The 72,089-nt window shown below is 32.8% G+C and overlaps 2 protein-coding genes across 2 annotated transcripts; both read right to left on the reverse strand.

Moving 5' to 3' along the window:
* Positions 1-2,851: 2,851 nt before the first annotated feature.
* LOC124929522 (protein CELLULOSE SYNTHASE INTERACTIVE 3) lies at positions 2,852-14,580 on the reverse strand. The gene is made up of 8 exons (XM_047469907.1): positions 14,438-14,580; positions 14,007-14,131; positions 13,702-13,808; positions 10,572-13,632; positions 6,955-9,499; positions 5,219-5,673; positions 4,150-4,266; positions 2,852-3,397 (listed from the first exon to the last, which is right to left on the reverse strand). The coding sequence occupies exons 3-8, from the start codon at positions 13,767-13,769 to the stop codon at positions 3,236-3,238; spliced, it is 6,408 nt and encodes a 2,135-aa protein (XP_047325863.1). The 5' UTR covers positions 13,770-13,808; positions 14,007-14,131; positions 14,438-14,580; the 3' UTR covers positions 2,852-3,235.
* A 19,035-nt stretch (positions 14,581-33,615) lies between these two features.
* LOC124930941 (aspartic proteinase Asp1-like) lies at positions 33,616-36,296 on the reverse strand. Its single transcript, XM_047471317.1, has 8 exons — positions 35,935-36,296; positions 35,732-35,852; positions 35,416-35,642; positions 34,621-34,848; positions 34,410-34,545; positions 34,129-34,320; positions 33,973-34,045; positions 33,616-33,896 (listed from the first exon to the last, which is right to left on the reverse strand). Exons 1-8 carry the CDS (start codon positions 36,108-36,110, stop codon positions 33,802-33,804), a joined length of 1,248 nt encoding a protein of 415 aa, XP_047327273.1. The 5' UTR covers positions 36,111-36,296; the 3' UTR covers positions 33,616-33,801.
* Positions 36,297-72,089: the final 35,793 nt, after the last annotated feature.

Raw genomic sequence — 72,089 nt, forward strand, 5'->3', positions numbered from 1 at the left:
AGTTTTATCTATAAATATCCCCTCTTGACACCTTGAATAAAACCTTCTTTTTCACTCTCAAGTGCCCTAGACCTTCTTTTTCACTCTCTAGTGCTCCTAGGCTGCCCTTTCTATCTCTTGAAAAATAATCTGCCCACTTTTCAAAACCTATGCAAGAGAACCAACTAGGTTTATTGTGTTCCAAGTCTCTTGCTTAGAGTTTTATTCCTCTTGCAAAGATCTAAGGAGCAGCCCCTTTTGTAAACTACCTTCAATCCTTTTGTTTTCTTTTTATTCCTTTTTTATTTGTCTATAACATGAAGTTAAATAGTTACATGATTTTATAATAAAATTATGTTTTGGTTTGATTTATTTTTATTCCTAATTGTACATAATGTAAATAATGTAAAACAAAAAAACAAAAACCGGCCCCTTGAATTGGCCACTTTTAAAAAAACTCATAAAGCTATAAAAAAAGAAGAAGAATCTGTTTTGAGTTGATTTATTGTTTATATGATGTTAGATTTAGGATTTACTTTTTTTTTATTATTAATACGTTAATAATCTAGTTAGTTTTTTTTTAATTTGGGATCCATTTGGATCACCAATTTGCTATAAACTAAAAGCAGGTCTAACACAAGGAAACTAGTATAGTTTTTACCGATTTGAACACTTAGGACTAGAAAAACTAGCCCTAGGATGCATTGGAAGAGCATCCGAACGATAAAACTATACCCTGGAGCGTACTTGGATGCCACCCGACCGAGGAGCTTCTCTACACGCAAAGTTCGACGCCTTCCCGACGCTTCCAACGCTTCTGGATGCTTTTGTGCACACAAGACCGAGAAAACTAGCCTGGCTCTACGCCCGTGCTGGTTTTCTTGACGCTCAGGACCCTTAAACTTGACCCAAACCTCTTTTCTGACCGAGAAAAGTTAGTCCCGAGTTAAAATTTTCTCGCACCCGGTTCCTTTGGGCTGTAATTTGCACCCAAGAAGGACCTACTGGACTTTTAAGACCGAAAGGAGGAGCTACTGCTGGCCAAGGACCGATGCTGACTGCACATGGCGATCGAGGACCGACGCTTGTTGCACTTAGCGACCGAGGACCGTTTTTGTTTACTATTGCTGACCAAAAACCGATGCTTACTGCACTTGGCGATCGAGGATTGCTGTTATTGGTAGAAGACCGACGTTTGCTGCACCCGACGACCGAGGACTGCTGTTGTTTGTTGCCGCTGATTGAAGACTGACACTTGCTGCACCTAGCAACCGACGTTGGCCGAACCCAAGGACCGAGGACCGTTATTGCTGATCATGGACCGACTTTAGCCGCACCCAAGGACCGAGGATGCTTTTACTGATCATGGACCAACGCTGGTCGCACCCGAGGATCGAGGACCGACAGAGGGTGCAAATTCTGACCGACCTGGGTTTGCATCTTGGCTAAAATCAGGTATAGGATCGTGGAGGCTAACCACAGTCTTTTGCTTTATTTGTCATAATATTTTTTTTGATTTTGTTTTGTTTTGTTTGGTTGGCTTTATTATTTTATGTAAGTTTGTGGTTTATGTGATCCTAGGTTAGCATTTTTTTTTTAAATCTAAAAATGTAAAACGTAAGGATTTTTAAAAGAAAGGCTAAAATTAATTAGTAGAGACCTTAAGGGCGTTGTGGGACATAGCGTCTAAAAAACTTTTTCTCACACGTAACCAAACGCCGAACTCACTCTCTTAATTTCCTAATTTTTGAAATTAGGTGGCGACTCTCTAGTCGTGAGGTTAATTAATATTGAAAAGTTAAAGTAGACCTATGACATACCTCCCACTAAAAAACTTTCAATCTCTCCCAGATTCGACGGAAAAGTAAGATATAAAGTTGTCTACAAAACCTCATTTTATAAACTTAAAATTTTCAAACCTTAAAATTAATTTTCCTCACGTTTTCAAAATAAATTTTTAAAAGTGTGTCCCAGATATTTTAAACTCGTCGATCAAAAAAAATGTTTTTTAAAAAAATCGATCACACATTTAAATAATTCTTAATGGATTAATCATTAGCCATTTAAAAACTGGATGCAACCACTTTTTAAAAATAATCTATGTTCTACTGTCAGGAAGACTGCTTTATATACCTTGTTATTAAACATACAAGGTTTTATTTTTTTAAAAATCATCTAACTAGTAGGTGCAACATTTGTTTGAAGAGTGAAAAATCTATTTATCATATTCATTTTCATTATGATCTTGCGAAGAGCATCTAAACATTTATGTAGAACTTTTTTCATTTATAATTTGATACACCAACAAATATCGCTGACTTTTGGGTCAAATTGATTAACTGAGAGCTTTAGTAACAATATTATGAAAGACTTAAAAACCAATTTCCCTCGTCATATAGTGGTGGAAAGAAAGAAATATAAGAACTTCCGAAAGGAGAATTTATAGGTATGATCCTCAGAAAAGAGGGCCCGTATACCGATGATAAATTTTCAATATTATTGACATAATTTTAAATGTTAATTTTTTTTTCATTTTAAAGTTTGAACGCACTATAAATCAAGATGTCTTTCATTAATTAAATTCTAAATGGAGTTGTATCTACTTTAGTTGGTTAGCATGGAATAAATATTGTTTTATTAATATTAATATATATTAAATCACTACCAAAAATTTAAAAGAAAGTTGATTTATAATCCTTCATGTGTAATAATAATAATGTCTTTTATGGATGTTCAATCCAGCTTATATGTCAAGATAAAAAAAAAGATAATGAGGAATATATGTACACCTTTACCAAGAAGTTACATTATCTGTTTCTATTGAATTTGAAATATTATAGTTCTTTTAGGGTAATACAATATATATGATGCATAAAGTGCTCAACATGCCTTTGATTAAAATAGGCAGAGCACTTTACTAAATTAATTTTAAAAAAAAAGAAGAAAAATATCCATCTCATTATCCTTTGATTATATAGTGCTACTACTGCTGCTTCTTCTTTTATAACTAGCAGCTAATAAAAAGACTCATCTGTACATCCCATTTACTACTTTTGCTTCTTCTCACTTGCTAAATTATTTGAAAACCTTACACAATTTATAGACTCGAAAGGCATTGTATATATAAAACATCTTCATCGCTTGTAACCGCCCAGGTTGAGATAGAATAAGTTCTTCGGTTAATAGAGATTCATTGAATGAGTGATAACCGATAGACCCCATCGATTAAACTTGTTGGAAGCATCTTATAAAAAAATCACACACTTTCATCATCTGACAACATGTTTGACCAAGTGATCTCAATCTCGAGTGTTCGGGAACTATCTTTGTTGCTTTCGTGGCTAAGGCTGAAAAGTCCACTGTATACTCCTTCACTCACAACTTTGTCGATTTGAATCGTCACTCTACCAAGTGTAGTCTGAAAAAATATTCATCCGACATTAACAAACCATCAATTTAAAATACTCTAGAAAAAATAAACATGAAGAATGAAATGCAGTTCGTAAGTGTAAGATCACTTCTCATGGAGTGGTGGGACAAAATTATAAATGAGGATGAGCTTAATATCTGTGACTTGTGTGAGGAATTTATAAAAAAAATGACTCAAAGAAACAAAAGAAGATTGATAAATCTAAGCTTGAAAATAAGACATATCGGATTCATAATCAGGTTAACTATGATGTGCGGAAGGGAGCTAGGCTTGGTCTCGTGGCTACAAGGAGAGCTTTAATTGACCTTAATTTTGGCTTCTCAGATAAAGAGCAATGAGCCATCGCGACGGCGTAGATGAGAAATGCTATGTTTTCTTTTTTCTTGGTCTTTTTAATTGACTTGTGACAATGGATGTCATAAGTTTGTATCAACTCTCTTGTATTTTTCACAATTTGGCAAACTAATGAAAAGTTATACTTTCTAGAAAATAAAACATGATCTAGAAAAAAAAAAAAAAAGGGGAAGTTAAGGAACCCCTACTTTTGTACACCTCCACTAATCCCTAAAGTAAGCTAGCACAACACACTTAAATCTGGTGTTTTAATGAGAACTTAGAGTAAAGGCTCTTTCCAAGATGTAATTGATGCATTGCAAATGAAGAAGGATTTCAACTACTCTTCCCCAACTTAACTAAGTAAAAAGGAAATGTAACCATTTATAGTAACTTAATTGGCTTACCCTTCCAAAAGTACTTCTGCTTTTGCATTCTATATGAAGTTTTTGTCCTTTGGGTGGTACATCAAATGCCCATGTAAACCCTTCCTTCCACTCGGGAGAGGTGGTGCTGCTCACTACCTAGTAGAAAGTGGAATTCAACTTTAGATGAAAGCTAATGTATAATAATAATATAAGAGTGAACTATTTTATACACATCAAAATTATCCAAATATTTGTTATGTTTGAAAAAAAATCATAAATCTATAAAATAATCTGGTTCATAATCCAAAAAATATAATTATAGCAAATAAAGCAAAAAATATAATATAATTTGAATCATGATCTAAAATAAAAGAACATAGAAATACACAAATTAAAAAGTATCGACGGTTTCTCTTCCGCAGAATCAGGCACAAAACAGAAAGTGTTTCCAAATAGGCTGGAGACATTTAAAGTTTTTATTGAACAACAAATAATGATGAGACATTTAATGTTATAATTGAACAACAAATAAAATTATGATGCGACATTTAAAGCTTTTTTAATATATATATATATTAAAAATTAGTTAAAATGTAAAAAAAAAAAAAAAAAACTCAATACTTTTAACCAAGCAGTTCATTAACGATTAACTACTACAGTTCTACATTTAAGCATTAAAATTTAAGAACACAACAAGAATCGAGCTTGTTTGATGTGAGTTATTTTATTTGGGATTATATTCAAATAACCGACTATCTATTCATCAATCACATAAATCAAATTATCAACAAAAACACCCTTTTATTTAAATATAAATATAAATATATATATATATATACCCCTAATGTCTTCTTACTCAAACTACCCTAAATAACCTGATACTTTACGACCTACCTCAACTGAGTTATTTGAAAATAACAACCAGGTTATTCAAATAACCCCGGATCAAACAAGGCCGAAGTGTAATAAGAAATTAATGTACTAGCCTAAACTCTCTTCTTTAAGTCTGCATGGATATTTCTTTATGCAAATGAATTAGAACCAAGGAATGTAAGCCACAAATTAGTCTCAACCAAAAAACTGTCTGCTCAAAATATTACTCCATTACCTTGGTTTGTCTTGGAGGACCAGTGCCAATAGTAAGTCGACAGAAAGCATTTGTACCGCCCATGACATGTTTGAGGTTTTTCGCACGTTTTATAGTGACAGTCAAACAACCTGGTAAACAGTGCAACAGGCTGTCTGCTCTCTCATGGAAACTTGGAGGACATGTTTTCATCAGCATTTGCAGGATCGGAATGGCTTCAGCTGCGATCATGCTTTGCGACTTTGAAACATCAATGGACATGGTAGACCAAGACTGTTGTAACAAACATAATGTGTTCAATACAGAATCCTGAGCTGGTTCACTTCCAGATTTAAGAGCTGCTACCAGATGAGGAATGCACAGAGTAGCTGCCTCTGATGCATGTAGCCTTGGAAAGTTGTTGAATATAACATGTATGGTTCTCAATACTTCTTCATTGACTGTCGCTGTAGACCACATTTCTTTCTCTAAGGCCCCTGAAGAAAGATGCAAAAGAGAAAGAACTTTATTTTCTGAGCAACAGTGGTAGGAGAAGTGTGATAGAGTCAAATTGCAAATTTCTGGATTGTGATCCAAAACTTTTATGGATCAGTTTTCAGTTAGAGACTTATATACCAAATGTAGGTTGATTGTATTTTGATTGAGTTGACAAAATTCTATACCAAAATAGGCTATTATCACACATATATAGAACACACAGGTTGAAAGATGTGGAAATTATCAAACTAGGCCTATTCCAAACAACTCCCTTGCATTTCCAAGAAACATTTAAGTTGTATGTCTTCCCAACAAAATTGCATTTAAGTTTATCTAGGTAGTTGTTTTTATCATTAATTATTGTCTTCTAGCCTATAATGAAAGAAAGTAAAATGGTGAAGATGATGCAAACTCACAAGGGCAAGGACAAATGCTTTGATACCAGTGTTACATGCAAAGCATGAATTAAAATGATACAAGATGAGAATTAGGAGCATTGAAACATAAAATAAGTTCTCCACTTTTAAAGCTAGGGATGTTCTTACAAGGATGAATGAGGATGTACCAAGACTCATTAGCTCAATGGTAGAGCACAAGAACTCATGTACACAAGGTTATGAGTTCAAGTCTTCATACCCAGATCATTTAAAAAAAGGAAGAATGCGGATGTGAGGTGGTGGAAACTTGTTTGGTCAATGAAAGTGTTTCTAGACTCGAGACAAAATTCATTGGCAAGTTAAGTGTGATTAGAGGGTGTTGTATTATTAAAAGTAGAAGTTGGGGAAGATTTATCAACCATTATCAAAATTGTCTCTTATGCAAAGAGTGGGGGTTGGAAGAGGCAACTATTCTTTCCAAAAGATGACTTGGTGTCTTGGTCAGAACCATTTTCCTAGTGTCGTAGTGAAGGATTGTGTCTTAGATAAGAATAGAGAGGAAACTAAGAAGATATTGCTCTTCATTCAACATATTTTCTCCATTACAAGAGATCTAACTATTTATATCTATTGTATAATAGCTAATATTTACAATTATGCCATCTAATATATTTTTAATAACACCCTAACCCTATTATACTATTTACAACCCTAACAGGTACCTGTAAATCTAAAAAATTGCAAGACTTTTCAATGTTAAGAGAGAAATAAGTAGTAACCATCAAATTGTGACTTTAGGTCAAGAATATTCAAGAACTTTTTTGTTTAAGTGAAAGTCCACCCCCAATCCATTATGGAAATGCTATTTTTCGTTATATAAGACAAGCTCGGAAATGACCTTACCTGTCAAAGATCTGATGAGTTCATTGGATATATATTCCTGGAGGGTGTGAGTAGTGAACAAAAATTTTACCAGCAAAGCAACTTGCCCAGCAATCTCAGAATTAGGAGAAAGCAGCAGTTCCTGCAATACTAATATCCCTCCGGCCTCAGCCACAGACCGCCTGTTTGCTCTACTATTCATCACAAAGTTCTGCAAAGCACAAATAGCCACCATTTTCATTTCTTCAGTCGGTTGATCTTCAAGCAAGCTTATAAGTGCCCGGCATGCAGAAACAGAATCACTGGCTCTGGCAAGCCCTTCATGTTGGGAGAGGTCGCCAAGAGCAAGAGCTGCAAGGAGCTTTCCCGGTGGTGATATTGTTTGTGGATCTAACAGATACTGTGCTAGAGGTGCTATTGCATACTTGGAGATTTTCAACTCTCTTACTCTCACATTGTTAAATAAGGATTCAAGTAGTTTTCCAGCAGCTTCTTCACACTGATGAGATCTTAAAAGGTCCAATAAGGCATCAACTGCACCCGCTTCAGCCAATAGTTCAGCAGCTGCTGAGTCAGTTGATTCCTGTACAATCAACGCATTTAGAGCCACCATTATAGTACTCTTCTTCGTTGAATGGAGCATCTTCACTAGAACAACAAGAGGAACTTTAAAATAATAGTCGGAATTGAAACATAGAACATTGGAAAGCACAACTGCAGTTGATTCCCATAATGCAAGGGGAGGTTGAGGATCATCCTGAATAATAACTTTAGCAAGTTCAAATATACCACCGGCATCAGCAACCGCTTTCGGCCAACTTAAGGAAATGCTTTCCAGAGCTTTTATCGCTGTTTGCTGCAAGTTCAATATTCCGATTCCAGCTAGCTGAACGAGTGGTACAACAGCATGTTTCGTTGTTATATCTTCCTTGAAATGTTCTTGTGCAAGAAGATGAGATAATAATTCTGTGCCAAGCTGTTGGATAGCTTGAGAAGGGGACTCCAGAAATACAATAAGAGGCTCGATGACTTCGCTAGGGGTGAGCTTTAGTGCAGCTAAGCTTTGGGGTTTCTCAAAAATATTTACAAGAGCTTGCAAAGCACTATGCTGTGCCCACAGACTAATATCTGGTCGATGCAATACCAGAAAGAGAGGTTCGACAATCTTGACAGCAGTTGAGCTCTTTGCAATGGCACTACTATTTGTCAATATACGGAAGAGTTCAGTAATCGAGCAGCATAATGCACTAGGTGCGGAAGGAAGTAATACCAGACAGTGATCTATAACTCCGGCTTTAAACATTTCCATCTTTCGAGGGGTCCGATCTTTCCCCAACTTAATGAGAGTACAAATACTAGCCTCGATGAGCTGAATATTTGACCCAGAAACTAGACTAACTAGAAGACCTACAACATCATAAGCTGCTGCAATCTCCACTTGTTTTTCATCGTCCAACAGTTTCTCTAAAGCACGGGTACTTGATTCTACTGCAGATTCAACATCTGATTGCATTAGTGCTATAAGGGGATGTATGCATTTTGACGCGGTTGGCATTGACCTGAATTTTGATTCACTAAACAGTACAAAACAGAGCTGCGCAGCATGTGTTTTCAGTTCCATGGAAGATTCGGAAGACAGTATGTTATTTAGAGACTCGAGGGGATTACCGTTCACGTCAGTGAATAGAGCTGTTTTTGCAGGTTCCCCTGAATTTAGCTTAACCAAAGCAATTAGAGCAATATGTTGCTCACTTTCTGATGCTGCCTCTAGCATGTCCACTAAAGGCTGAACAGACTGCTTGGCTATGTCAGAATCTCTTATATAGTCGGCCTCGAAAAGTTCATGCAGAGCCCTAGCAGCACTTAATCTTGCATTTCTAGAACCCAAACGAAGAACAGCTATGAGCTGATTCAAGGAACTCATTGATGCTTCATACCAAAGTAAATCATGATTGCTAAACAGTATTCTTAATAATTCAGAAATGGCAGTCTCAATCAAATCTTGAGGGCTCAGAGATAAGTATTTGTTTAGAGCATCAAGAGCTCCAGCTTCAGCCATCATGAGTTTGTTCGTATCACTACCCTCTGCAATCTGAGACAAAAATCGAACAGCAATTAGAGGGGCTCCTGGTCTATCTGGTATGGGTCTAAGAAGATCAACAAACAAAGGGACACTCTTGCGGGCAGCGGAGCCAACTCTAACATCTTCAATTTCGAAGAGGCAGTCCAAGACTACCTGATCTGGGTTCCTTAACAGAGAAAATTCATCTGATAAAGCTATAAGGTTCGGCATATCTGATTCTGTCTGACCAACTTGGCTTATTAAGCCAGCAACTGCACCTGAATTTGCAATTGCAAGATTTATTCCCTTGTTCCCTGTGCATGCAAGACTAGCCATCGCCTGAGCAGCAAAAAATCTATCGATCACTTCATCTGATTTCAGCAAGAGTGCAAGTGAAGGTATGATGTGCATTGTTGTAGGTGAAGAAACAACACTAGCATTTTGAAACAATACAGCTAAGAGAAGGGCACTTATCCATATACCCTCATTATCCTCAAATTCAGCCTGCAACCACAGACGTACTTTTAGTTAGCTACTGGAAAAGAAAGAAACTTTTGTTAGCATGAGGAAATAGATGGCTACTTCATATGAATATGAAGTACATGGTTTCTAACATAACACACAACATGAAATATTTAGATAAATAAGGAAAGATAACAGCAAAAGTAAAGGTCTATCAGCAGTATTTGTAGCACACAAGAAGATCAACCAGGTAAGGGAATATGAAAGGAGCAGATTGAGGATGCTGCACTAGCCCCTTCCAGGGAAAAAATCCGGTCCAAAAAACAACAAGATTGAGTCACTTCCTTCAATACAACTAGTTATGAATACAAAATAATGGCATGCATGTCAAAGATGATCCCCAATCACAGAAATTTGGTTTCCCCAGAATCCTCATTGTTACAGGTTGTAGGGAATCCCATGCTGTAGCTGGAAAATGTTGCAAACTATTGGCAGGCCACATAACCACCTGTAGCTTAAGACACAATCAGTGTACTTGACTTAAAACATAAGTCACTGTTGGAATACCCCAAAACTTATTTCAGGCACCATTGGCCCTGGAAGTTACTTGGATCGGGACCTCTACTCATTGCTGCAATTTGAAGATCTAAGATATGCATGGAATAGAAATGACTCAAATAAATATCTGAAGTTACCTAAAGACCTAGCCCAGCAAATAGAAAGAGAGGGAGAGAGAGAGAGATCCAATGCCCTATTTTTTCCAAAGACAACATAGTTTTTAACAGTAAAATGAAATTGAAGGTTTTCACCACAAAGGTACCTCCAGCCAGGTAACACTGACTGGTGGATAAGAGATTAGTATAACCATGATCCAGGCAGGAACAAAGATGAGGCCTGCTAAATAATGCAAACAAAAACTCTTGATAGTTGGTGTCACACATGTTCAAACAATTTTTGAAGCACAAGATAGTTCCAGATCCATAAATCTAACTGCAATGGGGATCTGTAGCTTTTACGTTCACCACGCTTACTAAAGGAATAAATAAATAACATGAAACACAACCAGAAAAATTCAAATAAGGAACCATTAACCATTTTAGTAAATCACTCCAACCTGTGGATCGGAAGTATAATTCAAAAGTTTGTCAGAAAGGGCCTCTAGTCCTCCAGCTTCCATGACGGTTTGCTTATATTTTGAATGAAAAGAAGAAATAATTGATAACAACCACAAAGCAACAGTGACTCCCAAGACAGTTCCCGGATCAGGAATGTCAAACGGGTCTCCTTCCTGGAAAGCTGTCCTCTCAGAATATCCCCTAGGAGTACTAACTTCAATTTCTAGAGAGCCGCAGCTGGAATCTCGCTTCATCATTCCCACTAACGTGTACAACAAGGGTTTCAGGTAGCCCGAAACATTGAGGGCATCCATTGACTGTATCTTGTGTTCTTTAGTAGCACAAATGAGCAAAGCAGCCCCTCCGACTTTCACTTCTAAGCTAACCGAGTTGATTATTCTGTTAGCTAGTCCAACAACAGATCTTGGATTTGCAATCAACAGGTCACCCAATATAACTGGTTGATCCCCACAAAGCCTAGACAGAATTTCTATTGACATATCTTGTACTAGAGGAGTCCCCTGAGATAGACAGCGGACAATAGGTTCTAAGCTTGAAGGGACTTCTGCAAGGGCAGACCATGGTGGATAAGTGAATTCTGAACTTTGCTTTGTCCTTGCAAGTAGTGCAACAACTTCTAAAGCATCAGCAGCATCAGCAGCATGAATCCCCTCTATGTCCATCTCATTTAATGAATCGACTACAGAGAGAACCACAAATCGACATTGTGAGCTACTTTTGAGTACGTCACTTAAAGGGAAATGTCTGAGTAGCTGATGGATTGCACGTGAAGCATTTCTTTTACCCTGTGAAGTCCCGTCTCCTAGTACTCTTGTCAAAGCAGAAACTATATCTTCTTCTAGAGCTTCAGCAGCAATTTCAGGATCTGAAAGAAGGTTGGCCAGTGCTGCAACAGCAGTCTCTGCAGCATCCATGAAAGATGTCTTTGCCAGTTTAATCAGAGGCTTCACATCACCTGCTGCTATATATTTAGATGACTTAGCATGGGATAAAGCCCCTAATACTCTAGCTGATTGTGTTGCAATAACTTGAGTTTTGCTGGTCAAAAGCTTAATGCAGGGATTCACAACTTCGTCTGTTGCAAGATTATCACAGATGTCTTGTCGATTTTCAAATAAATCAGCAAGCATAGATGCTGCATATTCCTGGGTCTCTTCATTAGATGAGTGGAGGACCTGGAAAAGTGACCTTAACCCTTTATTAGCTATAGCTCCCTGCTGCACAAGATCACTTTGAGATGCTTTTGTAAGGACATGGCCCAACACTGTAATTATATGGGCTTTTGAGCTTGGAGAGTCTCCTAAGAGCAGAGCAATAAGCTGATTGATCGTAGGAGGATCAGCAGTTTGGATAAGTTTAGTCAATGCCTTGGCCGAAGCTTCCTGTCCTTTTAGTCCACCATTTTTAAGAACCCACAGAAACGATGGCACAGCTTCAGCGCTCTCAACGCAGGCCCGAATATCCTCACTGTAAGCGCACAAATTCCAAAGCACATGGGATGCATCCTCCCTTGCCTTCTGGGAACCCATCTCCAATAACTGTACAAGTGGTGGGATTCCCCCTGCAGCTGTGATAGCCCATTTACTATCATCAACTTCATCAGTCAAGATTGCCAATAGTTCAACTGTATGCTCTTGATGCTGTTCACTAGATAAGCCAAGCAATGATATGAGTAACTGGATTCCTTCTCTCTTTCCAATTGCCTCCCAGATACCCTTTCTACCGGAACATACATTTATTAAGGAAAAAATGAGTTGCTCTTGGACGTCAGAGGCAGCCATAGTTATTAGTCCAATAAGAACCTTTTTGGAATCAGCCTGCTTAATTTTTCCCGAGAGATATTGATTTCCATAAAGACTAGCCATTGCTTCAAGTACACGATCCTGAACCAGCTTATTATCACGAGGCTTTAGTAGCATTACAAGGATATTTTCTACTTGTGTTGCATTAAATGGTTCTTCTTCGCTAGAAGGCTTCTCCTCAAAGACCATAAGAGAGTAAGCAAGTGCTCCTATTATATCAGCCACAGGAGCAGTCAAGCGTGAGGATTGGGAAAGTTCTCCAAGATGTAGTATTAAAGCAGGCATACCGCCGTATATGTTAGCTAAAGCTTGTGTTGCATGCACCTGAAGATCACGACCACCCTTTCCTTGCATACACTCTTTAGAAGGAGCTACTAAGGCACCAATGAGAATAGTTACACCATCTGCATTGATAATGGATTGCTTAGCCTCGGTAGACTTAGAACACAGGGCCTCTAAAGCATCAGCAGCACTGGCACGAACAGAAATATCATTCCCTCGACCAACCAGCTGAAGCAAGACTTTGACAGCTCCAGAATCTATTACTTTGGGAATGCTGTCACTGAATGCTAACATAAGTCGAGCCAAAAGAGAAGCTGCATTTGATTGGGCAGCAGGATTTCCATTAGAAAGTAAGCCCGTAATAATATCTACTCCTCCTGTTTCAAGGGTTGTTCTCCAGTATCCATCTTTGTCTCGACACAAGTTTCTCAGAGCACCAGTAATAAAACCTTGTACTACTTTGTCCTGCTTGTGTCGGGGATTAAGCTGCTCCCATAGAGTCGGAACTACACCTTCTGTAAGAAATATTTTCATTCCAACGTGATCATCAGATAGTCCACCAGATGAGACATCAAATATTGCTTCTGCCGCCGCCTTTCTCACTTCAGTGGACTCTGACTTTAAAACTGAAAGCAATGGCGGGATGCATCCACCTAATAGGACCCTCAGCCTTAAATCTTCATGTTTGCACAGAAGACTCAATGTTGAAGCAACATTCACTTTTGCTCCAGAAGTTCCATTTCTGAGAATAGCTATAAACAGCGGCATTGCTTGGGCATGTGAACCAATAAGAGCACGCGCCTCTTTCCTTGCTTTCAGAATACCTAGAAGTCGTACGGTGATAAGTTCTTTCTCCTGTGGTGAAGAAGTGTTGGTTTGTAGTTGCTCAATAAATCGAGCAACTGAGCCAATTGTACTTTCTGGATCAACCGTTCCTATTGTCTCATTTGGTTCCCTGTAGATTAGAAAAAGGACCATTAGTCAGGACTAAGTAGTGCATTTTTATTCAATGATAAAAGTATACATTTTTTCTAGAGAAGTTGATAAGCTCCTTAGCACTTCTCTTGATGCAGGAGACAGAGAATTCGACATTTCAACCAAGACCCCTTTTCGGTGTTGAACCTCGAATTCCTGCATAATATTTTTCTGAATCAGAAATTGAGTTGTAAATATAAAAATTGAACATTGAGTTTCTCCCCCTTGCGAGATTCTATAAAATCCACACCATTTCCCAAATCAGAAAAGAAAATTACTACTAGTAAGTAATTAATTCATGCCGAAGCCCAACTCCAGATTAGAAGTAGTGAGTGATTCAGACTAGAAAATTACCTAATGGCATAGATGCATGAAACTCTCCTTTTCCAATCTTCTGAGCTAAGCAAGTGGGTTCAATTAAGCCCCTATAGCTCCTCGAGTGTTGGTAGCTCAAAATTCAAATTAATAATCAGAACCCACTGGAAAACAATGAAGATAAAAGCAGATCCTTGAGAATAATTTCATGAAAATGATGATGAATGCATATATGAGAGAGAATTGAAATGGAAGCCAATAGGCATAATAATAATAAAAAACGAGAGATTTAATGTGCGATGGGTAACGGACAATAAGAAATTAAGAGCAGTGACAAGATCGGATCGGACGAAGCAGTAGAAGAAGAAGAAGAATCTAATAACGCTAGTGTCATTTTCCTAGTACAAATCATTATACCCCAAGAAAATCTCAAAAGAAGAAATGGGAATGAATCAATGGAGATTTTATACCTCGTTGTCTTGATGGAGAAATCCATTAATGGAGAGAAAGAGAGAGGGAGAGAGAGAGAGACAGACAGTGTGTGTATGAATCTGTGTGTTTCTTTTCCTTTCTTTCTCGTTTTCCATTTCTAGTTACTGTGGTACAGTGTCATTGATAATTCTGTTATTTTTTCTAAATTCATTCATCTCAAATCAATTAGGTTAAAATATTCATGAAACCCGACAAATCATCTATTAAATACAATACGCGACAATTTCTTTTCAATTATTTTCAAATTCAGATGCCTGCCTTGTTTGTTTCCTTTTTTTTAAATCAATATTATTTGTTAGAATGATTAATATAAATTTTATTTTTTTTAATCAGATAGTTTAATTCAATGTTATTAGTAAGAATCGAATATAATTTATTATTAATATGCTTATAAAGTGGGTTTTATAGCATTATTAACAATCTAGAGATAAATTAAACAAATAAATATTATTAAATTTATTAATATATATATAAAAAAATTTAAAATATTTTTTTAAACTAATACTTTAATAAAATATTTAAAAATAATAATTTATTTTACTCAAATTCAACTTCTAAAAGAGTACAAATACTTAAAAAAAACAAGATAAAAAACTATATATTATTTGATGATTATTTATAATATATAATATAATGCCTCATTTATGTTCATTATTCATAAATAAAATTTATAATTTACTTAAAATAGTAGAAGTTATTTTAAAATATATTAGCTATAAATTATTATTATTATATATAATTAAATATAAAATTATTTGAAAAAATAAAAATAAACAAATGGCACTAAAAAAAATTATAACTAAATAATCAATTATATGAGTTTATTTATTTAATAAATACTAATTTTTGTTTGAATTTATATATATAAATTAACTTTATTTCTAAAGTTTATAAAATTGTAGATTCATACATAATTTTTTAGTCTTGAGTCTTTATATCCGGATAATTTATAAAATAAAAAATTGTATGAACTCCTAAAATCTTAAAAGTTTAATTAATCTTAATTTTTTTTAATCTCATCATCTTAAAATTTAAATATCAAATGTATGAGTGAAAAAATAAAAAAGCAAAATATAATTGTGAGAAGTCTAATCTTTTGGGTGAAAACAAAAGATATACATAAATGTATTTTTTAAATTTTAAATTAAGCAAAGTGGTTATTTAAATATTTCACTTATTTTTCGTCTTAATTCATTAATTAAAAATATTAAAATATATATTTTTGTGTGTCAGAGTAAAGAGTAAAGAGTAAAGAGTAAAGAGAAAAGAGAAAAGAGAAAAGAGAAGAGTAAAGACTAAAGATAAAAAAGAAAAAAAAAAGATAAAATTATTAATTTTTCAGCAATCAGATGATGAGTAATTTCTTCTCTCAAATCCTCTTCCTTAATATTTCTCTTTTAATAATTTATTTATATATTAATATTCTGTAAATTTTTCAAACCAAAACTAAAAAATAAATATTTGAACTTTCTCAAAATTATACTAATCATCCATTATTTATATCTAAATTATTAGAAAAAAAAAACAGCAAACCCATCATGGGAATTGATAATTAATAATATACATGTCAGTGTTATGGACTAACAAATACTGAAACAACATAATTGTACTACAATGAATACGTTAGGCTAATTGCTTTTCCTAACTATTATTTTTTTAAATTTTACCAATAATTTCTTAAGGAAAAATATGTCATAATAAGCATTCATAAGTGATGATTTGATGTTTGATAAATGAATTATAATTAGAGAATGTTATATAAAATTGGCATGCATTTATTTACTTAATTGTGTAATCATAAATAGCAATCAATTTATTAACAAGCAAGATTGTCTAAATGTCACACATCTTTATAAAAGAAAATAAGCATAAAACAATTTCACAAAACAAAACCAATAAAAAGTGAATAGAGCTAACTTAATTAATTTAATAATAATAAAAGATTAAAAGTGAAACAATTTAATTAATCACGTAAGAAAATAAGAAAAAATCCGTACAAACAAAACCTAGCCAAATTGAATTGAATAACCTTTTATCTAATATAAAATCAAATAATTAGAACTTTACTTATAAGATTTTATGTAATTAGAACTTTACTTATTAGATATTAGATTTTATGTGGACTAGTGATAAATCGATAAACTATATACGGCCCACACATCATCATAGTCAACAAGGGATCTTTCTAGCAAATAATAATAATAATAATGAATATTGAAATGCAATGAATTTTCTCTCTTGGGTTGGTAATACATCTTTTCAATTGTAAGGAATATTGATTTCTTTTAAATAAAATTATATTTATTAGTAATTAATTAAAAATGTCTTCTCCAACTACACAATTTTAAATGACGGCTGGCTTGGATGATGAAATCGAAATAGGAAGGAGTTTATAGTAACTAGTGCTGCAAAATTTTTTATACTCATATAAATAGATTAGCCTGCACATTTCTTCTTTAAATTAGTAAAATTATCAAAAACGCAATATTTATTAGTTATATTCAATATTTTATGTATACAAGAGACAAATGTAATCTTCAACTATTATTAGATTTATAAATCGCATGAGTGTGCAGTAGAAAAAAAAATCTTCTCATACAGAGGAATTGCATTACAATTTTCTTCTATATATTTTTTTAGAAATAACATAACGTACTATTTTTCAATAGTTATATTCAATACTTAAATATATGATGTGCTGCGCTCTTTTTAATAAAAAAAATTGACATTTGATTATAATTCAACGAATAATATTGATTGAGAACTTATAAAAAAAATCAACTCAATCCTACCTTGTGGTGTTCCATAATAACCAAAAAGATCATGCTAATGAAGACTTTACATCTTTTCTCTCTAACTCTAGACATTAAAGATAAACTATAAATTAAAAAAAAAATGCAAGTACAAACTCAAAAACATCATACCACACCATTTGAAATTAGTTATATTCAACACTTTATATATACAAGAGACAAATGTAAATTTCAACGATTATATATCCATAAGTGACATGAGTGTATAATAGAAACACATATATATTTCCATATAAGGAGTTGTGCTATTGATTCTTTTTGTATGTTTGTAGAAACAACATAACACACCCATTTGCCAATAGTTATATTCAACACTTACAAATATGACCTTTGTTACTTCTTTTTGATAAAAAGTTGACACTAAATTATAATTTGGCAGATAGTGTTTATTGAGAATAACCAATTAAATATGACTGAATTTAACTTTTTTTTAAAACCAACTCAATCTTACCTTATGGTGTTCTATAATAACAAAAAATATTATGCTCATGAAGACCCCACCACATCTTCTCTATATAACTCTAGACATTAAAGATAAAGCATCAATCTAAAAAAACGCAAGTATAAACTTACAAACACGGTAATTATTTTATTCTTCAAAGTTTTATTATTAACATCACTCTCACAATTCAAACCACAATTTCATCAATCCCTACATCACTCTTGATTCAAACCACAATTTCCCTCAAATTCGTACCCAATTTCATCAATCATCGTTGTTCATCCCTCTAATTCAAACTCTCACATATATAATCATCTCTTATCCTTAAATGATTCATCACCCTCAAATTCGCATCCACACATTAATTCCCTTCATTCACACTCAAATATATCACCATTATTGTCATTTTAATTTTTATAATACTCACTCTAAAATTCGCATAAGTTGGGACTTGAACATTGGGCTTGAGTTTGGGCTTGAGTTTGAAATTTGAATATTTTAACTATTGGACCTCTTGTGATTGTTGAATTTAATTTATAAATTTATAAATTTATATATATTTAACCATTGCTAATGAATAACAAATCAAGATATAATGAATATTTTTTTAATTAATTATATAAATAATAAATATAGAGAGAATGTATAAAAAATTATTATTTTTTAATAAATTATTTAGACATTTTAGTTAGAGAGGGATGTGAAATATTTTTTAAAATTTAATATAATTATATATTATAAAATAATTAATACAAATAAATTTTTATTTATATATAATTATTTATTAAAAATATTATTAAAAAAAACAAATAATATTTTAAAAAAAATTAAATTATAAAAATTAAAATAATGATGTATCTAATCAATGTGTAAAAAATAAATAGTAACATAAATAAAAAATAATTAAAGATTAATTAAAAATATGCAAAGAGAAAAATATATTAATATAAAAGGGTGACAAATAATTAAATGAGATTAATATATATTTATTTAAATATATGACAAAATAATTTTTAAATAAGTTATTGTATATTTATAATATATAATTATATAAATTGTAAAATAATCCTCAATCTTACAAATGAAATCTATTTTAAGAAATGTCATGCCAAATTAAAAATGAAATGACATAGTTTTGAAGAAAATATTAAGAACTAGAGGAGAGGCATATTAGATGATGAAGTTCATAATCGGTAATGAAAGAGTAATATTATTCTGGCACGATCCATAGCTAAAGAATAATCTCATAATTCTTCGGGAGGAATTTCAATCTATCAAAGTCAGAATTAGAAGAAATTGTCTCTTGTACTCAATTATAGATATTTAAAAAGAAAAATGCAGTTCTATTTTTAATAGTATTTCATAAAGAGTCAGAATTCTGAATCTAATCAATAATATAAAATTCAACGGAAACACTAATACAAAGAGGTGAGATATTGTTATGAACGAAAAGTTCATGGTAGGAAAAGCATGTGAGATCATTAGAACAAAGGAAATGGTGGTCGATTGACATAAAGTAGTCTGGTCTTCAAAAGTTATACCTCGAAATAAATTCATTCTTTAGTTGACATTCAGAAAAATATTGGCAACAGAGACAAATTTAAGAAGTATATGAATATTCTAGACGTCAATTGCCCAATCTGCGCGGTAAAAGAGGATAACATTGACCACTTGTTTGGGTAGTGCACATTTGTATCCAAGTTGTGGATCAATTTTGCTCAAAAATGAATATCACTAAATTTTCAGGTACATGGAACGAAATCATAGAGCTTATATAGAAAAAGGCTAAGGGCGATAACTTTTACACGAATGTTTTCAAATGCTTCTTTGAAGCCCTGGTCTACAATACCTGGAGAGAAAAAAATACAAATATTTTTAGCATGAATATGAGAACAGAAAAAAAAGTTTGGAATGATACTGTTTCTGTTGACAATGCTCTCATACATACATGAATGAGAATTCCGATTAATAAAGAAAGTTGGAAGCTCAGTCAAAGATGAAATATTCCATATAAAATCATGACAAGAAAATAAAGATTCAAATAGTTCTTGTTTGATGACTTGTTTGTAATTCAATTATTTGTTGTTCTATTTGCTCTGCAATTTAGTTGTTTGAAACTCATTTGGTATTTTTAACAAATCTAAGATCTGTCTAGCTTTGCTTCTTGAAACACATTTTTTCTCTTTGGGGTTTTTTAATAAAATGGCACTAAGCCGTTCCCCCCTCCCAAAAAAAAAAATCTAGTTTTAACATCTCAACTATTAACTCTTCGATCAATTTTTAAATTTTGTATAAGCCAAATATCAATGTGCAATATGTCTTAATATAATGTTTTAAATTTAGTCTATTTCTACCCAAATTGTTCTTGATCTCGATAGCATCTAAGGTTCTCTTGCCTTTGCAATACCATGAATGAGGATATTACATGCTATAATATTCTACTCACTTACTATTGATTCATCTATACCTTAACCATAACCATTTCTTTAGCCCTCTCTAAGCCTTGCAATTCACATAAGCTTTTGATTATTACAGTTAGCATAAAGGGATCGGGCTGTAAATCTATAATTGAAACCTCGTCGAATAGATTCAAAGAAATTCAAATTGCTTAGTTCTTATTAAAGAATTCAGAACAACACTGACTATGCTGACATAAGGTTTAATATTGAAATTTCTTGTAAGCGATCCAACACTCTTTTGTAATTATAAAAGAGAAGATCTGAAAAACAAAAAATAATTAAGAATTATTTTATTTTACTTTTCACTGGCGAAAAAGGGGTCAAAACCGAGAGTAAAAACTCTCGGTTTTGACCCTATAACTTTCGGTAAAGACACCTTACCGAAGGTTTTAGTTACTCTCGTCATCCTTCGGTATTGACTCTCTCGGTTTTTCCACAAAGAGAAAAATTGAGAGTTATATGAAAACTTTCGATTTTTCTCTTTGTGAAAAAACCGAGGGTTTTACAAATAACTTTCGGTTTTTCTCTTTGTGGAAAAACCGAGGGTTTTAGAAATAACTTTCGGTTTTTCTCTTTGTGGAAAAACCGAGAGTTTTACAAATAACTTTCGGTTTTTCTCTTTGTGGAAAAACCGAGGGTTTTAGAAATAACTCTCAGTTTTTCTCTTTGTGGAAAAACCGAGAGTTTTCTAATAACTCTCGGTTTTCTTCAAAAGGAGAAAACCGAGAGTTTTGTAATAACTCTCGATTTTTAGTCAAATTGAGAAAACTGAGAGTTATATGAAAACTCTCGGTTTTTACCCGAAGAGGAAAACCGAAAGTTTTCATATAACTCTCGGTTTTCCTCTTTTGGGTAAAAACTAAAGGTTTGTCATTTAACTCTCGGTTTTCTCTTTGGGTAAAAACCGAGAGTTTTCTAATATCTCTCGGTTTTTCCATTTGAAGAAAAATCGAGAGATTTCAATATTACTTTCGGTTTTTTTCCGTAAATTTTTAAAAACGTGCAGATTATTTTGCTCGCAACCAAAACCTGTTCAGCCAAACCAATATATCAATGATAAAAGAAATGCAACATACATACATTAAACGATCACATTAATTGATCATTAACATTACAAAATTCGAAACCAAACTAATATTCCGAACAATCTGTTATAAATTCAGCTACTAATGAAAATATGTTCATAATCGAAACAACCTTAGCTTGTGGGGGGAGGAGGTGGTTGTTGCCTCATAAACAATTCGATTCTCTCCATTCTTGCGTTCATCTCTAATTTCTCCCTCTCCATTCTCTCATTCATCTCTAACTTCTCCCTCTCCATTCTTGTCACCATTTCTTCCTTTTCCGCTTCCATTTCTTCCATTTTGCGCCTTCTTTCTTCATCCTTCTTCTCCAGTTCCTCCAGCTTGAGCTTCATTATTTGATTCTCTTCTAACAATCGCTCATTGTTTCGCTGTGAACTGTTTCCACTTCGACGATCCTCACGAAAGTGTGTGGGTCGGACGCCTGATCCCATTCCGAATACTACCCCGTGTTTTTGTTGTCCGAACACCCTCTCCGTCAATTCAAAATCTGATATTCCCGGTTCGTTACTAACAACCTCCTCCATCTCAACCTGCACAATTCAAATAAAATATAATTTCTCTAATAAAAAACTAGGCATATTCAATTCACTTACAATTTTCTCTTGCATGTATCACTATCAACTCTTCCTTCTTTATGCCATCTCATCATTGGAGCCGTTTTTGAGGACATGTATAGTCTTTGCAGTCTTGGTATTAAAGAGAAATATCTCAACACCTTTTTTGGAATGAATTTCCCGTTTTGCTTCTCCCGAACTGTCCCACTTGTTTGGTCGACTTTCCATCTTGAAAGACCGCAAACTCTGCAAAAATCTTCATTTATGTAGTACTTCCAAAATAGCATACAGTTGTTCTTACATGCGTCTATCTTGTCATATTTAAGGCCGATATCAGTAATGAATTTTTTACTTTCGTAGTATGAGTTTGGCAATTGAGCGTCAATCGGTAATATGTAGTCTTTAAGCAGACACAGCAACATATCGAACGAAGAATTCGTCCATTGACATACATTTTTTATGTGAAGTAGTTTCAGTAGTGCCGATGATTTCGTTATTCTAGCACCTTCATACAATGGCCGTTTGCAATCATCAAGCAATTTATAAAATCTATGCGCATCTTCGACTAGTTCATCGCTGCTCGGGACGTCATTAACATTGGGGAACATATCGTTTAGAAATTCGTGCATATAACGTTCTTCATTGACCTCTTCATTAACTGTATCGTTGAATTCCGGCACGGCATCCTCCGACTGATCATCGTCGTCATCATCATCGAAGTCATCGGCATCTTCATCGACATCTTCATTAACCACTTGAGTAGTACGTCTCTTTTCTCCATGAAAATACCAATACTCATAATGAACATTTATTCCATAAATGATCAGGTGAGTCTTCACTTCGTCTATTTCCATAAACGGCGTGTTCAAGCATTTCACGCAGGGACATTTCACGGTTTGTCGGGATGTATTCCTAAGAGCATACTCGAGGAATTTGTCAACGCCTTCCTCGTAATCTGGATGATCTCGACGTAAGGTCATCCAGCTTTTATCGGGTACTTCCATATTTCTAGTAAAATGGAAAACAACCCGCATTATTATTTACTTAAATTTGTCTAAATTAATTAGGCTTACGTAATTGTAACATAATCGCTACCTAATCTATCATTATTCAAACGAAATTCAACATAAATCTAACATTTTCTAACTAAATCTAACATTTTCTAACTAAAATTCAACCTAAACAAACTATAATAAAACCTAACATAAATCAAACTTAAATCTAACATACATATAATCTAACATTATTTCATTCATACACATTTCAAATCAATCAATTTTAATCCAACATAATTTTATTCATACACATTTCAAACCTAATCTAACCTAAAATCAAATATAATTCAAAACAAATCTAATTCAACATTATTTCATTCATACACATTTCAAACCTAATCTAACATAATCTAACATAAATCAAACCTAAGCTAACATAAATCAAATCAAACATAAATCAAACTTAAATCTAACATGAAAATCTAACATAAATATAACATTAAACTAACCTAACCATATAATAAACCAACAATAACTAACCTTGCACAAAAAGAGCGACGAAGAAGAGCGGCTGTGGGTAGATCGAACAATAATAAACCCTATTAATCAAACAATAAAGTATTAATCAAAAACCAAATCCAACAAAATCAATAAATATAAACACATATACCTTTTAATCAAACAATAATAAACCAAATCTAACATGAATCCAACAAAATCAAACATAAACATATACCAAATCAATCCAATAACATGAATCCAACAAAATCAAACATAAACATATACCAAATCAATCCAATAACATTAATCCAACAAAATCAATCCAAAACCTAAACTAACCAAAATCAAACATATTTTCAACATAATCTAACATTATCTAACTAAATCATACAACCAAACTCAATATAACCTAAACCAAATCCAACAACCAATTCCAAAAAACAAATCCAATAACATAATCCAATACATAATCTAAACTAATCAATCTAACAATAATATAAACATAATGTAACAATTCAACATAATTAATCCAAAAACTAAATCCCAATCATACATATATCAAATTAAAAAACCTAAACTAACCCAAACCAACCATATTTTCAACCTAATTAAACAAATAACCTAATATCAAACAAAAAACCTAAAATCAAACAACAAAATCATGAATCAAACTAAAATCAAACTAATATCACCTAAACTAACCAAAATCAACCATATTTTCAACCCAATCAAACAAATATAACCTAAAATCAAACAAATAACTTAAAATCAAACAAATAACCTAATATCAAACAAAAAACCTAAAATCAAACTACAAATTCATCAATCAAACTAAAATTAAACTAATATAACATAAACTAACCAAAATCAACCATATTTTCAACATAATACAACAAATATAACCTAAAATCAAACTACAAAATCATCAATCAAACTAAACTTAAACTAACATAACCTAAACTAACCAAAATCAAACTAATATAACCTAAAATGAAACAAATATAACCTAAAATTAAACTAATATAACTTAAACCTAAAAAATAAACTAACCTTTGTAGGGCGGCAGCAGGAGGCGGCTGTAGGGCGACAGCAGGAGGCGCCTGAACTTGAAAACCGAGACGGCAACCTTCAATCTGGAGCGGAGGGACTTCAATCGGACCAAATCCAAGCATCAGCGGCCGGCGGAACTTCAATCGGCGGCGGTGTGGCTTTCGTCTGGGCAGCGGCGTCGTTTGCGGAGGCAGAGAGAAGTCGATCGAGAGGCGGAAGGAGAAACGGGGAAAGAAAGAGGAAAGGGAGAAAAGAAAGCGTTTTTTAATTTTAATAAAGGGTCAATACCGAAAGTTATATGATTAACTTTCGGTTTTGATCATTTAATCAATTCCGAGAGTTAATCATATAACTCTCGGTTTTTATTATTCATATTTCCGAGAGATTTTGACATGTCTCTCGGTTTTGATAAATTAAATTCCGAGAGATGTGTCTAAATCTCTCGGTTTTGAAATATTTACAATTTTATTTAATTAGCTAAACCGAAAGTTTTATATATAACTTTCGGTTTTGATAACTATTTCCGAAGGTTATAACAATAACCTTCGGAATTACCATTTCATAAATTGTTAAACTAATTAGTTTTTAATCATCTAATGACCTTCAATAACATTAATTTAACAAATTTGACATCCTTCAAATATTACACAAAAGTTATATGATCAAACATTACACACATTGATAGGATAATCAAACATTATAAACATTCATATAATCTTTCTATATAATTAAACACAATCATAAACATTTTAACATTAAACACCATCTAAATTTTTTAAAATACAACACACTTGATCATATTAGTTATGAGTCTAGATTGTAAAGTAAAAAGCCCATGAATATTACAAATTATGAAATGGCAATTCCGAAGGTTAATGGTATAACTTTCGGTTTTGATAGCTATTTCCGAAAGTTATAGCATTAACCTTCGGAATTACAATTTCACAAAATTGTTGAATTAATGTGTTTTTAATCTTCTAATGACATTGAACAACATTAATTTAACACATTTGGTAATTTTAAAACATTACACAATTCATATTATCAAACTTTATACACATTCATGTGATCATCAAACACAAACATCTATACGCACTTCTTTATATAATCAAACACAATCATAAACATTTTAACATTAAACATAATCTTAATTTTTTAAAAACAACACACACTTGATAATATTAGTTAAGAGTCTAGATTGGAAGGTAGAAAACCAATTAATTTTCCAAATTATGATGTGGAAACACCGAAAGTTAATAGTATAACTTTCGGTTTTGAAGAGTATCACCGAATGTTTTGAATAAACCTCTCTGTCCTGACCTTGATCAGAATGTTTTTGGGAATTGTTAAAACCGAAGGTTTTCAAATAAACCTTCGGTTTTTACCCTTCCCCATACTTAGAAATTATTTAGATTTTTTTAAAAGGGGTCAAAACCGAAGGTTTTCAAATAAACCTTCGATTTTTACCCTTCCCCATACTTAGAAATTATTTAGATTTTTTTTAAAAGGGGTCAAAACCGAAGGTTTTCAAATAAACCTTCGGTTTTCACCCTTCCCCATACTTAGAAACTATTTAGATTTTTTTAAAAAGGGGTCAAAACCGAAGGTTTTCAAATAAACCTTCGGTTTTTACCCTTCCCCATACTTAGAAATTATTTAGATTTTTTTAAATAGGGGTCAAAACCGAAGGTTTTCAAATAAACCTTCGGTTTTCACCCTTCCCCATACTTAGAAATTTTTTAGATTTTTTTAAACAGGGGTCAAAACCGAAGGTTTTCAAATAAACCTTCGGTTTTTACCCTTCCCCATTTTTTTAAACAGGGGTCAAAACCGAAGGTTTTCAAATAAACCTTCGGTTTTTACCTTTCCCCATACTTAGAAATTTTTTAGATTTTTTTTAACAGGGGTAAAAACCGAAGGTTTTCAAATAAACCTTCGGTTTTTACCCTTCCCCATGCTTAGAAATTTTTTAGATTTTTTTTAACAGGGGTCAAAACCGAAGGTTTTGAAATAAACCTTCGGTTTTTACCCTTCCCCATACTTAGAAATTTTTTAGATTTTTTTAAACAGGGATAAAAACCGAATGTTTATTTGAAAACCTTTGGTTTTGACCCCTGTTTAAAAAAATCTTTAAATTTTCTAAGTACGGGGAAGGGTAAAACCGAAGGTTTATTTGAAAACCTTCGGTTTTTACCCTACACCATACTGAGAAATTTTTTAGATTTTTTTAAACAGGGGCCAAAACCGAAGGTTTTCAAATAAACCTTCGGTTTTTACCCTTAGAAATTTTTAGATTTTTTTAAACGAGGGTCAAAACCGAAGGTTATCAAATGAACCTTCGGTTTTGGCCATGCTGTTTTTTATAAAAAAATACAATGAAAAGTAAACAATAGTAAAATAATTCATTAACAACCTATTAAAACCAAACCAAACATAATAATAATTCATGAATATTAAACAAAACACATAAATATATTGTCATAGTTCGTACGGAAAAACTAATAAACACATAATAAATCTAGAAATTATTAGATGGGGTGGGAGGAGGGGGTGGTTGATTCAGTCGACTACTCAACACTACAAGTTCCTGTTCAAGATTCTCTAATCTCTGGGCCATTTCGGCCCTGTCCAATTTAATTTAACTGAGCATACGGCCTCTTTCCGCATCCCTTAATCGGATTTGTTCTATTTCCAGCGTCATCTGTCTTACCTCCTCCTCACGTACCGCAATTTCTGATTGTGTTATCAGATTCTGGTAACACGGATGTAGTTTCTCCGGTGTACGCCGAAGTCTCTTCTATGATAAATCACCCATATCCTAAATGCATTTCAGATATATGTATATATATATTAATCAAACAAAATAACGTAAACTGGCATAAATCTAGATAATATATATATATATATATATATATAAACTTAAGAAATCTAAATCTCATAATAAACAAAAAAAAACCAAATGAAACAAATTACCTGAACGAGAGAGGAGAAGAACCGGGGTGGAGGAGCTCGAGGCAGGCGGCTGCGGCGCGGAAGAGAGAGAAAGGAGAGATGAGTGGAATGAAAAAGAGAAGGGTTAGGGTTTGTATTTATAGAGGTAGATGCCGAAGGTTTATTAAAAAACCTTCGGAAATAACCATTACCAAATTTAGAATTTTTTTTAATTGAGCAAAACCGAAGGTTCTTTGTAAAACCTTCGGAAAAGAGAAATTCAAAAAAGGTAAAACCGAAGGTTCTATGAATAACCTTCGCAATTAAAAATCCTCGGGATTTCAAAACCGAAGGTTTTTGAAAAAACCTTCGCAATTAACCCACATCCAACACTTAGATTTTTTTTTTATTTTTTTGGGAAGGTTAAAACCGAAAGTTCTACAAAGAACTTTCGGTAATAATTATTAAACCCAAATGTTATACACCCCCTCGGAATCTATTTTTAATACCGAATGATTTGTTCCTCTCGGGAGTATTTAGGAGAGTTTTATAAAACCTTCGGGAAAAACCGTCGGTAAAGGTCCTTTTTTTACTAGTGTTTGTTATGAGATAATAGAATTATGAGACAGAGCATTTTCGAGAAGACCATGAAAAAATTATTTTACAACAAGCAGGCCCGGCCGGGAGGGGTAGGCAGCCTAGGCCACGGCCTAGGGCCTAGGACCAAAAAGGGGCCCATTTTTTTTTTATATATGCTAGGTATTAGTAGGGATTTTTAGTTTCTTATTCTTTAATTTTTTTTATTATGTTAGATTTTTTGGCCCATGGCTCTATAGCCCAAATAGAAAAATAAACTAACACTATCAGAACAAAAAATTGAAAACCCTACTGTCTGTCTCACTGTCTGTTTCTCTCAGTCTCTGTATCCTACATCGACAAAGAAACCGATAACGAAACTCACAACGAAACCGACAACGAAACCGACAACAAAATAATTTCGACGGTGGCTCTGTTTCACTGGGTTGAGCCTTGAGGTGCTATGAACAATGAAATACATTATCATTATCTTAGTCATAAAATTCAGAATGAATTGATCATTATGTTGGCTAATAGTGTACAAAATTCTATTATAAAGAATGTTAAAGAGACCAAATATTTTTCTGTTATTCTTGATTGCACTCCTGATACTAGTCATCAGGAACAAATAACTCTACTAGTGAGGTGTGTGAACATATCTAACACTCGATGGGAGGCTCGTGTTAAAGCACTCAGATTTCAAGCTCCTCAGGTAAGGAAAGCTTTGCTTGTATAATATTTGTGTTGATGCTAAATCAAAGAGTGAATCTGAAAGTTTGGCATCAATGATTGAAAGTTTTGAATTTATACTTGGTATGGTTATTTGGTATGAAATCTTGTTTGCGATAAATATGGTTAGTAAGAACATGCAGTCCTCATCTATGTGTATTGATTCTGCCATTAATCAATTGGAAAGCTTAAATGCATTTTTTGAGAAGTTTCGAATAGATGGGTTTGTCTCTAGTTTAATTATTGCAAATGATATTGCATGTGAAATGGACATAGATCCTGTTTTTTCGACTAAACATGCTAAGAAGATCCCTAGAAAATATTTTGATGATAATACTTCTAATGTTGAACAACAATCGCCAAAAGAATCTTTTAGGATCAACTATTTTTTAGTATTGGTTGATATGTCTATTGCATCCTAAAACATAGGTTTCAACAATTGAATGAGTTTAATGACTTATTTGGGTTCCTTATGAATTCTGGAAAGTTGAAGGCATTGAATGAAAGCAAATTAAAAGAAAAGTGTAGCACATTTTGTAATGTATTTTCTCATGAAGGTACGTGTGATGTTAATTTGAGTGATTTATTTTCTGAACTAAAAATACTACAAGTTGTTTTACCTAGTTTGGATATGCTCGCTGCTGAAATTCTTAATTTTGTAATGTCAATAGATTGCTATCCTAATGTCTCTATTGTATATCAAATTTTACTAACATTGCCTATTACGGTAGCTTCTGCTGAAAGAAGTTTTTTTAAGTTAAAATTATTGAAAAATTATATAAGATCTTCGATGTCTCAAGATAGATTGAATGGACTTGCTATTTTATGTATTGAAAAATATTTTTTGGAATATATTGATTACGATACAATTATCAATGATTTCGCATCTAAAAATGCAAGAAGAAGTAACTTTCGTTGACAATTTATGTTGCATCTTTGTAGATATTGGAAGGTTATTGAAGATCAACGGTGAAACACAAGTGAAGTTTATGCATAGGGCCCAATTTTGTGCTTTCGCCTAAGGTCTAAAAAATCTCAAGAACGACACTGACTACAAGAGAATAAAATAATGAGAGAGAGCATGTTTTATTTGATTAGGTGATAGTAAATGTATATTTGACTAGGAGAAAGAGTGAATGTCTATATGAAGTGTGTGCATGAAACAAACATCATTTTTAATTAACCATTTGAGGAGAGAGAATTTTCATTTTTCAATTTCACTCAAATTCTGACACATTATTCTTGATAACATTCATGAAACTAAATTTTTGCTATATATCATTACTCTATTATATATATAGATTAGTCCTTAAAATAATAATTAATTTTTATATACAATAATTACTTTTTTAAAATCAAACTACATTTCTTTGTCTCTAAATTAACATAATTATAACTTGTAACATTAATACCTCTTTTTTAAGTTAATTTCGGTCTTAAAGAGTTTAGGACCAACTAATAATCAATAAAAATTTTAAAATACTATTAAGATACTAAAATTGTTTTAGCCATCATCGTGATGTCAAACATCATGACAATTTCAACAGTACCTAATCGACATCAAATCTTGTGATCTCAAGATCTTTTATTACCAACCTCTTATTCCTCAATAAAGCACATTCTAATCACATGTCTCTTATCCCTATGAAAACAAACCAACAATCTCAATCAACATTTAACCTCGTGACCTCACACTTTGATCAATCAAATATTTAATTCATATTTTATAACCACTCTTATTTGTTACCGGCATATTATCTCTTGACAAAGCACATCACAATCACACTTGGTTAAAGAATTTTACTTGTTATGTTAAGTTGCAAATTTAAAACATACATATAGCATTTTTTATTTTATTTTTAACCGTTTCAAGTTTATGGGCGGGTCAACCCACGATTCAACCCAAGTATACATTTACTTTTTTATATATATATATATATATTAAGTACAGCTCTCGACCCGACAAACCAAGTAAATTCAAATTAAACATTATATATATATATACATATATATTTGAATAAGTTTAGATGAATTTATCTATAATTATCCATATTAATAAATTTACACCTAATTTATTTTCTCAAATCTTTTATCTTCATTGATTTTATTTCAAATGTAGCAACAATAATCAACCATGGTACCATATCATATATACAACAATTAATATGTTCACCATTAATGTTATAATTTGAATAATTTGAATTATTTTATGTATTCTACAAAAAAAAATAGGAATACATGGGCTTATCTTTTACATTAAAATAAAGATAAAGTGAGTGGTTAAGAATAATAAAGAATATAAGATATAACGAGGTTTGGTCAACAATACCTACATCCTCGGAGAGTCGTCCATTCTATTAATTTTTCATGAAATAATGGTCCAAGTAACCTTATATTACAATGTCTCTATTTATAAGAGTACATCAAAAACCAAAAGACTAAACTACTACTAATAAGCTCAATAAAGTCTTAAAGCCCATTATAATATATAAACTCTAATAAAATATGAGCCCAAAATCCAACAATTTCCATCTTGGACGAATACCACGTTTATTGAGATACCACTTATTGAGAAAAGATTTAATCTAAACACATGATAAAACGATAAAGAATAATAAAGAACACAAGATATAACGAGGTTCGGCCAACAATGCCTACATTCTCGGGGAGTCGTTCATTCTATTGATTTTTCATGAAATAATGGTCTAAGTTACCCTATGTTACAATGTCTCTATTTATAGGAGTACCTCCAAAGCTCAAAGACTAAACTATTACTCCTAAGAACAATAAAGGTTTAAAGCTCGTTACAATATATAAACTCTAATAAAATATGAGTCCAAAACCCAATATTTGTATTTTTATTTGTCTGTTTAATGGAGAATGTATATAAGACTAATATAAAATAATGATAGAGGTGATAGAGTTAACTTATCTTGTTGTAGCTTCTCTTGACTGTATTGAGAAGCATGTATATATGAATTATATGTTAAACCTGACCAGTATTATATAGCTTCCGCTAATAATATCAATGTTAATACATCTAACTGTTTAAACAGTATTTATAATATATGAGTAAGATGTTTTAATATATATATATCTCCACTAACAATCAAATTGCCTCTATTCTCATCAAATATTATAGCTCTTTCCGCTTTGTGTGTTTCGCTGGTAGGTTGATATTAAAGTACACTTTAAATAACTCAACATCCAAGATAGAGTTCCTACTAGAAATTTAGAAACCAACAAATCAAACTCAACAATTTCTCATTATACTTCTTGAGTCTAAACATCATCCATTATAGGAAGAAATCAAAGAGATCAGATTAAATAGGATTTCAATTTGTCTTTCTTATTATTAATGCCTTGAGATTAATGATTCAAACTATTCCTTGAAAATAATAATACCATCTTTTCTTTTCTATCATTCAATCTAAAGTTAGGGTTTTATTTTTCTATTTGATTTAACTAATAATTAAGAATAACATTTCAAAAATGATAATAGACTAAGTTAAATTTGTAGAGTCCAGTAATGGTGTTTGGCTTGATTTTTTTAAAATGCATTAATTAAAATAATAGTTTAAACTTTATGTTCCTACCATATTTACTTGATAAAAAAAAAAGCTAAATAAATTGGCCGTGAGAGTTGCATGCAGAGGTTGATGTTGTTAGTGATATTTTTTTAAGTTAAATCTACTTTAGCTTCACTTAAGATGTTTTAAATGAGTATAGAACTCGTGATTTTTATGTTTTAGACACCAACTCTTTATACTTGAGTTAGCATAATGAAATAATGATACTAATTGAATAAAAATGATTGAATTATTTATTTTCTTAGTGAAGAAAATGAATGATATTTGTACTGACATTATTTTTTTCAGTCAACAAAGGAATGTCTAAAAAGACTTTTTGATAGAAAATTAGGATGAAAGTGTCATCCCTAGTGCTATCATGTTTAAAAAAATTATCAAAGCTCCATTTATACTAATAATATTGAGATTGAAGGTGTCATGACTGTGGGTAATGGGTAAAAAAAAGTTATGGTGAACAAGGTTCATTTTTGGAACAAATATAATTCCAATTAACAATTTTTTAATCTAAATTGTTTTTTTTTTAAATATTATTAGATGAAAATAAATGTTTTATTTAGGTTAAATATGAAAATATCTTTAATATTATAAAATGTTATAAATAAGGTAGCGTTTGGTAGGTGGTACAAATTATATAGGGTATAAGTTATATAGAGGTATAAATTGTAACGAGGTATAAATAATATAGGGTAGTATAAGTTGTATAGGTTATTGATGTTTGGTAAGAATTATAAAAAATGGTATAAGTTGTATATGGTTTATAATTTTGTGTTTGGTATAAGAATGTAGTATAAGTTGTATAAATAATAAATATTAATTTAAAACTATTATTAATATTATTATTTTATTTAATTATTTATATTATAAACAATATTGTTTATTATTATAAATTATTGTTTTGTGATTATTTAATAATTATGTAATTTATTTAAAATATAAACAATTAATTATAATATAAACAATAAATTATGTTTATTTAATTTAAATATTATTAATAATTTTAATAAAATAAACTAAAATAAAAATATTATTTATAATATAAGTAAATATAGAAAATAATAATTAATAAAATTATCGTTATAAAAATAAATAAATATTTTTTAATTAAAATATTGACTATTTTAAAAAATATATATATTAAAAATGATTATATATAATAATAATAATATTAAAACTAAATAAAATATTTAATATATTATACAATAATAGGTTATATATAATATTAATAATTAAAAATTAAACTATAATGAATAGTGTTGTACCTAAGGGGGACTAGTTACTATTTTATACCAGATATGAGGTATAAATTATCTAGGGGTATAATTTATACCAACAGTAAAAAGGTAAAAGAACACCATATTAAAACACTATTGGTATAGTTTATACTATACCAATAGTGTAGTACCCCTTTATACCTTCAACCAAACATACCCAAAACCTTTCAATTGAGTTGTTTCTATACCAAAAATTTCATTCCAATCAACGCATTTCCTAGAAAAAGCCAGATTATTCATAAACAACAAACCAATTCACAGTCATTATTGGTATAATTGTTTGAACACTCTGAATTCTAATACAATTTTATAGAACAATAATTTTCTTTATATAGGTTCAAGCCTGTTAAGGCTTGTGAGGCTTATTACAGTTGGTAGGAGTCCATCCAATCATCTGTCTCTCATTGTCATAGACCACCAGTTTATCTTGCAAAGATATGTCTGTGAATGCATAGAAAATTGAATTAAGTAAAAATAAAATAAAAAAATAATCCATTAGCCTTGTAGTAAATTTTACCTCCAATTATATTAACATTTCCCAATTTTGAATCAATGCTATTGAGAATCCCCAAGCATACATTTCCAATAGACTGCAAGAAATAGATCTTTGTTCATTTTCAAAAAATACCTCAGTAATTTCACTCTTGCAGAGAATTTATAAAGCTTTACTTACATTGACAAGAATATACCCTTCAGGTGGTAAAACGAACGCAATTGTTCGGTTAGATACAAGGCTCAATACAAGAGGACTGAAATGGGATTTCACTTCATTAACCGATTTAAATGGTTTCACACCTTTCCAACAAACCGGGAGGGAGCTATCCTTAACCGAACTTAACTGTTTTCCTACTAAGTCCTTTGTTATCTAGCAACCAACCAAAAGTGTCATCATTAGTCATATATATTAAAAATAAAAACAAAGAAATTTCTCTACCCATAGTATCATCTTCTTACCAGAGAAAGAGTCGATTGATATGCTTTTGGACTGAAGTAAGTGTAAGTACTCCCACTATCAAAAACAATTTGAAGACCGCTTGCACCAACCGTTTTTCCTTTTAGGAGGTCCATTGGGCCTACAACATAATGGTTCCTGCGATTTGTAGTTAGAAGACTGAAAATTCTGTTAATGTAGTAGAATTCAAATGTTTTTCCTCTTTATACTCACATAGAATTGGGAGAAATCTTTGTCCATACAAGTCCTTTGGGGACGAGACCATCTCCAAGGAAAAGATACCCGTTTCCTTGGGATGGCAAACAATGGGCGATTACATTCTTTATCATGCCCATTTTGCTTAGCTGAGATACTATGCTTGCTTTTCCATGCCCAAGTCCAAGAACACCATCAACATAAGGAGGAGAGAAAGGGCCTGCAAATTCTTGGTCATATCCGCACCTGAAATGGCATACAATGAGTCCAAAAGATGACTTAATAACAAAAAGACATAAAGAAATAAATCCAAAAGCAAATTGGATGATTGAACAGCAAAAGAAACTGTTTCATAACTATCTATTAGTATATAAAAAAATTTAAGACATTAAAAGAAAAACAACAGCACAATACAAGTATAGGACACGGTCCCTTCTTGGGTTAATCTTTGTACAAGGAGTGGTTGGTTTTTCTTAAACCACTAACACTTGTCTTAGCTAGTTTTTGTTCATTTTCGTTTGAAAAGACTTGCTTTTGGTCTTGTAGAGGCAAAAAAGAAGTCATGGTTATGTTTTTTCTGGTCTTGTTTGATGTGATTTATTAAGATTAAATGTAACTAAACTAAAATCTCATTATCAATTACTTCATCCATCAAATCACATCGATAAAATCATTAAAACCAAGACCTCCCACTTTAATCAAGCCACATTGATAGTAAACCCCTTAGTCCAAGCCTATGACTATGAGCTACCCAAAGTGGTTAGTCCATCCAATTCTATTATTATACAATAAAAAAAGAGAAAGAATACACACCCAAATGCCAATAATGGTTTCTGACTGGAGCCATTGCTGAATCTGAGAGGAACAACATCTTTGACAATCACACCAAGAGAAGAACCATAATCTGCATATTGAACCTCATAGTCACATTGATCACTTGGAGACTTACAAACGTTGCTTGAATATTGATGAACAAACGGACATAAAGGGTCTTTACAAAACACAACATTTTTATTTGGAATGTATGGCTTATTAGGAGCCTGCACAAACATGGCAAAAACAGAATCAGAAATCTGAAAGCAAGACTATAGAAATCTGAACAAGTGTTTTCAAATAAAGACAAACATACTTTGAGTAACCTTGCATGAGATGAAGCTGCACATTGAACCCAAGTAAGGTCACTTCCTGTATCTATGTCAAGTATGAAAGGTTTAGGAGGATTTCCAAAATATAGCATAGTGCTATAAAAGCTGCATTTGAAACAAGGTAAAATTAATCTTAGAACCCATTGAAATCTAATTAACCAAATAATTCGAACGATTAGAGAAATACCCATTACGAGAAATATCTCCCTGGATAGGAAAAACTAAAGATGAGCCGGGGATGAAGATGGACGCGTTGACCGATTCGGATGCCGATAGAGAGAAATGAAAAGTTGCAGTAAAGAGGAAGCAGACAATGGACATAGCCGCTACTGATGATGGAATCTCCATCTTCATCTTCTTCATCGTCGTACTCTGGTTTCTCTCACCCTTTTACAGATTCCGATGAAGCTAATTCAAGCAGATTATGGGCAAGAAAAGAAAATCTGGGTTTTGGAGAAAAACTGAAATTGACTTAGGAAATCGAACAAATTCTTCTTTGTTAAACAATTTTGATCAACTGAATTTCCTACGTAAGTGTATCCTGACGCGGTTTGTTCTATCAGTCAACTTAAACAAAATCCACGGCACAAGGATAAATTTCATAACTTTAATTCAACTTTAATTCACTTGGTTATAGGGCTTTTACTTTTTATAAAAAACTTGAATATAAACAAATATTTAAATAATTTAAAATAATCACTTTTTCTTTAAATATATATATTTCAAATAATCTGAGATAAAATAATATATTTTTATCCTATAAAATAATATATTTGTCAGTTATATTTTAATTATAAAATTATTTAATTTATTAACTGTAATATTAAAATATTTGTTCTCAATAAAGTAAAAAAAAATATATATATATATATAAATTTTAAATGTAAAATACATTTAATAAGATTTGAATTCATAATCTAGTTAACAAAATTTTAAATTTTAAATATATAAAACATTTAATAAGATTTAAATTCATAATCTAGATGATTTCTTTCCAAGCACGAGATCTTACTTATTTTATTTATTTATTTATTTATTTATTTAATTAATTAATTAATTAATCTAACATTACTTTTTTATTTTTTAAATATAGATTAATGATAAGAAAAAAAAAATGAAAGAAAAAGGTTGATTAGAACTTTCTCAATAAGCGTACTTTTCTCTTCATTAATTATTTTTTATTTATTTATTTTAAAATATATATTAATATATTTTACTTCAACTTTATTTATATATTTTTTAAATAATAATATAAAGGATAAATAAATGAATTAACAAAATATATAAATATAAATGTTTTAAATATATATATATATATATATATATATATATATATATATATATATATATATATATATATATATATATATATATATATATATATATATATAAAAGAATACAAATTAAATATAAAAATTAATTTTTTTTTTTACTTTAACTAATTATTTCTCTTTTTTTTTAATTTATTAATTTTTAAATATATAATTTTACATTAATAATTAATTCATTTATTTATGAATTTTTAAAATAAAAAATATTAGGGAGAATAAATAAATGAAATTAACAAAAATATATATTATATTTAATAAATATATATATATAATTAAAAAAATAAATATAAAAGTTATTAATTTTTTATTCAACCCAAATTTGAATTTCTTCTCATTCAATTTCATATGCACTTAATAATTATGTTGAATTAAATTAAATAAAGAAAAGAAATAATTAATTAAAAAAGAAATAATTAATTAATTTAAGAGTATATGTATAACATAGTTTTAATGATTTGGTTTTAATAAAAATAAATTGGATTATTTGCGGTTGTAGAGGTACAAAATAAGTATGTTTATTCGAACGTTGTCTAATTACTTTAGACATGGTCTAAAATAATGCTAAATGTCGTCTAATTACTTTAGACCTGGTCTTGGTCTGAAATAATGCGTAAGTAAAAGTCGTCTAATTATTTTAAATGTGATCTGAAATAATGCGCGAGTAAACATTGTCTAATAAATAATATATTTTATAATAAGTAATAAAGAATAAAATTTTTAAAAGAAAAATAATTAAAAAATTTAAATTTTTTTCATATGTATATAATTCTTTTATATAAAAATAATGTATATTTTAAAATTATATATATATATATATATAACCCATGTCCCGGAAAAGTATATATTTTAAACTCAATTTGTGTATCGAGAAATCTTTTTTAATAAAACATTATTTTAAAAGATTTATAAAAATATGTACGATATTTTAAAATTAATTATAATAATTAATTCTTTGTGGTCATTTTAAAATAATCTTTTTAAATATGAAATAATCAAATTAAAATTTTCCTATTTTAAATTAGTTAAAAATAATTATATAAAAATATTATTTATTTATAAAAGAGTTGTAAATTAATTTTTTTTTAATTTTAAAATCAACAAAATATTAAGTGTACGTATACAAACATATATTTGACTACAGATTTTTTAATTTATCTGTTTGGTGATACTCGAAAATAGCTTTAAAATTATATCCTTCGAACCTAAAAACAATATATATTTTATAAAATCTTGGGTTTTGAAAAAAAATAATTTTATTAAGTTTTATTTAATAAATTATTTTTCATATGTCATAAACATGCACATGTTTTTCTTGCATTTAAAATTATAAAATAATATTTAAATGCTGGTACCTATAAACACGTAAATAGTTGTTGAGGAAAGTACCTGAAAATTATTAGTTTAAGTTATTATAATTTAAAAATAAATACCAAACAAACCCTTATCAAAATATATTTTTTATGAAAATACTCTAAACATATTTTCAAATTATTTTCAAATTTTTTCAAATTTCTAAAAATTGTTTGGGATTCCAAATTAAGAAAATAACTTTTAAAATTAAAATTCCAACCAAACATACCCAAATACCGGTCCTTTTGGTCCAGGTTGTTGATCCCTCGGTCTTGGGCTAAAATCGGTTTGGGTCGAACCTCTCGGTCGGGTGTGAGAAACTCTCGATCAAGGTGCGGGAGGCTCTTAGTCTTGGAATACGTATTCTCAGTCGGGTGCGAAGTGTCCGTGGTCGAGGTGCGGGGAGCTCCCGGTCTTGGGTTAGGATTCCTCGATCGGGTTCGAGATTCTTTGGTCGGGTGTGAGGGAGCTCTTAGTCCTAGGCTAATTATCCTCAATCGAGGAGCTCTCAATCCTAGATTAGGAGTTCTCGGTTGGGTGCGAAATTCCTCAGTTGGGGTGCGATGAGCTCTCGGTCCTAGGCTAGATTTCCTCGACCGGGGTTAGAAATTCTCGGTTGGGTGTAGGGGAAGGTTTGATTTCTCGGTCGGAAATCGAACCCAGGTCGCCCTTAGTCGGTCATCAAGAACATCAAACTACATGTTTGATGATTTCGACTAGGGCCCTAATCCCAACTTCACGTGGTCCTAATGATCATTTATAACATTATCCCGATGCATCATTCGATAGGGATGATGTTCCATTCAAATCAAATAATTTTGAAGTAAGAACGTGTTTTTGTTTTATAAGGTTTAATGAAGCGTAAGGAGCTTGCCAATAGTTTCTTTATACTTCATATGATTGAATGAAACCAAAATATGAACATTAGTTTTTCACTTTGAACAATTAAAGAACTGAAATTCTTTTTTATGAAAATTTAGTTTTTGATTAAACATGATCGAGATTGCTTGTAATTGGCTTAAATATGTTTCTAACATCCTTAGAAACGTATTAGGAGGATTTTTGGGTTGTTGTTATTGAGTTATAACACAAGAACATAAACCCAATTTTGAAAATTTTCCAAATCTAATTTGCGAATTTTGATTTGGATCGATTGATTCAGATTTGTTTCGATTGAAAGCTTATAAATGATCTTATGATCGTTTTTCAATTGAAAAATTGAACAATCAGATATTATATAAGATTGATCAAACTGAAATATAAAAATTTCAATTTGAACTTGTAAATCGAATTACAAACTCATTATTTCCGATAGTTTCTCATCAATCTTCGATAAAAGAACTCATTGTTTTCTAGCAGTCTCACATCATCTCATCGATATGAGAACTCAATGTTTTCCAACAGTCTATCATCATCTCATTGATACGAGAACTCAATATTTCTCAGTAGTCTTTCATCATCGCATCGATGTGAGAACTCAGGTTGTCTTTAGTAGTGTTTTATCATCGATCAATATTAGATCTCATTGTTTCCGAAAGTTTCTCATAACACACATAGATATGAGAACTTAGTGCTTCGAGTAGTTTCTCATCATCAGATCGATATGAGAACTCAATGTTTCCCAGTAGTCTCTCATTATCGCATCGATATAAGAACTCAAAATGTCTATAGCAGTCTCTCATCAACGATCAATATGAGAACTCAATGTTTCCAACAGTTACTCAACATCGCATCAATTTGAGAACTTAGTGATTCCAGTAGTTTCTCATCAACGCATCGACATGAGAACTCAATGTTTCTCAATAGTCTCTCATCATCGCATCGATATGAGAACACAAGTTGTCTACAGTACTCTCTCATCATCTATCGATATGAGAACTCATTGTTTCCAGAAATTCTTCATCATATGTTCTATATGAGAACTCATTGTCCCCGATAATCTCCCATTATCGCATCGATATGAGAGCTCATTGTTTTCCATTAGTCTCCCATCATCGTGTCGATATGAGAACTCAAGGTGTCTTAAGTAGTTCCTCATCACCACATCGATATGAGATCTCAATGTTTTTTTAATAGTCTCTTATCATCACGTTGACATGAGAATTCAATATTTCCATCAGTCTCTCATCATCACATCAATATGAGAACTTAATGATTCCAGTAGTCTCTCATTATCACGTCGATTTCAGAACTCAATAATTCTAGAAGTTCCTCATCATCGCATTGATATGAGAACTCAATATTCTAGTGATTCCTCATCACCGCATTGATATGAAAACTCAATAATTCTAGCAGTCTCTCATCATTGCATCGATATGAGAACTCAATGTTTTCCAGCAATTCCTCATCATCCAATCGATATGAGAACTCATTGTTCCAAGTAGTCTTTCATCATCTGACCTGTTAGGATCTACATCGGGGCTGGCGGACCGGGGTCTGGCCGGTTAACGCGTTTCACTTAACGATTGACGCTTAATCCGGTTAGAAATTAGAACCGGGGTTTCAATAGTACACAAACTGTCACAAACCCTTGAACCGAGTTCAAGTGCAAAAGTGATTTGTTTCAGGTTAAAGCAGCACACACACAGGATGGACAGAACCGGATTTGGATAAGGTCGGTTTGGAGTATGGTGGGTCGGTTTGGGATTCAGTAAGTCAGTTTAGGTAGAATCGGTTAGAGTGTAAGGCCGGCAGAAAGTAAATAACAAGACAGGTTTTTATGGATGTTCGGAGATGAAACTCCTACGCCACCCCTTCCTCTCGAAACCGCGAGAATGATATTCACTAATGAATACACAAAGACAATCCGATCGAGACTTATTTTCTGCTCGATAACACCCGTACAATTTTAACCGAAATTGTAATCTTACTACAAATAAACACTTGAGCTCTTTTTGACCTTAGAGAGATAAACTTGTAATAACTCTTAGAGCTTGTGGTTGGTGGAACTTAGTAACTCTTGTAACTTGTTGCTCGAACCCTTTTTTAGGACTGTATTTATTCCTCTTGAGCTTCTTCTTTTATAGGTGAAATGTGCCAATGGTCATATTTCATCACCTTGAATCTGATTGGTTGAGCAAAGGTTCAGTGATTCAGACCTGACAGTCTAGGCTTCCAGTGTATAGGTCAAACCGGCTAGGTTTGTCTTTTACTTAATATGGCAACTGTCGGTTGGATAGTTACTTGCACCTGGAGGATTGCGTCTCTGATTTATCCCGGAGTGGAAAGATCTTGTCGGACGGTCTTCTGCAGCCTGCAGATTGTCCTCAGACTTGTATGAATATAGCAATACTAGGATCTGTCTTTTGGTATCATCTTTAACAAATACTCAAAGTATCTATTTGCACCGATCGGTTATTTAGGTTAACTAGATGGCTTCCGGTTTTGGTCTTTTCTACTGACCGGTCTTGTCTTTCTGCTCGGTTAGGTTTTTGGTCGGTTGGGTTGTTTGACCGGTTGAATTATTTGACCAGTTGGATTCTTTAACCGTTCCTGCACAGGAAGTTTGTTTTTGTTAGGTTCTATTTAACTGGTCTAATTTTATCTAACAATTTCTCCCTTTTGGATTATTTTATTTAAAATATTCAAAACCATGTAAGGATTTAAAATGTAGGCCGGTTGTTTTAAAAGTTTATTTGGCCGGATTTTTGGAAATTGACTTAGAAGAATTTTTCGAAAAATTTTGGAAATTTTTTTGAGAAAAATTAAAAAATTTATATTTGTATCTTATCAATTTCTCCCTTTTTGATTATTTTATTTAAAATATTCAAAACCTTGTAAGAATGCAAATGTAGGCCGGTTTCCAAAAATACTTGATATATATATATATAAAATTATACTAAGTTAAACATAGGCAAGAATTAAATAAAAGCTTCTATCTCTTTTTCTTGGGCAGGTATTTGGAAAGCATTTCTGCATTCACCGTTCCCTCGCCCGGATTGCTAGGATCGACGCCAGGTCTGGAGGAGGATCCTTTACCGCCTGAAGTGCCGGTGAAAGGTGTGGCCGGTGGAGCAACCGATCTTAGTGGGGGTACATCGAGGCCTCGCGGTCTTTTGACCAGCGGTACAAATCCATCTTCGAGTTCGTCGTTGTCTTACGAAACCGGGTTGATTCGGGGATCGACAACTGTGTCAGCAACGCTGTCCAATAGCTTTGAAATTGCCGCCCTCTTGGTAGGAGCCTTTCTTTTTCTTGTAGTTGGTCCGGAAGGGGAAGCAACAGCTTTGGACTTCTTATGAGCCTCGACGAACTCATTGTATGCTGACTGTTGGCCGATTAGTCGAGCCGCATCTTCATTTTGCTAAACCGCTATGGCCAGTGCAATGTTTTCTATTGTTTGCATATGTCCGGCCAGGTTCGCATCCGCCTCTGCCGTTTCCTTTTGAAGCCGGGCTTGCTCGTCCAAGGCATCTTGAATCTGCCGAGCCGCAAGCACATTTGCTTCCTCAAGTGCTTTGTCGGCTGCCAGCTTCGCCGCTACCATCTCCGCCAGCTGTTCGGTGACCGCTTTTAGATCGGCCTCGGACTTGGCATGCTTCTCCTCAAGCAATGCCACTCTCTCAAGTGTGGATCCGGCCTGGACACCAGATTGGGACAGATCCCCTTCAATCTTTTTCAGCGATTGGTCGGATGTTATAAGATGTAGGTCTATCAAACCGACCATTTGGCTTGTATGAGCGAGATCGGTTTCCAACTTCTTACTCACGGTCTCTAGTACCTCAGTTCTGTCGGTTGTGTCGCTGAACAGAAGATCGGTAAGACCGTATTTGTCCTCAATGGACGTAATTCGTCCAACCGCGGCTTCCAGCCGTTTATCGGTGGACTCGATCATTTCGATGGATTTTGTCGCAGTTTCTTTTATCTTCTTTTGCCATGGCCTGATGGCGACATTGACAAATTCCTCGATTAGATCCTTGACCCTTTCTTCCGTGACAGCCGGTACAGATTCATTGTCGGTTTGAAGAGATACTCGCTGATCAGCGGGCTGTGTACCCGTCCCGAGGTCGGTGTCGTTGAGTATAGCTTCCGGTTGAGGAGAGATATGCTCGTCTTCGGCCGGATATGGACCCTCCTCAGGATTCGGACCGCCCTCAGGATTCTGACCGCCCTCATCCTCCGGATTAGATCTGGAGAAGGTTGACACTTCTTGGTGCTCATGTTCCGCCTCCAACTGTGCCAACTCGTCGGTCAGTTCCCGTTCCTTGACCGCTAGCATATCCAACACTAAGAGCTCGAACTGAGATTCCGCCGTCCCTGGGATATGTCTTTCACGCAGAAGTTGAATATGTTCGGTGAGCCCTAGTAACCGGGCATGCGGTTCGACCATTTTACCTCTTCGAAGAGCGGTTAAGACGCTCTGAGCCTTTGTAAGGTTGATGACTTCCACTTCCATCTCAACCAATGCTTCGTATCTCCGGTCAGCAGGATGCTCCGGTAGCATGTTGGTATAGAAAATTTCTTGCCGGTTCAGGGCCCATTGAAAGTAGACGTTGCTTGCAGCGTGAGCCTGAATGTGAATTTCATTCATGATTTGTTTGACGAGGTCCTCACCCATTTTCCGAATGTGTTCATCCCCGATTTCCGGATGCCCAGTCGGACCGGATTCGTCATTATTGATTCTGGACGACTGTTCTTCGACCACTGGCTCTTTCCCTTTACTAGTCCGATTCTCCTCGGTGTGATGTGAAAGAGTCCGACTAGAGCTAGATGCCGAATTTTCGGTATGGAGGGTGTCGGACTGTGGATTAGCCGATCTAGTCGGTTGCTGATCCATATTGCTTCCAGATTTATCTTTGGCCGAAGCCGTTTTCTTTCTAGCTTGTCTCTTCTTTCGGTCGCTTGTAGAACCAGAGACCTTCTTTTTGCCCTGTTTCTCCTCCGGTCTAATGAATTGATGAGATTTTACGATTTTGCTGGGCGGAAGAAAAACACCGGGGCCAGTGTCAGCGTTGAAATGACGCATTAGTTTGCCGAGTGGAACGGCGTATCCCCATGACCGTTTGGATGTCGGATCCACCATCTCACATAAGTTGGAGAAGATCACTTTTGCCCAGTTAATTTTGGTGCCGTTGACTAAACCGGCAATCATATCAATCTTCATTCGGGTGAGGCTATCATAGTTGCCTCCCCGCGCTTGAACCGACTTAGACAGAATCTCGCACAGCAGTCTAAATTTCGGTTTAAGTGAGGTTTTCTTACCAGATACTGCTATTGGTACCACCGTATCCGAAACATCTCGGCAAACTGCTTGGAATGTCACCTCGTATGTGACCACCGAGAAGTCGCTCCCCTCGGTTGGTAGATGTAGTACATCAACAACTGACTCCTTGGTGAGTTTGAACGGTTTTCCGCCTACAGTTGCGGTTATCGTCCCTTCGGTGAGTGCGGCGGTCTGAAAGAACTCGGTGACCGCCTCTTGATACAAGACGAACGGTCCGTTCAAGAAGTGTTCAAGACCGGACTCAGAGAGTTGGGTTAATACCCGTTTTGCTTCCGCCGATCCATTTGCCCGAATTTCATCGAAGTCGACCTAGACGATGTGAGTGAAAAGCACAGTTTCACGACCCATTGTAGGTTGAAGATCCGAGAGATCGAGAGATTGAGAGGTTTGAGAGGTTCGAAAGCTAGAGAGAGAAAGCCGTTTCGCGTAAGAATGAAATAAAATGGTTAAGGACCATATTTATAGTCGCGGGTTGGAATTTCAACCGCCGCAAACTGTCACGTCAAGTTTGGGCGGGAATTTTTCCTCCAAAAGGCTTTGGGCGGCAAACGATAGGCGGGAAGTTTGAGCGGGCTTTTGATGCGGTTATTTAACCGGCGATGAAGCGGTTATTTAATGTAACCGTTCTATTCATGAGACGGTTATTTAACCGGAGATGACTCGGATTACGGTTAACCGGTTGAACTTTTAGACCGATTTTTAATTTTGCGATTCTGAACCGAATTTGATTTTACCGAATTTTGAACTCATTGATTTAAATCATTTGATTAAAAAGAAGGACATAACAGATACCGATACACGATCGGTTTACAGTACATAAAGTAATAGACTTATGTAACAATCATTTTAGAGAGTCTGTCCGTCACCATTTCCTTGTGGAGAACACTTGAGAAGCACACCGGGGTACCCGGTCCAAGATTTGTGTGGTGTGTACGAAGGAATCGGCTAATGTGAGGGGCATATCCGAAACTCTTTGTCTCGACCATTGTCTTCAGGTTATTGAAGATGACCGATGACCAGTTGATGGGGGTATTGTTGATGATGTAGGTCATCATGTCGAAGAATTTCTTAGAATAATGTTGGTTCGGAGATTGTCAGATTATAGATCGGTTGACGATCTCGTGAAGGAGTTGGATGTGACGGGCGCGGCGGGTTTTTAGGCGGTTGTTCTCAACCGACACTTCGGTTCCAGAGAACATTTCGGCATATTCAGCTGCAGCACTCCCCACCCGGGACGGGAAATTAGAGAATCCTTCAGTGGGCAGTCTGAACATCCGGGAGAATTCGCTTTCGCAAAGAACAAGGTGGTGATTTTTCACCATGGAGATAATGGCATCGCCAGATATGATAGCATTATTGTAGAATTCCATTACCTCTAGAATGAAGACGAGTCCGACTTCTCCGAGAAAAACACTAAGGCCGGTGTCGATGAGGGATTCAAAGAGGAGTTCCTTTACTTCAATATCCTCAATCTTGAGGACGGAGTTGAAATCGATGCATAGATAATTTCTTAGAGTACGGTTAGACATTCTTTCATGTCTAAGAGAGAGAAAGAGTTTAAGAAATTAAAAGTGGTTTGGAGGTATGCTCAATGGATGAATGAGGTTCCTTATATAGATTTGAGATTGGAGGGAGAATAGGGGCATTTAATGTTGATATTTCGTTTTGTCTTATTAGTGTTGGGAATATTTATGTTTCCAAAACTCCTTGGGAAGGAGTTACTTTTGACCGGTTGCGGAGCTCGATGTGGAGAATCTAGTTAGAAAGTAACTAGTTTGTGTAATTTTCCATGTAGTTGGAATTTGAAAGTTACTTTTCATTAATGAGATTGAAGTTACAACAAACCGAAAGAAACACATAAATTAACCGAAAAAGATCATAATGGAGTAGGATGACAATACAACCGGTACGTACAGCAAAATGACCGGTTGTAGAAAGGAGTGACTTAATTGCCGGAGGAGTTGAGGTGTCGGTTCTTCCTTTTCCAGGCCTTCTCGAACTGCTCATAGAACGAGTCGGCAACTTCCTTGGTGATGACCTAGGCCTGATTCAGTTCTTCACCCGGACAGAGTGGAACCCCGAGTTCCATGAGTAGGCAGTTGATTTGGGGAATGAGTCCGGTTTGGCGAATGCTGATCATCCAGATCAGGACATCGAACAACACCCTGGACTAGTTGACCGGCGTATCCGTTGTGATAGCGGTCATCATATTGAAAGCTGTAGCACAGTAGGTGTTGGTCACATCCTTTCCTAGGATGCCCCGACCGATGATATCATTGAGAAGCTGGTATTCAGCTCTCAATGATGACCTAGCACCGTGGTCACTGACCGGACGGTTTGACCGAGAGAAGCTTAGGGAAATTTCGGCCTTTAGTTCGACCGGAACGTTTAAGTCGGTGAGCCCTTGTTTTGGAAGATCGAAGCATCTGGCGAAGTCACTCTCCGAAAAATCAAACACGGTCCCTCCGACCCTAGATTGAATGAGGGTGTCAAAGTGAGGGGTACCTCGGAAAACTCTGGCGTTATAGAAGAACTCCAGGACGGTTTAGGGAAAGATGACATGTTTGTCATATAAAAAATATTTTATACCGGTGTCTTCAAGCGACTTGAGCATTTTGAAGATTTCATAATGCTCTGTACTTTGAGCTGAATCGAAATCAACTTGAAGAATGTTTGGAAACTGAGACATATTTGTCTTAGTGAGAGGATAAGTTGATGCTTGTGAGTATTTTGTCTGATGTTTGCCTAACTTATATATTAGTGGAGGGATGAATGTATTATCCAGTGTATAGCAGGTGATCGGATCTATTAACCATAGGATAAAACATATTGCATGAAATAAGCATGTCTACAACCTAGGATGTGAGTCATAGGCCTGGACGGTGAAAGCTACCATATTTTCACGTCTTTTGAGGTATGACCATTTTGCTTTGAAAAGGTATCTTTTCAGAACAGATAAATCTAAACACAGATAATTATTCCATTTATGTTCAGAAGCCAAATAATCCGGAGTATACTATTTCCAAACCGGTTGGTTTTTCAGTTATTTGTTCCGATGCGGTTAATTGGTGCATGCACTAAGTAACCGGTCGATTAACTGTAACTGATAGACAAAGGGTTCTTCAATAGGTACCTTGGTGAATTCGGTTTTCGACAGTTTAGGAAGAACTACCGATTTTGTCTGTTCGAACCGATTTTCCTTTTAGACATTTTAAGAGATGAGCTGATTAATATCGGTTAAACCGAGTATGTTTTTGAAGTGAGAAAACTTAGCTTCCTACAGGGGCTTTGTGAAGATGTCGACTACTTGTTGTTCTGTTGATACGTATTCCAGCCAGATATGCTTTAGCAACATGTTCTCGGATGAAGTGGCGTCTTATATCGATGTGCTTGGTTCTTGAATGTACAATCGGATTGTATGTGATTGCTATGGCACTTGTGTTATCACAGAATATCGGAGACTCTTCGACTGTGATACCGAAATACTTCAGTTGTTGTTGGATCCACAGGAGTTGTGAACAGCAACTTCCGGCTGCTAGATATTCAGCTTCCGCGGTTGACGTGGCAACCGATGTCTGTTTCTTGTTGTGCCATGAAACAAGCCGATCACCTAGGAATTGATATGTTCCGCTGGTACTCTTTCTGTCCACTTTACAACCTGCATAATCTGCATCCGAGTAGCTTGTGAGGTTGAAAGATGAATCATTTGGATATCACAGACCGACTTCAGGGGTTCCTTTTAGATATTTCAAGATTCGCTTTGCGGCTGTGTAGTGAGATTGTTTTGGATTAGCTTGGAATCTTCCACATACTCCAACCGCAAACAGTATATCCAGTCTACTTGCTGTCAAGTAAAGGAGAGAACCGATGATTCCTCGGTAGGCCGTCAGGTCTACTGCCTGACCGTCATCATCCTTGTCCAATTTGATTGATGAACTCATTGGAGTAGCCGCGGAGGAGCATGTGTCCATCCCAAATTTCTTTAGAAGTTCCTTTATGTATTTGGGTTGACTTATGAAAGTTCCTTCCTCGAGTTGCTTAACCTGAAGGCCTAGGAAGAAGCTTAATTCTCCCATCATACTCATTTCAAATTTGTTAGTCATCAAGGTTGAGAATTTATCACATAGCTTAGGATCGGTGGAACCGAAGATGATATCATCCACATATATTTGAACAAGTAGGATGTGTTCCTTTTTCTCAAATTTAAATAGTGTTTTATCCACCGAACTGATGGTGAAATCATGTTTTAACAGAAATGTGGTTAGTGTATCATACCAAGCTCTAGGAGCTTGTTTTAAACTGTACAGTGCTTTGTTTAAGCGGTATACATGATTAGGTAGGTCAACATTTTTAAAACCGGGTGGTTGTTCGACATATACTTCCTCACGTAGGTCACCATTTAAAAATGCACTTTTGACATCCATTTGAAAAACCTTAAAGTTTTTGAAAGTAGTAAAGGCTAGAAAGATCCTAATAGCTTCAATCCGAGCTACAGGGGAAAATGATTCTTCAAAATCAATGCCTTCTTCCTGTTTGTATCATTGTGCCACTAATCTGGCTTTGTTCCTCGTGACCAAACCGTCTTCATTGAGTTTATTTCTGAATACCCATCTTGTTCCTATGACCGGTTCATCTTTCGGTCTAGGGACTAGGTACCAGACTTTATTGCTCTCAAACAGGTTTAACTCTTCTTGCATTCCCAAGATCCAATCCGGATCTGACAATGCTTCATCCACCTTTTTCGGCTCAATCTGGGATATAAAAGCGGAATTAAAGTATTCCTCCAGAATTTGTCGCCTAGTTCGAACGGGTTTTGAAGGGTCACCTATAATTAGCTCAGGAGGATGATTTGTGTTCCTTTTGAGATTCGGTTCAGGGGCGTCTACCAAATCACCATTATTTGATCAAGGCTAGACATATCGGTAGGCTGAACAATGATGTCAGACCGACCGATTTCCTCAGTTTGAACCGAGGTGTCAGCTTCCTGCTGTGTGACAGCTTGATCCGGCTGGGTTTCATCATCATCCATTTGGTCATGGACAAACCGTCTGAAAACCGGAACCTCATATTCACTATCAGAATGGATATTGTTGTTTTCCAATCTATTGTGTAGATCAAAGGATGATGCAGTGTTACTTTCAACCGATTCATCGAATACAATATGAAGAGATTCCTCCACGGTTAAAGTTCTAGTGTTATACACTCTATATGCTTTACTAACTGCTGAATAACCTAACATGATCCCAATATCGGATTTTGCATCAAAAGGAGATAGGTAATTTTTGCCATTTATATGAATGTAACATTTATAACCGAAAATTTTAAGATACTTAATGTTGGGAATCCTATCAAAGTATACTTCATACGGTGTTTTATTGTGAAACTTGTTGATCAAAGACCGGTTTTGCGTGTAACATGCAGTGCTGATAGCTTCAGCCCATAATTTTTGAGCAATGCCCGAATCGGCTATCATGGACCTTGCAGCTTCCTTGAGAGTTCGGATTCTTCTCTCGGCCAATCCGTTCTGTTGAGGAGTCCTAGCACTAGATAACTCGTGTCTAATACCGGATTCATCAAGAAATGCATTTAGAGTACTATTTGTAAATTCGGTTCCTCTATCACTCTTAATGCTGTTAATGCGTGTTGATTTTTCATTTTGTAAACGTTTAAGCAATGTAATTAAGTTTGATGCAGTTTCACGTTTGGATGCCAAAAATATTACCCATGTATACCTAGAATAATCATCAACAACTACCATAGTGTAAAACATGCCACCTAGGCTGACGACCCTAATCGGTCCAAATAAATCTATGTGTAGGAGATCTAAGCATCGGTTAGACTGAATGTGTCCTTTACTCTTAAAGGTTGACTTAGTTTGTTTACCCATTTGACATGCTGAACAAACCTTATCCTTATTGAATACTATATCAGGAATTCCTTCAACCAGCTTTTTACCACGGATATAGTTTAAAGTTTTCAGGTTTAAATGATTTAGCCTTTTATGCCATAGCCAGGTTTGATCGGTTTTAGCTACCATGCAAACCGGATGTTCTACTTCATTTTTCCAGTTTACCTTGTATATGTTTCCTAACCTATTTCGGTTAGTAGTATGTTACCCTAGGAGTTTTTAACTAAGCATGCATGTTTCAGAAATTCTACAGTGTATCCAGCATCACACATTTGGCTAATGCTCAGCAAGTTAAAGTGTAGGTTTTCAACTAAAAGTACATTATCAATTGTTAAATTACCATGGACAATCTTACCCTTGCCCACAGTTCTACCTCTTGAGTTATCACCGAAGACAATCATTGCACCGGTTTCTATTCTAATATCGGTTAAAAGGTTTTTGTTTCCAGTCATGTGTCTGGAACAACCACTGTCCAGGTACCATTCAGAGTTTCCTAGTCGTTTCTTCATATCCTGCAAAATATACATATTTACAACTATTTGGTACCCACATTTACTTGGGTCCACAAGTGATTAGTCCCTTAGGTATCCAGACTTTAATAAGTTAGACAGCTTTTCCGGTTATGGTTCTGACTAGTTTTCCTGCACTCGATTTGGCGTCTCTCTGTTTTCCTAGGAGTGCCTTACTCGGAGGTGGTCTTTGGTTTATCCTATGCGGTCGTGGATCGGCTTGCTTACCTTTGGGTCGATTGGCTTTCCTTTTCTCAGGATGAAGCCATTTTTCGGAATCAGTTGGACCTACATAGATTAGTTCGTCTTCCGGATATGAGGCACTTTGTTCCTCATCGTCGGTTAAGGAGCTCTTGACAAAACTTACAAAGGGAAGGTTATCCTTTATGAGCCTCATTTTGTCAGAATGGTTTCGGTTGCTGGATCTGTTGTTCTTGTATCCAAGACCAAACATGCACTTGGGATGTCTATTATAATTACACATTCTGTTCACCATTTCACTGGATCTTTTCCATGCGGCTATTCGATACTGGGTTCGGGCATCTTCCTCCTCGGTCAGCTCTTGAACTGACTCCTTGAGTTGTTTGGTCTCAGAGGATAGTTCAGGTGCTGCCTTGGTTTCTAAGATTTCGTTAGGTTGAACACTACTGGTGTTAGGTTCGGACATGGCTGGTTCTATGGGGTCGGTTCTAAAGTTTAGTTGGGTTGGTATTAGTGTTAATAGGTTCTTATACTCTACTACCATATCATTTAGTGCATTAAATAACTAATCTTTAGTAAATTCTTCACAAGGAGAGTCAAATACATGTTCCTCGTTTGCCATGAGACATGTGAGTTCATCATCGCTGTCACTGTGTGCTCATAAGCTTCCTCCATCATCGGCTATCAGCACTTTCTGAACTTCACTTCCTTCACCGGTTTGTGGATAGTTATTTCGGTGGTTCTGATCATCCGGTTTCCGGTCGTCCCGTATTGGTTTTCTGCATTCTCACCTGAAATGTCCCAAACAATTGCAATTATACATCTAACATTAGATTTATCACCGTAGTTATAATTGTTGTTGTTTGTCGGTTGGCTTCTCTTCATGAATCTGCCAAACATCTGTGCAAGCATTGCCATGGCATCCTCGGTAAACTGTTCAGCGGTTCTGATCGTTGCAGGAGCAACCGGTTCTATGGATGTGACCAAGGCTTTTGTGGAAGTTGAGGCGGAAACTTCATCTTCAATCCTAGATCTCATTTCAAACTCATATGCCTTAAGATCTTCGAACACATCGTGTAGCTTCATCCTGCTTAGACAGTTTGATTCCCTCATCACCATCCTCTTTATATCCCATGCACTTAGAAGAGACCTTAACGCTTTCATGATGAATTCCTTGTTGTCATACTTCTTTCCAAGACTTGATAGCTCATCTATCACATCTGTGAACCGGTCACTGTACTCCCTCATTGTTTCTCCCGGTTTCATCTTAATGTTTTCGAACTTCTGGGTAGCCACCATTATCTTGTTTTCCTTGGTTCTTTCGTTTCCCTCATGGATTTGAATCACCATATCCCATATTTCCTTTGCGGTTTTGCAATCTCTGACCTTACAAAAGGTGTTCCTGTCCAAACTGTTGATGATATGGTTTCTAGCATGATTGTCTAGATTGTTTCTTCTCCTATCATCAGTTATCCAATCCTTTCTGTCTTTATCAATCTTTACCGGTCCTTCAGTCAGGATGAACTGCATCTCGTCATCCATGGTAATTAGGTGCAGGTGCATGCGTACCTTCCAGTTGGCGAAGTCGTCACCTTCTAGCATTGGAGGCTTATCAAAAGACATGCTTGCTTGAGTATTGAAACTAACTACTCTAATACCAATTGTTAGGATCTAGATCGGGGCTGGCAGACCGGGGTCTGGCCGGTTAACGCGTTTCACTTAACGGTTGGCGCTTAATCCAATTAGAAATTAGTACTGGGGTTTCAATACTACACAAACTGTCACAAACCCTTGAACCGAGTTCAAGTGCAGAAGTGGTTTGTTTTAGGTTGAAGCAGCAAACACACAGGATGGACATAACCAGATTTGGATAAGGTCGGTTTGGAGTATGGTGGGTCGGTTTGGGATTCAGTAAGCCAGTTTAGGTAGAATCGGTTAGAGTGTAAGGCCGACAGAAAGTAAATAACAAGACATGTTTTTATGGATGTTCGGAGATGAAACTCCTACGTCACCCCTTCCTCTCAAAACCGTGAGAAGGATATTCACTAATGAATACACAAACACAATCCGATCAAGACTTATTTTCTACTCGATAACACCCGTACAATTTTAACCGAAATTGTAATCTTACTTCAATAAACACTTGAGCTTTTTTTACCTTAGAGAGATAAACTTGTAATAACTCTTAGAGCTTGTGGTTGGTGAAACTTAGTAACTCTTGTAACTTGTTGCTCAAACCATTTTTTAGGACTGCATTTATTCCTCTTGAGCTTCTTCTTTTATAGGTGAAATGTGCCAACGGTCACATTTCATCATCTTGAATCTGATTGGTTGAGTAGAGGTTCAGTGATTCAGACCTGGCGGTCTAGGCTTCCAGTGTATAGGTCAAACCGGCTAGGTTTGTCTTTTACTTAATATGACAACTGTCGGTTGGACAGTTACCTGCACCTGGAGGATTGCGTCTCTGATTTATCCCGGAGTGGAAAGATCTTGTCAGACGGTCTTCTGCAGCCTGCAGATTGTCCTCAGACTTGTATGAATATAGCAATTCTAGGATCTGTCTTTTGGTATCATCTTTAACAGAAACTCAAAGTATCTATTTGCACCGATCGGTTGTTTAGGTTAACCGAATGGCTTCCGGTTTTGGTCTTTTCTTCTGACCGGTCTTGTCTTTCTGCTCGGTTAGGTTTTTGGTCGGTTGGGTTGTTTGACCGGTTGAATTATTTGACTGGTTGGATTCTTTAACCGTTCCTTCACAGGAAGTTTGTTTTTGTTAGGTTCTATTTAACCGGTCTAATTTTATCTAACATGACCAATATGAGAACACTTTGATTTCAGTAGCTTCTCATTATTTGGTCGAATTGAGAACTCAATGCTTCTAATAGTTCATCATAGTCTTTTTGATATAAGAACTCAATATCCTCAAATTGAAACAATGTGGTTATTAGTAGGCTTTCCTTATCATTAAATAATGGAAACCTTGACAGCCAAGATCAAATTCTCAACTCAGTGTGAATCTCGGTTAGCATGACTCAACCTTCACCTCTGTCGTCCATATAATTCATCGGTCGCCACGGGTAATCGACTAGACACAATATTTACCACAATTTATAGTTTGGTTTATTATCAATTGTCAGTGCAGGTTGTATTGTTCAAGAAGTACACCTCAAATCCAATCAATGAAGTAGAATTACCGAAAAATATCGTCTTGTAGACGAGTGTTAGGCGACGGCGAAAGAGAGTTCCCGAGGACACTCTAAGAAGATGACCTCGAGAGAATCTCTACCAAGATGACCTCTAGAGAATCTCTACTAGACTTCGACGTCGGGAACCAAGCAACGAGGAAGACGCCAGGTCATAAATAATAAATAAATATCCGGTCTCCACACATAATAAATTGTACCATACTAATAACCAAACATGACTTAACCCAATAACTAAAATATTTAAGTAGATCACTTTATTAATTGGGTTCTCAATAAACAAACATATTATTTATATATATTAGTCCAATAAACCTAACAAAGATATTTTATAGATGGGCGCGTGAACTATAGTATCAAAGCCATTTTTTACGCTAATCAATTACCGAACTCAAAAGAATTTATGTTATTTTTCTTTCTTAATTTTTATAGAGCAAATAAGGTAGCGTCTCTCAAATAAAAAGAGACAAAATGTACATCACCAAATTTATGATAGTATACCACATGAATTTTTTCTTAGAAATAAAATGTCATAAATATAAAATATATTAAACATATCAAAAATATATTTAACCGTTGAATAGTTAATCCCGTAAAAATAACTAGTAAAATAAATGTTAAATTAAGTAAAGATTATGTTTAACTAATTAAAAACTATTCTAAATGGATTAAAAAATATTAGGTGGGTAAAAGAAAATGTTAAACGATGAAAATATTTAAACAGATTAACAAGAATGTTTAACAAGTCAAATATTCTAAATTTATATAAAATAATTAAAAGTTTGTAAAACAATCTGGCCATGTAAATAAATCATGTTGTATCATGTTGGGTATTCGCTGTTAAGAAACCATAATTTCAGATTATTTAGGTATCCAATTTTTAGGGGCAGGTCCGGGTCTGCTCTAGCTCAATATCCTGATACCCAAAACCCGAAATTTACCACGCCTAAACACAAGTTTATGTGAAAACATTTGTTTTTATTTACTTTTGGTAGAATTGTATTTTAGGCTGTGTACTTTGTTGGATCATTATTGTGATAATTTTTTGCTTTTATATTAGTATCCTATATGGAAAAGATCCATAACATATTATTGAAATAAAGAAAATTCCTTATGAATATGATATTGATTAGTTTTACAAGGATTTACCTTACCATTGACATTTCTTCAAAACATATTTTCATTTTTGAAATTTTATTTTAATAACTTCAATACAAAGAGGATTGGAAATTTGTAACACTTATTTTTACCAAGGTTTCCGACACAAGTAACTTTGGCAACAAATTCTTCTTTAATCATACATTTTATTGAAAATAATTGATGCGATTCAACCCTTCAACCAACTCAAATGTGAAGGGTAGTCTTAAAATATTAATATTACGGATTTCGATTCTTATTTAAAACGACTTAACTAGTGGTGAATGTCATAATTGTAGGGGTCATGCTATCTTTCTATATTAAAAAAAATAAATAAATTTCGGTGATTCATTAACGACACTTTATACGCTATTTTTGCGACAATGTTGTCAATATTAAATTTATTGTGGAAATTTTTGATTAGTTTTCCAATTGTAAGTAAGTTAACCTAATTTTAACTTGGTCGAATTTTTCGTGATATGCTTTTTAGCAATTTTTCATACTTTGTTTTGCTAAGTTACAATCTACATTAATGTTGGTATCGACGAATTATCCACTTTGTATATCATTGCCGGTGCTTAAATTAATTTATTTATCTCAAATATTGAATATTACAATACTTAAACTTTTTATATGACATCATGTTTAGTTAATGGATGTGGTTTTTTATATCGAAGTAAAGACTTACTTCACAACTATAATATTCACTCAAACTTAAGATTTTTTAAATGACAATAGAATATAAGAGGCTGGTAGGTTTAATTGGATGAGTTATAGCAATAAAATCATATGTTGGATAAGTTAATAATTGAAATACCATACATGCATTTATTTATATTATTAATAGTTACAAGCATGACAACTCTGTAAACATTAACTATCATTTGAAAATAAAATAGTCAAACAAATAAATATATATGTTTGTCTAAGTTTTTTTAGTTCTTTCTCTAGTAGAAATATTTCCAATTAGACATCATACAAAAAATTGCAACATAATGAATGTTAGTGTATATTTGAATTTTGATATAAACTCTTAAAATTTAAATATAATAATTTGTCTAAATATATTGATATCATCAGTTTAACCCCAATCTCATTTGAGATAATTGTTCAAGTTTTATTTTAAAACGTTACAAATTATCACTAACTCATTTTTATTCTTATATACTTCAGATAAAAACTAAATAGTATAGAAATAGAGGAGAAAAAGGAGTGAAAATAAGATTCAAAATAAATATTTAAAGTAAAAAAAGTAATTGTTTTCTATTTATGTAGATTTTGGTAATTTTAAAAAGTTTGAAAACCAAAAATCTTCTTAGGTTGTCACCATGAGCCTCCAACAATATAAAAATTGAGAAAAATAATAATTGTTGTATATTTCATTAGATTTTGGTAATTCGAAAATGTTAAAGAAATAAATTAGAAAGGAGAAAAGGGAAAATGAGTGGTTAAAAATATAATTAGGTAAAGAATTAATTGGAGGAATGATAAACACATCGTAGGGGCAGCGAAAACAAGACCAAGAATCCGACGTTTAGAATTTGAAAAACTGACATTTCGAGACCTGAAATGTCATTTCGGGACCCAAAATATTATTTTTTGGGATCCGAAATGTAACTTTTCGGGACATTTTTAATTTTTCTCTCTCTTACTCACATGATATGCCGCGTCGGATTCCTAGACTTACTTTCGCTACACATTCGCTGAGTTTATCATTTTTCGAATTAATTGTTGCATGTTAAAATGTTATACTTATTTTGTTAAGTTGCAGGTTTAAAACTTACATATAACATTTTAAATTTTATTTTAACCGTTTTAAATTTATAGGCATGTAAACTCAAAATCCGACTCAAGTATCAATTTACTCTCATATATATATATATATATATATATATATATAAATTAACCACAACTCTCAACCCGACAATCCACTTTGAAATTAAGCATCATTATATATATATATATTAGTTAGTTAAAAAGTTTCACTTATATCATCAAATTTGGTGTTGAATTTATAATATAAAGTTTTATTAGCCTATTTTTAATTTTATCTTTAACTGTTTTAAGTTTATGGGCGGGTAAACCTACAATCCGACCAAAGTATCCATTTACTCTCACATATATATCCAAATTAACCACAACTCTCGACCCGACAATTCAAACACATTCAAATTAAGCATCATTATATATATATATATATATATATATATATATATATATATATATATATATATATATATTAGTTAGTTAAAAAGTTGAACTTATATTGTTAAAAATAACTCGCGTTCATCAAATTTGTTGTTGAATTTAAAATATAAATTCTTATTATCCTAGTTGGTTAAATGGTTGTACTTGTTTTGTTAGGTTGTATGTAAGAGACATACATATATTATTTTTAATTTTATTTTCAACCATTTTAAATTATGCCGGGTTAACCTACAATCCGACCAAGTATTAATTTATTCTCACATATATATTCAAATTAAACACAACTCTCGACCCAACAATCCGGACACTTTGAGATTAAGCATCATTATATATATATATATATATATATATATATATATATATATATATATATATATATATATATATATATATATATATATATATATATATATATATATATATTTATATATAGATTAGTTAATTAGAAATTTGAACTTATATTGTTAAGAATATTATGCGTTTATAAAATTTGGTGTTAAATTTAAAATATAAAGTCGTATTAGCCTTGTTGGTTAAACAATTGTATTTGTTTTTGTTAGGTTGCAAGTTTGAAACATACATATAACATTTTTAATTTTATTTTTAAATGTTTTAAGTTTATGGGCGAGTCATCCCATAATCTGATTCAGATATCCATTTACTCTCACATATATATCAATATTAACCACAACTCTCGACCCGACAATCTAGACACTTTGAAATTAAGCACATATATATATATATATATATATATTAGTTAATTAAAAAGTTAAACATATATTTTTAAGAATGTCCCGCGTTCAACAAATCTTGTGTTGAATATAAAATTTAAAGTTTTATTAGCTTAGTTGGTTAACGAATTGTACTAGTTTTGTTAGGTTTCAATTTCGAAACATACATATAAGAATTTACTTTTATTTTTAAACAGTTTAAGTTTATGAGCGGATCAACACACATTTCGACCCAAATATATATATTTACTATCACATATATATCCAAATTAACCACAACTCTCCACCCGGCTATCCGAATATTTTAAAATTAAGTATTATATATATATATATTAGTTAATTAAAATTTTGAACTTATATTATTAATAATGTTATACGTTTATCAAATTTGGTGTTAAAATTTCAATATAAAGTCTTATTAACCTAGTCGTTAAAGGATTGTACTTTTTTATTAAGTTACAAGTTCGAAACATACGTATAACATTTTTAATTTTATTTTTAACCGTTTTAAGTTTATGGGCGAGTCAATTTACATTCCGATCCAAGTATTCATTTACTCTCTCTCACACATATATATATATATATTTATATATCCATCCTAATTAATCACAACTCCTGACCTGATAATTCAGAACTTTTGAAATTAAGGATCATTATATATATATATATATATATATATATATATATATTAGTTAAAAAGTTGAACTTATATTGTTAAGAATGTTCCGTTTTCATCAAATTTGGTGTTGAATTTAAAATATAAAGTTTTATTAGCTTAGTTGATTAAAGTGTTGTATTTGTTATTGTTAGGTTGTAAGTTCGAAATATACATATATAATTTTTAATTTTATTTTTAACTGTTATAAGTTTATGGGTGGGTAAACTTATAATCCGATCCAAGTATCCATTTACTATATATGTATATATATATAAATATATATATATATAAATATAAATATATATATATATAGAGAGAGATTAGTTAGTTAGTTAAAAAGTTGAACTTATATTGTTAAAAATGTATTGCATTCATCAAAAAAAAATTTTGACTTTAAAATATAAAGTCTTATTACCCTAATTGGTTAAAAGGTTGTACTTATTTTGTTAGGTTGTAAGTAAGAAACATACATATATCATTTTTTATTTTATTTTCAACCATTTTAAGTTTATGGGCGGGTCAACCCACAATCTGACCCAAGTATCAATTTATTCTCACATATATATCAAAATTAAACATAACTCTCGACCCAACAATCTACACACTTTGAAATTAAGCATCATTATATATATATAGATTAGTTAGTTAAAAAGTTGAACTTTTATTGTTAAGAATGTTCTACGTTTATAAAATTTGGTGTTGAATTTAAAATATAAAGTCTTATTAGTCTAGTTGGTTAAACAGTTCTATTTGTTTTGTTAGGTTGCAAGTTCGAAACATGCTATAGAATTTTTAATTTTTAACCGTTTGAAGTTTTTGGGTGGGTTCTCATATAATCTGACCAAAGTATCCATTTACTCTCACATATATATCCAAATTAACCACAACTCTCGACCTAGCAATCCGGACATTTAAAATTAAGCATTATTGTATATATATATATTAGTTAACTAAAAAGATAAACCTATATGGTTAAGAATGTCCCGCATTCATCAAATTTAGTAGTGAATATAAAATTTAAGTTTTATTAGCCTAGTTGGTTCAATGAGTTGTACTAGTTTTTGTTAGGTTTCAAGTTTGAAACATACATATAAGAATTTTACTTTTATTTTTAACCATTTTAATTTATGAGCGGATCAACCCTCATTTCGACCCAAGTATCCCTTTATTATGACTTATATATCTAAATTAATCACAACTTTCGAGCTGGTAATTAGAACACTTTGAAATTAAGTATCATTATTAGTTAGTTAAAAAGTTGAACTTATATTGTTAAGAATGTTCCGCGTTTATCAAATTTGGTGTTGAATTTAAAATTTAAAGTTTTATTAGTCAATGATTAAAGGGTTATATTTGTTTTATTAAGTTGTATGTTTGAAACATACCAATATTATTTTTATTTTTATTTTTAACCATTTTAAGTTTATGGGCGGACATCCTACAATCCGACCCAAGTACTCATTTACTCTTACATATATATCCAAATTAACCACAACTCTCGATCCGGAAATCCAGACACTTTAAAATTAAGCTTTATTATATATATAATTAGTTAGATAAAAAGTTGAACTGATATTGTTAAAAAAAATTTGCGTTCATCAAATTTGGTTTTAAATTTAAATTATAAAGTCTTATTAGCCTAGTTGGTTAAAGAGTTGTACTTGTTTTATTAGGTTGCAAGTAAAAAGCATACATATATCATTTTTAATTTTATTTTTAACCATTTTAAGTTTATGGGCAGGTCAACCTATAATCCGACCCAAGTATCCATTTACTCTCACATATATATCAAAATTAACCACAATTGTTGACCCAAAAATCCGAACATTTTGAAGTTAAGCATATATATATATATATATTAGTTAGTTAAAAAGTTGAACTTATATTATTAAGAATGTTTTGCGTTTATCAAATTTTGTGTTGAATTTAAATTATAAAGTTTTATTAGCTTAGTTGGTTAAAATGTTGTATTTGTTTTTTTGTTAGGTTTCAAGTTGAACATAAATATAGTATTTTTAATTTTTTTTTTAACCATTTTAAATTTATGGGCGGGTCAATCTAAATATATATTTACTCTCACATATATATCAAAATTAATCACATCTCTCGACCCAATTTTTTTAATATTAATATATATTGTGAGTAAGTTTATCCAATCTGAAGATATGGATATTGATATTGCAATCAACCTCTTACAAAGACTTGATCAATTTCTTAATGAGTTTAGAGAAGAGGGATTTGCTAGTGTCATTAATGAAGTTATAAAAATGGCAAGTGAAATGAGGATTTAACCTAAATTTCGAGAAAAACGTATCATTTGATGAAAAAAAAAATTTAATGAAAGTGGTAATGATGATGTGACACAATCTGGTGAAGAGTCTTTTAGAGTTGAATATTTTTTGTTTATAATTGATCAAGCTCGATCTTTGCTTCAAGTTCGGTTTGAACATTTTAAACAATATCAAGAAATAGTTGGGTTTTTATTGAATTTGGAGAAGTTAAAACGTGAGCCTTTAACTAGCTTGATGAAGTCTTGTATGGACGTTCAAACATTAATGGTGATGAATTATATTCAGAGTTACTGGTCGTGAGATGTTATTTAACAAATGAAAAAAGAGCCATTGATATGCTACAATGTGTGGCAAAACTAAAGGGTTTATTTCCAAATACTTACATTACCTATAAGATTTTATTAACCATACTAGTAACAGTTGTATCAGTAAAAAGAAGTTTCTCAAAGTTGAAGTTAATCAAGAATTATCTTCGATCAATAATTTCACAGGATAGACTAAATGGGCTAGCAATGTTTGTCGATTGAGAAAGAAATAGTCCGTCAATTTGATTATACTAATTTGATTAATATTTTTGACTTTAAATTAACTAGACGAGTTATTTAGTTATTTTAAATATGGTTAATTTTTGTGTTTTTATTGACGTGACATATTTTTTTCAAATATATATATATTTTTTGCATACTGAACTTTACGACAACAAAATGACAATTTTTTTATATTTTGCCTCATGCTTTATCAAATACAGGTACGATTCTGAATCTATACACTTTAAAATTAAGCATTATATATATATATATATATATATATATATATATATATATTATAAATATGTTAATTTTTCTTGCACCATGTACTCATGCAAAAATATTTAAATCTCTATTTTATTTTATTTTTAATTTAAGGACTAATATTAGATATGACATTTAAAAATGTCTTTAGGAGACTTTGTGACATTCCTCTTTTAAGTTTGATATGGGAAAATTTTCAATATCTAATTGACAAGACTAAGCTTCCTCTCTACTTTGAACCGAAAAGAAGTCAATATTGGTGATTTTTTTTTGATAATGTTGAAAAGGTGATCGGATATATCCTTTGATACCTCATGTTTTCTATCTTCTCCTAGAGCATCGATTTTTCTCCCCGATTTTGACAATGATTCAATTTCATTATTATTTGGTATTGGAGAAGAAAAACCCTAAACCCTAATTATTAACTTTAAACCCTAAACTCTAATTATAAACCTTAAATCCTAACCCTAATCATAAATCACCTACAAAATTATCTTTCAAATACAACTTAGTGTTGTTATATTCATGTTTTCAGATAAATTATTTTTATAAGTTGTAAGCACTAACAAAATATAATGAGTAGACAGTTCGTCACAACAAATATTATTGTAAAAATAAGTTTGCAAAATAAATCTTGAAAGTTTCATCTTACAATCTAACTTTTGAAAATCCATGTTCTAAGTTTCATTAGAAAATGTTATCCCAAACGAGGAGCTTTTAAACGTATTTTTCAATAAATATAACATAAAAAATAAAGAAAAGTGTTTTGGAGAAACTTTCACAGAAGAATTGACAAATTTATTCCAATGATTGAATACCCAATAAAATTTTAAAAGCGTGCTGTACGCGTTTCTTTTGTCTTGGCCACTACGTCTAAGATGTTTTCTTATATGTGTGTTTTTTTCTTATGCGTCTACCAATTTTAAGGTTCTCCTAATGTCTTTTGTTTTAGAGCATGATATGATATGCTCATAAGAGTAGATTTATCCATTCGAATACTCCATTTTTAAGATCGTTTGTGCGATCCGAAATTAGTCGGTCACATGTCTCACCCATCCTTTCGAATGCTTTGCCCATGGAGGGGATAAAATGAAGGACTTGAATAGTAAAAACGACCCGTGCACTTTTAGAAAAAAAAATCTATGGAAGCAATGCTATAAAACCCCGTGGCTTACCTTCCACTCGAATCTCACAAAAAGTATATATAAGAAGACTGTCCATATACGATGTTGTCTTATTTGTTTGAGATGAGGAACCAAAGTGGAGTTCTATTATAGACATTTCTTTACTGGCCTGTACAGATTCCAGATTAGTATGTATAAAAACATAATAATTCGGTTGAATTTATCAGTCACCACTTTAGTTATTTCAATAAGAAACTAAAGAAAAAATCAGAGTATTCATAGAATAAGGGTTCGGTGCTTGGTTACGCATGAGAAAAGGGTCGTAACAACTATGTCTTATGCGCCTATCATGTGGGATAGTCTCTACTCGAATGTAGTTGGTCATTTGTTTGTGAATTTACGTTACACGTTTACATTATGAGTTCAAAATTCTTTTGCTTGTGTATATATCTTCATCTTTTATCTAATCAAGAAGGAAGAGTTCTAGCTCTAATTAGATCTCGATAAAGGTTGACATCAAGCCATTAGAATTTTTTTGGTTTCCATTTATCATTTCTTAAGCTTATTTAATAAGATGCCCTATGTTTAGTCTAGATATGTCTATGAACTCTCGTTATGTTTTCCTAGACAAAAGAAGATATAACAGAACCTTGAATGCTTTCCCCAAGCATACATGTGAACTCATCATTTTGCATATTTTTTTGGAAGTTTGTTTGTTGATTTCAACTATGAATCCTTGTACAAAGGAATTCATGAGTGTATGAGATGTGGATTAATTAAGGATCAAAGAGGAGAATTGGAGCCACGATGTATGGAACAAACGAAATCAAGAATTTTCCCAAAATGCTGAAAAATCTCGAGAGATTTTGTGCATGTCGAACGGATTTTTAGAAACACTTTACACTAGAATTCGGAACTTTTCAGGGTTACAAGACTCCCGAGATGACTCCACTAAAATGAGTGTTTTTCTAAAAGTATTATGAAAATCTTGATAATTTTCAGGGAGGTCAAAAATAATTTTGTGAACCTATTGCCAAAATTTCATATTTTTCCGGGCTTTGGAGATCAAGATATGAACGTTTCAAAATAAGCAGTTTTTCAAACGAGCCCCAAAAAATATGGAAAGATATTATTATTGTTAAAAATAATATTTTTGATCATCCTTGAATTTTTGAAAATTTTCAAACGAGCCCCAATTAAAAATCAAAGTTGTTTGGTGTAAAAGGAACCAAACAAGGCTTAAAAAATTTCCCAAAATATTGAAATTGAAACTTTATATCCAAAATTGAACAAACATAAATTTCGAGAGTCGAATTGGATGTGAAAAATAGTCCAAGGGTGGAAGTAATTCAGATTTGTTGAAAATAACCCGAATATAGAAGTTTGGGGTGAAAATTGCACAAGACAAATAGTTAGAGGGACAATTTAATTAAGAATTAAAAATTAATTCGAAATTAAAGTTTCCAAACATATTTAAAAGTTTGAGAAGTTCGAGGGCCAAAATGAATGCACCTCGAAACATAAAGGAATATGAAATAACAAAAGAGAAAAGGCTACAAGACTTCGTTACAAGAATTCTTTTTTTTTCCTCATTGTTTGCTTCCGCCTTGCCAATTCCCAATACCATGGCTTTTTAGAGATTCTTCATCTGACTTCACCTACTCGGAAGTTGCCTAAAATCAGTTCGCTTCACGTTGGTAATTTTCTCGTCTGAATACTACTAGAATCCAACATTGAAGAATAGAGGCGGACGTTGTTCTTCCGATTTGGACTTCTTGTTTTTCCGATGAACTTCGTCTCGCCTCGTTGCTACGGAGGCTCGCTCACCTTCTAGAAACCTTCGGGAGACATTTAGGATCACTAGAATGAAGAACAAAGAAATCGAAGGAGGATTCCTCTACAGATCTGAGAATTGAACGTCGATTACCTTCTATAACTCGTAGTTCGTCGAAGTATTGGCTCTACGAATAGAAAATTAGTCCTCCTCGCCTTCTAGAGCTTCAAATTCACATTCCCTACAACAAGGAAGCGATCTGAAACTGTTCCGAAGAGCTTGTCGGAAGTTCTTCCTCTATTAACCAAACAATGATGATTCCGGGAAGAAGAATTATGAGAAACGTGGCTAGCCAAAACCTAGAATCTTCCTAGAACTAGACTCAATATACATAGGACTCTAGCAGTTAATGTAAAACAAGCATTCAACAAACAAAATCCATATAAACAAATGAATTATAAATTAATCAAAACATTTATGAATCAAACTGAATGTCGACATCGGTGTACAAAACTGACGTCTCAAATGAATTACAACATAGAATATAGAGAGGCCTACCTGAAGAAAGCAAAAGAACAAGATGAATCAAAGTTAAAATCAAACTTGCCGGAGAAGATAAACACTCGCTAGAATCGCCTTGGACTTATTCTTGATTTGATTACTTTGCTCTCAAGCTTTCTCTCTCTCGCTCTCTCTAAGGATGAGTGTAAAAATTTACAAATGATCAATCGTGCCTCAATGTAATGAGATAATGACTTTATATACTCATTAGGAAAAGGTATATTTAGGTCTTAATTTATAGAGATGGCTCAACTAACAACTCACTTAGTGGGTCACCATAAACTAAGTTCAAGCTCATTTTGGCTGAGTCCAAGCCCTGTGTGTAGGTAACCCGTCCACCTCATTTTTCAACTTGAAACAGATCAAATATGGAGTGTGATCCAAGTTACATATTTTTAAAGTCAAGCTTCTTTTGAGTTTCTGGTTTCAGCCAACATGGATTAATTGAGACTTTAAACATCTATAACTTTAGACTTAGAACATCTTTGAGTCTGAGCTAGGGTAGGGTGCATGGGAAATATATTGAGTTTGGCTAAATGTTTTGTAATGCCCAAGAAATCCGAGACAAGTTGCATGTCCATGCAATTCTCAATGGAGCATCGTGGGTCTTAAAAAGAATCGTCAGATTTACGGGTGACTTAGCGTAGAATGTAGGTTGAGCCATGAGTGCTACTTGTTATCAAATGAAAGCCAATTCAATGATCTTTCAACGATAGCTCACTTGCACGAAATGGTAAAGTGAGTGCAAAGATATAATTTTTTAAAGTCACATCATGCTTTCGTTTGCTCCAAGACCGAAGTGGGTGATATTGCAACGGGTTATCGAGCCGAATTGACCACCTTAATAGTCGAATGGAGACACATGACCGGTGCCATTCGGACGGGCTGTGTCTTAGCTTTTCAACCGTAGGTCACAATTCAAATGCAAAGCTCTATAGCCTTAGTTATGAATTTTATACTACAAGCATATCCGGTTTGATCCTGTCTTGTTCACATTATCTTACTTCGACTCAATTTTGGATACAAACGAATCTTGTAGAGGACTCTTCAAGATTTTCAAATCATCCAAGATTAATTAATTTCATATAATAGCGATTTGTGTGAATTTTTTAAATTATTGATCCTGGTATAATTTCTTCAGCGCACCAACGTGCCAAGCACATGCATTTGGGAGTTTTTCCAAATAATTTGTGATTGGCGTCAGCTTGATGTCAGCATTCACGTTTTGAATTTTTTTAAGGTCCACGGTCAAGCATGTTGACTTTCGTTGACTCCTTCTTGACTCGTCCGATTGAACTCGGTTTTTGACATTCTTGTACTTTTGAAAACATTTTGTACAAAATTGAAAATAACAATATTATACTCAAAATTCATGAATTTTGAACCGATTAACCTGAACGTATTAGGTATCCCAAGTTCTAATTTTTTTTTATAAAACATGACGTTTGATGCATAAACAAACCCGAACTAGTTGTTTGATATATTTTGTCTAACATCAATATTATATTTAAGTTTATGATTTTTCATACCGATCATTATAAAAGTATGAAAACATGTGAAGCTCGAGTATTTTTTGAAATTGGCGTTTAGACCGCTATTCAAGGGTCGTTTTGAGCCAATTCAAAAAAGTATTTCTAATATTTTCTCTCTTGATCCAATAATCAAATATGATCATCATATTAAAATGGGCATATTTATTTTAATTTTAGGTATAAAAATTGAGTGTCTCTACGCTCCAATTACTCATTTTAATATTTAATATTGTATAGAAAGAAATAGATCCTTATAAAGAAAAACCACATTGATTACCATCATGTGAAGGCATGTAACATGAAATACTTCAAAAACTACTATCAATTAATAAATTGGAAAAGGAAATCATTATCAAAAGCTAGATTAAAACAGATCAACTATTAACAAAATAAACGGAAAACTCAAACCAAACTTTCTATGATTTGTCATGGCATCCTTACTAACCCATCTAAACATAGCATCCACAATTTGACAATAATTTCCAATAAAAAAATCATTGGAAACAATAACTAAACAAAAAAACCTAGAACATAATTAAGACATTAAGAGGGTGTAACTACCGTCGTAAAATTTAAGCAAAACTTTAATGAAGAGCTCATATAATAATTCTTCTAACATGAATTATTTACAAAATTTTATAGGAACTAGTTGTATACCATATATATATATATACGGAAATTTATGAACAAATAATTTTAAATTTAGTATGAATCAACAGAATATCACTAAAATACTAAACATTGATAATAAAATGTAAAAGTGTTGTTTTAATGTTTGTCTCAATTTTGTTTTCTCTTGGAAGATGTATTTCTAATTGGACATCAAAAGAAAATTGCAACGTGTTAAATGTATACTACCTTAATATAAATCATAATAACTACATATTAAAAAATATAATAATTTGTTAGATAATAATAATAATAATAATAATAATAATTGGAGATAACTTAAAATTTAATTTGAAAATTTTAAATTATTAATATTTTTAGGTCAAGTTGGTTTAGTTAAATGAATCACAATCCTATTTGAGATAAGTTTGAATTTTAATTTCAAATTAATTTTTTAAATTATTACTATTGTTAGGTCGTGTTTGGTTTAGTTAATTTTGGAGTTATAATGACGCACACTTTCATTTGAGATAAGTTTAATCTTATAAATTCTAACATTTTCTTCCTTTCTAAGAAAAAGATTTTTGTATTAAAAAAATGTTATAGAAAAGTAAAACTTTATTTAGATTTTGGTAATTTGATAATATGAAATCAAATTTACATAATCTCCTACCAAAGCTAATATAAAAACTTTATTTAGATTTTGGTAATTTGATAATATGAAATAATATTTACATAACTCCTGGCTGTAATATTTAATTCAAGTGAATTCTCTCTTTCTCAATCCATCCATCCCTAAAAGAAATGGAAGTAAAAAATGAGTCAAGTTCTAGAAGAAGTCTCAAAGGCAACCATGCACCTCCTGGATGGAAAGTGGAATCTAGGATCCGGACAAATGAAAAATATTCTACAAAAATCGACCATGTAAGTATATTTTCTCATAACTATTCCTTTTTTAATATAGAACCATGAACTTTATTCTCAATACAATCAAATTAAATTACATTAACCATTATCAAATAATCACTTATTTATCTATTAAACTTTAGATCAAAGTTAGTTTTTATTTAAAAAATATATTAAACTATTGATTTAAATGGCTGCACTATTATTGTTTATTTAAGTTTATTTTGTGGCTTTGTAATATTTATTTGTTGTTGTTGATTATTTACTTGTACTTTTTGCTCTTATAAATTCTTTGATGCATAACAATAATTTATATCCATATAGTTGGAAAGTAAAAGTACATTTATTCAAATTAAATAATAGTATTTGAAGTTATTTAATATTCTTTTTTATATTTTCCTCAAACTTCTTTTAATAGAATATGATGTTTATCTTTTGTTAGTGTATATTTCTCTAATGAGGAGTGATAGAGTGAGGGAATTTGGTGATGGAATTTGGTGAGGGAATGACGTGGCATCACCTTCATTGGTTGGAAAATGTAAAAGTGGGAGGAAAGAGAGAAATGAGAGAAATTATTTGATTTTTTCATCAAATAAGATTATGCCACGTCATTCCCTCACCAAATTCTCTTACCAAATTCCCTCGCCTAATCATTTCTCTTCTCTAATATATGTCTATAATTACAATATTTAGAGTTTTTATTTTAACAAATTTGTTATTAATAGATTTTAATGAAATTATTTATTATATTATAATAAATGCTATGCATTGCAGTTCTATTATCAACCTGGAACAGGCATCCAATTTAGGTCACTTAAAAAAGCTTGGAAATGTTTCGATGAGAGTAATAAGCAACTTCTAAATAATTTGCTCTCAGACTCTCCTCCATTGTCTCCCGACCCCATCTCTTTTGTTCCCGCTCCTTATCCTTTTATTTCGACTTCTTTAAAGGCAAGTTATCTCTATCAATTGACTTTAATTTTTACGAAGAATAATTTGTTATTTTTTTTGAAATATTTAATTGATAGATACACACAACCAAATTTTTGCAGAGCTTGGTCATAGTTGAAGATAAGAAAGAGATAGACACACTTCCTACTCAAGATGCACCTCCTAATAATTAAGAAGAAGAGAAAAAGATGCACCTTCTACTCACCAAAAAGAAGAACAAGATGACTGAAAATTGCTTTTAAATTTTTGTGTGAACTGATTTCTTTATGAGATATTGTTATTTTTAATATGAAACATTAAACATGTTCTTGGTCACAAATTTTCATTATCTCTAATCAAAATTAAATATTTAATTTTCTTTCATTACAAAAAAAAAAAACTTTCAAATCGCATTTTAGCTGTAACATTTCTTTTTTTAATGCATGTTTTCAACAACTGCAATTCACGTTATAATAAAAAATATAATATGAAAATATTTAATGCAAAATATATTTTTACAAAAAATATAATACGAAAAATATTTAATATAAAATATATTATTAAAAATGACAAATTTTAATATTTTTTTAAATTTATATTAATATATCCTTATAGCTAAACTAGTAGTAAGGAAGTCACATAATAATATAATGCTAATAATATCACTAATATATATTTTCATTAACTATTATAACCAATATTATATAAATTTGGCTGTGATTATTGCAAATTAAATTCTCAAGTAATTGAGATAATATTGATAAGGAAATTTATAATATACTTTACATTAATACAAATAAATAATTTATTCGTAATTGATATTACAATTTAATTATAATTTAGTACTGTAAATCATATTACAATTTTATATAATAATTTTGTAAATAGTTTTTTAAATATTCATAATATAATAGCATTAAGTTATGCATTAATTATTATCTCTTAGTAACCGGTTCTGAAATAATATGAAATAATATTATTGCAAAATACATTGCATTTATATTAATTAGTTTTAAAAAATTTCGTTTTACAATAAAAATTATATATAATTTTTTTCACAAAAAATTATGCAATTGTATAATATAATATTATTGCAAATTACATGACAATAATATTTAATAATTTTATAAACATCTATTAGTAATCTATTAGCAATAAGTTTCGCATTAACAATTATAGACAATCTATTAACATTATAATGTTCATTAAACTATATGAATTTTTATATAAAACATAACTTTTACAATATTAATAAATATTCAATACAAGACTATTTGCTAGTCTTATTAAATTAAGTCTCATCGTTTCCCGTTTCACCATCAATTCAACCAAACATATATGTCTTTTCTACTCCCACACGCTTCCATTACACTCTCTTCATCCTTTCATCTTTTCATCCTTTCAATATATCTTCCATATCTTCAATCTATTTCCATTTCTTCAACATATTTTATCTTTAACCTATTTCTCTCTATTAGGATCTAGGTCGCGGCTGGGGGACTGGGGTCTGACCGGTTAGCGCCTTCACTCAACGGTTGGTGTTTAATCCGGTTAGAGATTAACACCGGGTTTCAATACTACACAGGCTGTCACAAACCCTTGAACCGAGTTCAAGTGCGGAAGTGTTTGTTTCAGACTGAAACAACACTCACATTGGAATGACAGAACCGAATTTAGATAAGGTCGGTTTGGAGTATAATGGGTCGGTTTGGGATTTGGTAAGTCGGTTTAAGTGATGTTGAGTCGGTTAGAACGGTATGAATAGGTTAGTACAGATCGGTTAGAATATAAAACTGGCAGAAAGTAAAGAACAAGGCAGGTTTTTATGGATGTTCGGAGATGAAACTCCTACGTCACCCCTTCCTCTCAAAACCGCGAGAAGGATATTCACTAAGGAATACACAAACACAATTCGATCGAGACTTATTTTTTGCTCGATAACACCCGTACAATTTTAACCGAAATTGTAATCACACTTCAAATAAGCACTCAAGCTCTAAATCTTAGAGAGATAAAACACAATTTGTAACTTCGGTTGTTGAAACTCTCAGAACTTGTAGCCACATTTATTCCTCTTCAGCTCCTTCTTTTATAGGTGAAATGTGCCAACGGTCACATTTCATTTCCTTGTATCTGATTGGTTGAGCAGAGGTTCAGTGATTCAGACCTGGAGGTCTAGGCTTCCAATGTTAGGTCAAACCGGCTAGGTTTGTCTTTTACTTAGTATGGAAACTGTCGGTTGGACAGTTTCCTGCACCTGGAGGATTGCGCCTCTAATTTATCATGGAGTGGAAAGATCTTGTCGGACGATCTTCTACAGCCTGCAGATTGTCCTCAGACTTGTATGAATATGGCAATACTAAAG

Source organism: Impatiens glandulifera, chromosome 3 (assembly GCF_907164915.1).
Source record: "Impatiens glandulifera chromosome 3, dImpGla2.1, whole genome shotgun sequence".
In the NCBI taxonomy this organism is placed as follows: Eukaryota; Viridiplantae; Streptophyta; class Magnoliopsida; order Ericales; family Balsaminaceae; genus Impatiens; species Impatiens glandulifera.

What these genes read in the sequence shown, in the direction of transcription:
- LOC124929522 (XM_047469907.1), bottom strand. Translation starts at nt 13,769, where the DNA reads ATGTCGAATTCTCTGTCTCCTGCATCAAGAGAAGTGCTAAGGAGCTTA. An exon ending in ATTATACTTCCGATCCACAG is followed by an intron (nt 9,500 to 10,571) that starts GTTGGAGTGATT and finishes CTGTGGTTGCAG; the next exon opens with GCTGAATTTGAGGATAATGA. An exon ending in GCAGAAGTACTTTTGGAAGG is followed by an intron (nt 3,398 to 4,149) that starts GTAAGCCAATTA and finishes ATATTTTTTCAG; the next exon opens with ACTACACTTGGTAGAGTGAC.
- LOC124930941 (XM_047471317.1), bottom strand. Translation starts at nt 36,110, where the DNA reads ATGAAGAAGATGAAGATGGAGATTCCATCATCAGTAGCGGCTATGTCC. An exon ending in CTCATGCAAGGTTACTCAAA is followed by an intron (nt 35,643 to 35,731) that starts GTATGTTTGTCT and finishes ATGTTTGTGCAG; the next exon opens with GCTCCTAATAAGCCATACAT. An exon ending in AAGATTTCTCCCAATTCTAT is followed by an intron (nt 34,546 to 34,620) that starts GTGAGTATAAAG and finishes TACAAATCGCAG; the next exon opens with GAACCATTATGTTGTAGGCC.